At 34.8% G+C, this 60948-nt stretch overlaps 3 protein-coding genes, 1 long non-coding RNA gene and 1 pseudogene across 4 annotated transcripts; all 5 read right to left on the bottom strand.

Annotated features, from left to right (window-relative positions):
- Positions 1–465: 465 nt before the first annotated feature.
- Positions 466–7456, bottom strand: LOC112791120 (probable inactive ATP-dependent zinc metalloprotease FTSHI 2, chloroplastic). Its single transcript, XM_072233385.1, is given in 14 exon segments — positions 466–649; positions 651–805; positions 896–952; positions 1043–1165; positions 1271–1349; positions 1460–1545; positions 1655–1813; positions 1900–2040; positions 2198–2362; positions 2449–2550; positions 2769–2941; positions 3147–4744; positions 6353–6434; positions 6975–7456. Coding segments are annotated over 12 exon segments (2670 nt in total). The 5' UTR covers positions 4519–4744; positions 6353–6434; positions 6975–7456; the 3' UTR covers positions 466–591.
- A 4715-nt stretch (positions 7457–12171) lies between these two features.
- Positions 12172–14655, bottom strand: LOC112791119 (phytochrome A-like; annotated as a pseudogene).
- Positions 14656–22401: 7746 nt separating this feature from the next.
- On the bottom strand, positions 22402–23852 carry LOC112791118 (uncharacterized). Its single transcript, XR_003197128.2, has 2 exons — positions 23391–23852; positions 22402–22809 (listed from the first exon to the last, which is right to left on the bottom strand). It is a non-coding gene; the product is annotated as an uncharacterized lncRNA (long non-coding RNA).
- Positions 23853–24316: 464 nt separating this feature from the next.
- Positions 24317–26674, bottom strand: LOC112780627 (protein FAR1-RELATED SEQUENCE 5-like). Its single transcript, XM_025824518.1, has one exon. It carries the CDS (start codon positions 26672–26674, stop codon positions 24317–24319), a length of 2358 nt encoding a protein of 785 aa, XP_025680303.1.
- Positions 26675–50236: 23562 nt separating this feature from the next.
- Positions 50237–51079, bottom strand: LOC140183563 (uncharacterized). The gene is made up of 2 exons (XM_072232015.1): positions 50842–51079; positions 50237–50754 (listed from the first exon to the last, which is right to left on the bottom strand). Exons 1-2 carry the CDS (start codon positions 51077–51079, stop codon positions 50237–50239), a joined length of 756 nt encoding a protein of 251 aa, XP_072088116.1.
- Between the last annotated feature and the right edge of the window lie 9869 nt (positions 51080–60948).

Raw genomic sequence — 60948 nt, 5'->3', positions numbered from 1 at the left:
AATTAGTCAGATTTATGTACTTTAATTGTTTTTAAATAAAAAATTTTAAAATTAATTATTTTCATGAATGTAGTAATATATAACTAAATATCCATACACATTCTTTTACAATAATAATTTATAAAAAATCAAATTTATATTTAAAATATTAATTATATCGAAAATTTGTGTTCACAATATTCATTTTTATTATTATTATGTTTTTTTCACCATTACCACTTACCACCATCCATTACATTCATTAAAATGCAATAAATAAATTAATGAAGTGTTGATTTCAGATTAAAAAAAAGTGTTTTTGGCTTTTGTAACTTTGGATTCCGAGCCGCCGAAAACTCCCAGCACTAAGAAAAATCCGCTCAAATTACCAACACGGCCAGAAATAATGAGCTTTGAATTAATTATTAATTATATACTATGGATTTAACTAGTATTCTAAGAGTATATTTTGAAAATATAATAAAATAATTTTAATATTTTTATGTATTTAATATATTAAAAATTTAATTTTTATAAAATAATTTTTTTTATATAAGGTACAATAAATATGACTATAAAGTAAACTAGTCTAAAAATTGGTTGTGCCATTTCTTAAGAGTTGCTCTTCAAAGCTGTCTGGTTTTCATCATTACGAAGTTGTTGGAATTCTCTGCTTGGCAGCTCTAAGGTCAAGAATGCTGGGAGGCATTGGTTTTATGGAGCCATGCAAGTCCACCAGATGAAAGAAGTCTTGTTTTGTTATGTTTTTCTTCTCAACAAGTTCATTCACCACTGCATCCATCAGCACTTTATTTTCATGTAGGATCTGTTTATGCAAAAACAAAGCAAGCTCGCTCTTATTAATCAACAAGAAATGAAATGAACTTGTTGAAATTGTTCATCAATCACAGCATACCTCTTTTGCGCGTTCATAACACAAGTTCACAATCCGCATTGCTTCCAAGTCAATGTCCTGACAATGAAATGCAACAAAGTGTGTTATTTCAATTATGTGGTTGCAATGAGAAAATTGAAGTTGAGACTTGAGAGAAAGAACCCATACGTTTATCCGGTCTGCCACCCAGAAATTGGTAATTCCATGGTGCTTCTCTGAAAGCCCACCAAGAACAAATATCCTTGCTGCGGACCTCGCATTGTCTGCAGTTTCGGCCCATATCGTACTCAACTGAAATATTATAAAACAAGTTAAAACAGCAACCAAAAAGAACCAATGAAGCAAATAAAAAGGACTGAGGAAACTTGAGGAAAGCAAGTAAGAATTTTATCTTACTTGACCACTCCCAAACCAAATTTCATCGGCTGCACGGGGAGCTAGTTGAACCGTAATATGATCCAGGACAGATTGTCGACTGCATGACATTAGTAGTTACAAATTAGAGAAACAATAAAAGGCTCTAAACACAATTCTATAATAGTGCAATGTAATAAAGTTTAATTGATCTAAGAAAAGAATCCATACGTGAGCATTCCTTCGTTAAATTTGATAGGATCCATCTTCACCCGCACATAACCCAATTCCCTACCAGCTCTGGGAGCAATTGTGACCTACATCAACAGCAACATAAAGCTAAAATGTCAATTTTTTCCACCAACAATCAATCGGATAAGGTGAGATTACGTCAATTACAAAATGGATATAGTGTAAATTCCATACAAACTCGATATTTTTAAGATCAGGAAAGTTCACAGCTACGACAGCCATTGCAGCCTCATTAATAGCTACTTGCTTCCAAGTCTCCATGCTTCTCTCCTTTTTATCCAGCATTCCTCTTTCTTCCATTTGTGCAGCTTGTAACAAGTCATCAGTAGTAATCTGCCACAGTGAAATGCAGTAAACAAAAGTATGCAAGCTACAATTGGTGGTCTGACTATCAAATCCTTTTCAATAGGAGATATTACCTCAGTCCTTGAATCCCGCATCATGTTGATGGCAGCAACCTCAACTATGTTAGCTAGCTCTGCACCAACCATGCCATCAGTCATACTAGCAACAGCAAAATAGTCCACATCTTCTGCCATTGGCTTTTTACGAGCATGGACCTATCAAAGTATCACAAGGAAGGCAAAGGAAGAAAGATTAGTCAAAAATCACAATAGCCAAGTTTTGAAAGGATAACCATAAACAGTATTGTATACTTGAGAAAACTGAAGCCTGAAGCCAAAAACCACAGATGTAACATAGTAGAGGAGGAGCAACCTTTAGAATTTCTATGCGACCAATGAGGCCAGGCTTGGGAATAAATATTTTTCGATCAAACCGACCAGGTCTCACAAGTGCAGGATCCAGAATGTCTGGTCGATTGGTGGATGCAATAGTGATCACCTCTCCTCTTCCTTCAAATCCATCTAAGCACACCAAGAGCTGGAACATTCGGTAAATAGTAAACATCAACCAATATATACATACTTCATGAAAGCAGTTGGAAGTTAAGTGGTGCCATGTTTAACCTGATTGAGAGTAGCATCACGTTCCTGTCCACCTGAACCCTTAATCAAGCCACGCTCCCTTCCCACAGCATCCAGCTCATCAATGAAGACAACAGATGGAGCCTGAGAAAGATTGAAGAAAATTGTTGGCAATTGAATGCAAAAACTAAAGCAGAAGAAAGTAGGTAAATTTCAGGTGATTCTGTAAAAGTGTAGCATGATTGGAAACAATAGACTACTTTATGCTTAATGCAAATAAATAAAAGAATTGCAAGAAACAAGATCTTATTTTACTCTAAAGAAAGCAAGAGCACAATGACAAAGCCAAAACAATCATATACATTTTCCCTGGCTTCCGTGTAAAGTGCTCGCACACGAGATGCCCCTACACCAACGTATATCTCCACAAATTGTGAAGCGGAAATAGAGAAGAAATTAACCCCTGCCTCACCAGCCACTGCTTTTGCCAGCAATGTCTTTCCCACCCCAGGAGGGCCACAAAGAAGTATACCACCTGATAATGTGACCAATCCAACGTTTAGAAAATCAAGTATAAAACATAAGCAAATTGTGTTTTACCCTTTCCTTCTTTCTTTATGTTAAATGAAAAACGTAGAACCTGTAAGAACAAACTGTATGCGAACCACCAAATAGGCTTTCCCTAAGGCTAAGGCAGTTCAAATTAATGCATTCTATTATCAAGTGTTGACTGGAGTTACCTGGTATTTTCACTCCTCTCCTTCGGTACATTTCCCCGTGAGTAAAGAACTTGACAATCTCCTCCAATTCAAGACGTATCTTACCCAGCCCTGCAACATCACTAAACTTCACATCTACACCTCTCTCTAAATACTGAGGAAGACTCTTGTTCTTGTTCTTAGCTCTCCGAATGCGTGCCCCAGACTTCATAAACTGCTTTGCCATCTTCAAATAATCATTCTGCTCCTCCCCTTTCTCATGCTCACTCTCATCATCATCATCATCACGTTCAACACCCTCCATCTCCTTCTCCAACTCCCTCATCTTCCTTCTCTCCTCAGCCTCAGCTCTCTCAATCTTAAGCCTATCCTCATAATCCTTCTTTTGCTTCCTATAATTAAGCACCACAATCCTATAGAAAATGTAGAAGAAAACCAAGCCAAGTGCATTGACAACATTAGGATTATTTGCCAAATCATACCAAAGATCAGCCATCCTCACATAATTATCCCTTGCCCGAATCAATGACTCCTGATACTTCCTCTTCCTTATCTCCTTCTTTCGCCGCCTCTCCTCGGCCTTCCTCTGCGCCTTCTTGGCCCTCTCCAACTCCTTCCTCTCTTCCCTCATAGCTTTCAGCTCCTCTTCCCTCTGCCTCTTAAGTTCCATCCTCATCTCCCTATACTCTTTCGCCTTCTTGGATTCTATCTTCGGTTTCTTCTCAGCAAGCTTAAGCATAAACTTTTCAATAGCAGGTAGCACCGGACCCCTTGCCCATATAGGAAGGGGCAAGTTAGGCCTCTTAAGGGGTGGTGTGTATGTATTCATACACAAAGAACCAATTTTTAATTCATCCCATGATTCCCAAAACTTCCTATGAGTCTCAAACGATGGCAAAACCGTCCTGAACACTCTAGAGTCTTCTAGAACCACCAGAACTGGTTCGGCCTTTTGCCTCAAGTTTATAGAACCGGGCTTAATTATGTGTCTGAGCTTCTCAGCCTTCTTTAGTTCAATAATTTCGCTGTAGGGAAGACGATCAGAGACCACTGGAAGACCCTGAGCCCATGACTTCAGCTCCTCCAGCGTCAAAGCTTCGGCCTTTTTGGGTGCCCTTTTCTTTCCCTTCACGGCGGATTCAGCAGCAAGGGTGGTGGCTTGTGGCAGGGAAGCAGAGATAACAGTAAGGGTCACTGTAAGCTTGAGGAAACTGATGTTTTTGTTGCGAGTTTTATCTTTGTTGTCGTCATTTTCGGGTTCTGGTGTTTGAATTTGGGATGATACAATGGAAGTGGAATTGAGGCGTATCGGAAAGGTTCTGAATTTGGAGTTTAGGGATTGTGGGAAGGGAGATGAGGAAGGAGGATAACGGAGGAGGAAAGGGGAAGACATGGGAGTGTTACGCAAAAAGAAAGGGGTATTGGTATTATGCTACATTAGGTTGATAGTTGGTAATGTAGGTGTTGCCATTGTCATTGAAGATGATGAAGACGAAGATGAAGAGCAAGTTCAGTAGTTCTGAAGAAGGGTTTTCTCAGTTGTCTTCTCTTTGGATAAATGTCATGCACTCACTGAGGGCGAATGAGTAAATTACGAGCTTGTAATTCAGGGGTGGATCCTTCAGAAAAAAATTGGCAGCATCAATTGTTTCATCTCAACCATTAAAATCAACCGAATCAAATTAACGGTAAAAAATAAAAGCACAAAGTGACAAATATATCCCTAAAAATTTATATTTTTGACAGATGAATCTTAAAGAAAAAAAAGTATTAACGAAGTCTTTTACGATAATACCCGTGGACAAATTAATTCAAATTAAAATTTTTTACCCTCGTCATAGGAGCTAATTTGGAGGTAAATGTGTCCACATCTACTATTCTGGAGAACTTTATTACTTTTTTTCTTTAAAAATTAATATATCGAAATAAAATTTTAAAAACTGGACTAATTATTAAATCACTCTAATTATTAATTTAATGGTTTATTAATCTAACCAGTTTAACCAAAATAATTATTTTATAATAAAATAATAAATATAAATAAACATATTAAAATATAACCTTTATTAAGCTTGTTGATATTGATAATATACTCCAACTTAAAATGAAAATAACAAGAGTTGAAGTTTTGATTTACTTCGATACCATGTCAACGACCATCTCATCTTATATATCTAAAACTATTTCAAAAACTTGCACCCAAGGAAATCTATAAAACTGGTGCCTGAAGTTATCGTTTATAAATACACAAACTTACTCATATTATAATGCACAAACTTACTTAGAGCTTATTTTCAACTTAAAATATATTTTTTTTAAATACGCAAAACTACTACTTCCCTACATATGCATTCTTGAATATCATACCGTGACATATCCACAATCTGAACTTAGGTTCTGTTGACCCACACTTATCTACTTTGCCGTTGAACTGAACCGGAAACACGAAATAAATTTACAGATAAATTCTAGTTTCTATCCCTGCCAACCCAAATTTCAGCACCTCTAAATTCTATTAAAAGCTCAGATACTAATATGCAAGGTTAATTATTAGAATGTGGTCCTCAAAATCTTAGTAAAACAATATAATTTTGATTCAGCAACATTAAATCAAGATAATCCATATTGATCAGCATCATGCCATAATTCAGTTTTACAGAGTTTTAATTTATTGTGTGGTCTATATATTTCAAGGTTTTAAGAACCGGACCGATCATCGAACCACTCTAGTCACTGATTTGGTTTGGTTTGGTTTGTTTGATTTTTTCAATTAATTCAAAAAAATACTACCATACTTGTCTGGTCTGACACATCTAGCACTGAATGCTTGTTTAAATTGATGTAATCCCAAATACAAGCCTAACATAATCTTTAACCAGGAAAAGAAAAAAAGACAAAAGGGGAAAGCATTATTGATTACAGATGAAGGAAAAAGAAAGCAAAACATAACTACATAAGAAAAAATATAAAAATAAATAAATAAGCACCTTTTTTTGTTCTACTCCTTTGATTTTGCACACCAATTCATATAGTTCCCTTATGTTCGCCTAAAATATATTAGAGAAACAGCAAAGCAATAATCAGAACTACGTTGGTCTAACATTTCAATTATCACATTATGCCAAGTTAGAACCAAAGTAGATGGCCTTGGATTCGATACTCATCTATACTTAGTGCAACATAACTGCAAAACCAACAAGACAACCCCATATGAAATCAATTGGTACCTTTTTGCTTAATTTTACAGTTAACACACTGTTATCTCTGGCATCAGTCAACTTCCTCGGTAATGCTGGTCCACCTTTATACCTAGACCATGGTAAACAGAAATCTATTACATATTCTACAAATCATGAAATCAAGCGGTAGTGACCATCAGATGACACAATTGAAATATAACCTTAACCGCCCAAGTTCCAAGACTTCTCCATTTATATGTTACCTTCATGATGTCAATACTAAACCTATTAAAAGATAGCAGATACAATGACGGAGGTAATCTAATACTTCAAATCTGCTTCCATTTTCTCATTATTCAAATTTATCCTACCATACTGATTTCAATCTCTTGCTATCAGGATCCAGAACCTCCAAGACTTGATAAATCATACTAAATCACTTCAAAAGTAATTTTTTATTTTATATTATTTTTCTAGAAAAACTAATAATAATAATAATAAACCAGAAGCAGTTTCAGATAAAGTTTTCAGATATTATCACTTTATCAGATAACAGATATTCAACAATACTAACCATACAAAGTACAAACCAGGCATTTTCAGTAATTCAACAGAACAGCAATTGAAAATGAACAACAAACAGAACAGCAATTTCAGTCAAATTACATACCTGACTCAGTGGCTCGGGATCCATCTCTGACTTGAATCGGTGACTGGGTGGGAGGTGTTGTGTTGTGGGTGACCAGAAACGCTGCTGGGTGGTGGCGTGGTGCTGTGCTAGGTGGTGGCGTGGTGCTCTGTCCGCTGGGTGGTCCTGGGTGAGTGGGTGGTGCTGTGCTACTGCTGGCCTGCTGGGTGCGACTGTGCGAGGGTGGTGCTGGGCTGCTGGGCGCTGGCTGTGGCTGGGGCTTCGGGGTGCTCTCTCTGTCCGCGAGGAGGTCCTGGGAGCAGTGGGAGGAAAGATTCGGCGGCCCTGGGCGGAAGGCTTCGCGGCGCTGCAAGGTGGTGGGAGGAACGGTCTCGCTGGCGCTGAGGGTGTAGAGAGTGAGACTGTGATAACTGAGAAGAGAGGGGCTAGGTTCCGTTTGGGGGGTGGGGCGTGGGGGTTACTGGGTCAGAAGAAGTTAGGTCACGTTCATTTGGGGCTGGGGTGGGGGACTTGGTTTTTTTAGGGTTTTTTTACTTTACCGGTTCGGTTCGATTAGAGTTTTCATTGTCAGAATCAAAAACCGGACCGAACTACAGTAAAAACAACAAAATATATTTTTTTCAGTTTTTAATTTATTCGATTTTCGATTTTTATCAGTTTTGAACACCCTTAATTAGCCTCTATATCTGGGTCATCAATCCCTATGGAATTCTCGAAAATGATTATCCTATCAACCTCGTCACCTTTAAGTTCCTCACCACCAGGAGGAAGGAGAGACGACACAAACCTTTTAACCATCGGAAAAGAAAAACAAGCAAATGAATCATGTGATGCATAACCCACATAGCCAAAATCATTATCACTACCCAGGCCTGCTAACAAGCTACAAGTCAACAAAAAAAAGCACTCACTCGACGTATATATCACAAAACTCTGCCTTAAAAGACTCGTCTTGCTTGCTCACACCATACCTGAAGTAAAAAAAAAAAAAAACAAATAACAAAGTCAGCTAACAATGAGCAGTGAATCAATAACACAGGCAATGCAATTTATCATCAAGCAGTAACCCAGTAACAAAGTCATCAAAATTGAAATTTATCATCAAGCAATGAACAAAGCCAATCAACCAAGAACCAACGCTGAGCACTGACTGAGCATTCAAGACATTACCTTCGATTTGGTGTCCATTAGATGTTAACTTCCATCTAAAAGTGTCCTCACCTAGCTCTCGATTTGATGCAGGTCTGATGTTTAGAGTTTCAATGATTTGTTTAGGGAGATATTTGCTGAGTAGATTTAAATTCCATTCACTTAAGTTGTTTACAAATTGTATTGCTGAGAGATTTTTTTCTGTATCTGAAACTGTTACTGTTGCAAGCTCTATAAGCTTCCATCTCCTTTCATCCACTCATCCTCCTAAAAGATAATTTGCTCCCCAATGTCTAAAGCCCAACCAGTTTTCTCATCCAATTTCCTTTGTAGTTTAGCAAGTTTCTTCCATAGAGCTGAGTCCGATTTTTTGCTGACCATATCCTGCCTTAATGGCTCCCCTTTATTGTACTTATGAAGAAAGACTTGAACTTATAATGATTTAGGATCCGTCCTTAGTCTTTAGAGGATTTTTAGGAGGAAAGCTTCATTAACAGCTTGTAATTTTCTGCACCCTAGTCCTCCTTGTTCTTTGGGGAGGCATAATATTTCCCACCTGATGTGATGCATTTTTTTCTGCTCTTGCATTTCTCCCCATATGAATTTTCGCTGTAATTTCTCTATCTCCTTGCAAATCCCATTATGCACCTTGGAATGTTTCATTTCAAAGTTCACTATAGAACTCAAGACTGATTTGGCTAGGGTGACTCTCCCAGCTAATGAAAGGCATTGAGCTTTCCACCCCGGCAACTTCTATTTGACTCGATCCAAAACATGTTTAAACTTTTCTTGCCCCGTCCTTTGGTTTGTGAGTTTGAAAACGGCAGATTCTTTTAATAGTTTCCCTTTATTCTCTTTTGACATTGTTCGAGAAAACAATGGTGGTTTTTGGCCTCGCTAATTTTCAGTCCTAATGCACTGCAAAATCGATTTAGAGTCCTCTCTATGTTCTCCATCTATTCCATGTTATCCTCTGCAACAATCAATAAATCATCAACAAAAAGGAGGTGCAAAATGGCTGGTCCATTCTGACCAACTCTGATAGGCTTCCATGTTAGCTCTTCCACGTTGTCCTTTATAGCTTGAAAGAGCTTGTCCAGAGCTATGATAAAGAGGTAAGGGGATATTGGTTCTCCTTGTTTAATACCTCTTGAAGGAGTGAAATCATCTGTTTTTCTTCCATTCCAAAGAACATTATAAGTGACTATAGAGATACAAGTCATAAGAATCTTATTCAGCTTGTCTAGAATCCCAAACTCTTTAAGATAGTCCTGAATAAACTCCATCTTAAACTATCATATGCTTTTTCGAAGTCGTATTTTATTACCATAAAACCTCTTTTTTTTCTGAATTTCTTCATTATATGTGTGATCTCTTTTGCAATAAGAATGTTATCTTAGATTCTTCGACTAGGTACAAAACTAGATTGATAAGGGATAATTCGGTTCTCCAAAGCTAGCTTTATTCTTTCTACTAAGATTTGAGTCGTGCATTTGTAGCAAACATTCACAATGCAATAGGACAAAATTGAGAGATGTGCTCTGCCATCTATATTTTGGGTATGAGGGTGATCAAAGTCTTATTTAGATGTTTAATCAAATTAGGATCTAACCAAACTTTTTTCATTGGTGAATAACACTCCTTTTAATAGTCTTCCAATTATCTTTGTAGAACAAGGACAGGAACCCATCTGGCCCAGGAGCCTTTTGGGAATCTATGTTGAATATGGCTCGCTTAATCTCACTCTCTATTGGAGTGGTAGAGCTAATATATTTTTCTTCATTGATGGGAGGGTAGTTGTTGCGTGTGTTGATATAATCATAGGTGCCTCCCTCTTCCTTATAGAAGTTTTTGTAAAATTCTACTGTATGTTCCCCCAATTCTGCTTTATCTTCTATCCACTCTCCCGAGAGGCCTTTCAACTTTATAAGCAATTCTTTCTTCTTCTAGTGATTGTTTTGGTGTGGTAATATCAAGTATTTCGATCTCCCTCAACAATTCAAATCTTTCGAGACTTTTGCATCCACATAACCTCTTCCTTGTTTAAGATTTTTTGTAGCTCTTTATTAAGGTTCTTCTCTAGTTTGTCAAGATGGTGATTTGAACTATAGCTGGGTAATCTTTAGATTCGTCCTATTTTGTTTAGAAGCCTAATTTTAGTCTTTTCGATGTGGCTAAAAATGTCTCTATTCCACTTTAAGAGATTGCTAGCATGATGCTTCAAGGTTGGTCCCAATTGGCCCTGATCATTTCAGTTCATCTTGACAAAAGTTTCAAACTCAGGGTGGATACCCCACATTGTTTCAGACCTAAATGGCTTCTCTCGTCTCCCTATAATTTGGTTCTTTTTTGGTCATGACTAATTTTTTTTGTTGGTCATGATTTAAAGTTCAAAACAAAGTCATAATCAATAAGCAATTCTTGACCTATCAGCCTAAATCAATAGGCCTAACGAGTCCAACAGTAGAAAAAGGCTTGCTGTAGTTTTATGAGGCTTGATGGCAAAAAACGTTGTTTATAATTTAAATAAGATATTTTGATTTCAAATCTTAAAAATAACAAAAAATTTATGAAAGTTGTTTATCATTTTCTGTAATAATACTAGTTAAGTAGTTATACACTAAATACTTTTTATAAATATATAGTTTTTATTAATTAATCATATATTTATTTTTAATTAATAGAAAAATGAAAATACGCGTTGGTTGTTAAAAAAAAATTAATTATTTTGTTAGTTTCTATAATTTCACCAAATTTGCAATTAAGTCTTTATATATTTTTTTCTTTCAATTAAATTCCTACACTGTTTTTAATTTTGTAATTAGATCCTTTTTAGTGTAAAAATTGTTAGAATTAACTAAATATTTCTCAGCAAATTGAAGATATCCATAATTAAGAACCTAATTAGATCTTTGACCACATATTTTTTGAGATAAATATTATGTTAATTTTAATATTTTTTATATAAAAATAACATAATTACAAAATTAAAAATAGTATAGAAACTTAATTAAAAAAAAAAGTATAAAGACCTAATTAAAATTTTGATGAAACTATAGGAACCAATAAAATAATTAAACCTTAAAAAAATACACCTAGCAAAATTGATTTGGGTTAACTACCAATTTAGTAGTCAAAAGATTCAGCCACCGACAAAAAAGTCCATTAAAGATGTTATCGATAAAATTGTCTCTAAATAATTTAAAAATATAACAAAAAAATCAATAAATATTATACTTTTTGTAAGTAACCAAAAAAAACTTTCATATTTAGTAAATGACTTATTCATTAGATCTAAAATTTTGTGGCAACATTTGAATAAATATTTAGAAAGTGTATAAAAAATCGAAGCAAAATTTGATCTCTACATTTTTTTATTTTTTAAAAAAATATGACTATTCATAATAAAAAAATTCACTTGACAAAAAATTATCAAATTTTAAAGATAATATCTCATTTTTCTAATAATAATTACAAAATTTTTTATCCAAATTTAATATTTGAAGTTAATTTTTAAAATATATATTTAATATCTAATTTTTTTTATTGTGTTTTTAAATATTTCAAAGACTTATTTGTCAATAATATTTTTTAAGATTCATTTTATCAGCAATATTTTCAAGTACTATTTTAGTAGTTTACTCAAATTGATTTTGTTCCTTTTCTTTTTAATTTATTTTTCAAATATTTTATCCATCACATCACTCTTTCATCCAGTTATCTTTGTCATGGCCGAATTCCATTCACAACACAGCCAAATTCATCCGTGCCAAATATTGAGGGGGATCAATGGGTTCGGCCACGGGTACTCACTCTGCTCCTACTCGCTCGGGGCGGGTAATTATCCGTCTCGTAGCGGAGTAGGTTTTTAGCGGGGGGCAGGTTCTTGGGAGGGGCGAAACGGGGTCGGATTTAGGTAATACCCATCCTTACTCACCCCGCTATATATATATATATATATATATAATTTTAATATATAATATGTATAATATATGTAAAATAATTAGTAAATAATTAATAATATTGTATCATATTTAAATTTTTATTTTAATTTATATTATGTATGTGATGATGGTTATATAAATTTTGAAATTTAATTTTATTTATTGGATTTTAATAATTATAGAGGCGAGGCGGGTAGCCGCAGGGGCGGATTAGGGTTCAACGTTTTACTAATTGCGGGTAGGAGCGGAGCGAGTTCTATGCGAGTTGTTGTAGGGCGGGACGGGGTCAGGTAGAACAAAAACCTGCCCCTGCCCACCCTGTTACCACCCCTTGTTCTGTACAATCGCCTTATAGTCACCTTCTTCGAGTGAATTTGTCCATGACTATCTTCTTACCATGTGTTTTGATCTAAAATTGGAAATTCTTTTCTTTACCTAATTTCAAAGTAACAAAACAAATAAATAAATGATCTATAGAGAATATGAAAATCTGAGATTGTAGGTATCTTTTTGTTAATTCTTCATCAATGCAACATTCATGGATGGCCAAAGGGAATAGAAAAAAGACATACCCTGTAGTGCCATGTCCAGCATCTTCTTGATTTCTCTGCTGAAAAATTCTCAACCAATACCAGTAAATCCTTTCCAATAGCTTCCTCAACTGAAAGGCCTGTCAACCAGCAATCTTTGTGTTCCATCCATTGACCATCCCATCAACATTAACAGCCAAAATTGGCACTGATGCTGTTTTAATTAATCCAACCATCTCCCTCCTCATTGCTTGTAGTTCTTGCATCCCTTCAATCTTAAAACCATTTAGTTTTGTATCAATAGCTTGCGTGCTTATATCCATAATCTCATTTATTCATAGTCCTTCCATGGTAAGCTCCTTCCCTTCACAACTTCAAGGAAAGCCTTGTATGATGATCTTGGACTCATCTTTGTAGGATCATCCCTTTCACCAGGTTCATGCTTTGCACCACCCCATCTGATTTCTGCAGCAGTGTGTGATCTAAACCAGAAAACTACGTCCATGGAAGAAATTCTCACAGTTGCCATCCCACAAACAACGTCACCAAGAGCAGCAGCTCCTGGGAAGCCTGCATTAGACAAGCTATCTGTACTCAAACCTGTGGAGTCCTTATGGCACTTAGAGGGCCATAAAGCTAACTCTCTTATGTGAGATTCACTTGGAGCCACACCTAATCTCCATACCTTGTCTCTATACAAGAGTGCTGCTCAATCACATCTCACAAGATCCATTATATTAGGCCTCTGTGACTGCGATACAAGGGGTGCATCTCGCATTAGCATATCGTACAAGAGTGCGTGCATAGGATGTTCTTCTCAACAATCTGATATTCTAACTCTAATTCCTTATTCACATGGATGACAAATACTTGAGCCAAAAATGCACAAACCTACCTTAGAGAAAAGGGAACAAACCTTGGAGTAGTGTTATGGCAAACTACTAAACCCCAAATTCTCTTTCTCTTTTGTGGCTGAACAACATCAGATCCATTCCCATCTTCATTATCATTATCATTGACCACAACTGTCATAACCAGGGAAGCAATTGAATTCATATATTGCAAGTGGCAAGTGGCAACTATGAGCAGCTATTAAAGCTGAACCGCACAAAGTTAAATCAATGAAAACTTTGGGGTCTTGAGGCATCTTCACATGCTTTGCATGACAATCAACTATCATATAGACCTTGGAGAATATCAGTGGTTGGATAGTGCAAACCCAGATATGGCTCAAGGCCTGGCTTTGCAACCTCAGCAATCACTTCCCTATGATCATCCTCATGAAATTTAAAGCCATCACCCTGTCATAACCCGTGAGCTCAAAAACTTCTTGAACCATGGTGTTACAAAGCATTTCCATGCTATCACTGGGCAAAGACTGCAATCTAGTTATTACTTTTGCCGCAAGCTTGTAAGATTGGGCGCTCTGGCCGAGTCATGGGAACTTCATGAGGCTTAACAGGCTCAAAATCAATGATCAAACTATCGGTAACACGATGAACAATTGCATAGGGCTTCCCAGAAGTCTTGCAACTAAAATGGGGTTAAGAAGTGAAACCTTCAGAACTGCAAGGGCCTTTTGCAAAGCAACAGCACTCGAGGCCGTGAAAATAGTCCGAATGTCGGTGCCAATGCCAAGAGCAGGGTGATCACCAACACCTGGGACAGCATGGCTAACCATGGTAAGCATTTCAGATGCATTCTGACTGTATGCAATGACCCTAAATGTCTTCTCATCCAAAGCTAGCAAGCACCCAAAGGGCTGGACGAACTTCCCGTTCTGCATATGATGAAGATAAGCTGCTGTGACCCTGTCACATGTTGGCTGGTTTTCTCCACTGGCTGTACCGGAAGACAACCACACCGAATTCAAGTTGTCGAAGGAACTACCGGACTCCTCAGAGTTTGGATGGAGCTTTGCATCCATAGTTAACTGCTGGATGATTGGCTTGGCCTCGACGATGACATTCTGATGCCGGAACCAATAAATATAGAGCCTTATTCGAATATGACAAAATTCTTGAAAGTCAAATTATTCAAAGTAATGATAAATTATGAGCTCAATCACATCATGACTAACGAAGAAAACACTGTTCGATTCATATCCCAAGTAACTAAATAGCATATCGATATTCTAAGCACAAAGACACACACAAGCTACAGAGACACGCTTCAGCAGAGCATAGCTTATCAGCACAGGAAGAAACAATTATAGACAGGAATTTCAGGTTTTAAGCGTAGAGCAGAGAAAGAGAAAGGTGAAATCACCGATCTGGGAAGTAAGAATTATGAATATGTGGGTGAGAATTGCAGATGAAGAAGATGAAGCCGAAGCCGAAGCCGAAGCAGAAGCAGAAGCAGCAGCTATGTATGGCATGAAAGTGAAGGCAATTTAGGCAAAGATGGAATATTTATGAGTTAATGAGTTTTTGGTGGCAAGTGACAACAACTCAATCAAGATAAACTACTGCAAATTCCCACTTCAGATTACACAACTCATCGGTTGTGAGTCGCCACTGTTCAAAGAAATGGAAACAAGTAAACAGGCTCAGGATTCGGTGGTCCAGGTAACTTTGGACTACTTAGTGATCCAAGTGGAAAACATGTTTTTAGAGTTTTTTTATCAATTGCTATGTAGTCCTTGAACTATTTTTAATTGCAAATTAACCCCTTATATTTTATTTAATTATAGAAACTATTTTTTATTTTATAAATTATTTATTTATCATAAATCTATCATGTTCATTAACAATCATTTGCAAAAACAACAACAATTATATCCTCCATGGATCTCAATTGATTAAAATATTACATTCGATCCGAGACGTTCCTGAGGAGTCATGAAATCGTGTTTCGCTGAAATCCAATCGATTGGACTATCGAACCAATCGATTGAAATTTAACCCAATCGATTGGATTTCAGTTTATCACTAAACAATCGATTGTATATTCCTGGTAAGCATGGTTTTGCATAAATCAATCAATTGGGCAAAGTAACCAATCGATTGAACAATGAATTAAATGTGAAATTTATGTAATTCAATCGATTGTTTATGATGTTCAATCGATTGAATTCTTCCAAACAATCGATTGGTTTCAATATTCAATCGATTGGTTCCGGCTAAAAATCGATTGAACTTTGCACGTAACTTCTAATTCAATCGATTGGTTTGAAACTTCAATCGATTGGGAAGTGTCCTAAATGTGTTTTTTTCAGCATTCAATCGATTGGTATTGTAATCCAATCGATTGAAATTTCAAAATCGCTATATATTAAACCCAAACCATGCGTATTGAATTAGAAGTAACATTTTAAAAGATTCGAACCCCCATTTCTGCACCGCTCTCTTCTCTCATCGAACCAGAAAGCTTCATCTTCTTCTCTCTTCTTCTCCAATCTCACCAACATCCACTCCGTCCTACATTCGTATTATTAAACCTCAACCAATTCATTACAAAACCCACAAAACCAGTATCCCCAAAATGGCCAGAACTAAGAACACCAAAAGAGCCAGGGTTGAGGGAGAAAGCTCTGCTTCCGCCAGACTGGTTGCTTCATCACACTATATGGCAAGGTGGCTGCCGTCTCAAAGGGCACTGAAAAACTATGTGGAGAAGTTCGAGTCAAGGCCAATTGTTCCTCCCAGGTACATAACAGCCGAGTTCCTTCAGGATAGACATTTTAATTTGGTGTTGAATGCATTGCAAACACAGCACTTAGTTGATTTTGTACAAACTAGGGATGAGTATTACCCGCACTTGGTTAGGGCTGTTTATAGTACTTTGAATTATGTTGTTCCTGAACCTGATGAAGAGGGTGAGGTAATGCCGCTGATTGAGTTTGATTTAGGGAAACAACATTATAGAGTTACTTTGCAAGAACTAGCTGAACAATGGAGTCTAGTTTATCATGGGGCAAAATTTACTGGTGGTATTGCCGCAGATGAGGAATGGGGTGAATACAACAGATTAGTTGGTTTGCAGAGTTTACAATATGAGAATCCACAAATGGATGCTAGAGGTAATATAAGTTGCAGTGGGTTGGGGATTGAGCAGCGTATATTGATGTATTTGTTTTCATACATGTTGATTCCAAGAAAATATAATCATGGAATCTTGTTTAACGAAGATATTTTAGTGCTTTGGGCTATGGTGACTGGAAAGGAGATAAACTGGCCTTATTTTATGGTTCATCATATGCTTGAAATGAAGAAAGGAAAATCAAGTGTTAGTTTAGGATATGCTTGCCATTGGACCAAGATTTTCAAATGGCTTGGAATTGACTTGACTGAAGAGAAAAGTGTTGTCTTGACTAATGTGGCCAAGATTGATGACAGCACTCTAAGACAGATGGGAAGAGATCCGGATGCCCAACAACCTCAGGCTCAAGGGCAACCACAAGACCAGGTGCAAGCACAAACAGAGCCACCCCCACCACCACCCCCTCCTTCGCCAACAATGCAAGATTTGATGGATGAATTGCGAAGCATGAGAGTATATATGGAGGAGAAATTTGCTGATATGAGGCAGCGTCAAGACAGGCAAACGGAAGCTATCAATCGTCAGGGAGAAGCAATTGATAGTCTATGCACTAATCTGGGCATCACAAACCCAAGGGGCATCATCCCAAGGCCTGGACCATGAAGAAATTGTTTTCTAGAATTCCACATCATCCTATGATCTCCATTGATGCTTGGATGGGAGTTAATACATTGAGTTACAAAAAATGTAGGACAAAATCTAGGTGTTATCTTTACTGTATCATGAAATGTGTCATTTCACTTTTGAGAGTCATACTATTGTTCATTGTGTAATTTCACTTTTGAGAGTCTAGGTATGTTTGATGCTGCTACTATTGCAACAGAAGCATAAGTTATTGATCAGCTTGTTTTGTTTTTAAAGTATTAGCTATGCATGTAGATCTGCAATCAGTTCTTGTATTAAATTGATTGAAGAATGCTTGCAATCAGATGTGTATGGAAACCAATCGATTGAAAAGGTAGTAAAATCGATTGTTGTAAACTCATTTTCTAATGCAATCGATTTATTTCTATTGCAATCGATTGAATTTTCAGTGAAATCGATTGGAGTACTCTTATATATACTATTTCAATCGATTGGATTTTAATTCAATCGATTGATTAATACACACACCTCTCATTCAATCGATTGTGTTGTTATAGCAATCGATTGGAGTCGATTTAGTTACTGCTTCAATCGATTGTTTTCTAAGTGCAATCGATTGAATGAGAATCTTTTATTATTTCAATCGATTGGTGGCCTATCTACCAGTTTTGAATCTTGTTTTATTTAGTTATTAATCTAATGCGTCTATTATTATTATTATTATTTATCTACTTAAAAATAATTATAGATAAGATATAATTATATGAATTCTTCAAATTTAATTTCTTAAATTGGAAATAAAAATTAATTTAAAATTTGAAATGTATTTGTTTTTAATTAAAAGATAAGATATCTTAAAGAGTTTTAAGATTATTCTGTTGATTTAAAAATTTTTAAAAAGATAGAATTAAAATTTTGTTATCTTTTTTGGGTATATATATGTGTTCAAGTCGACTAAATTTTTATACGTTGACAAATTATTTTAAATATTTGCCTTTCAACTAAGTCTACTCGTAATATATTCTTCCGTCGATAATAATTATGGATACTCCTTCTAAAGAAGATATAGTAGGGGTCTCCAATGATGCATGTAACACACAGAATATGTCACTGGACTGTGATGTTATCAAAGTTGATTTTGGTGACCAACTTGGAACTACAATTCCTAGTGCTAAGGTAAGACTTAATGGGTTTTTAATTTCTAGTATAATGTATTACGAGTAATTTAAAATTTTATGTTTTTTATTTTCTACAGGATGACCAAGTTATTTTTGACGATGTTATTCAAAGCGAGAATCTAAATAAAGTTCAAGAATTGTCTAGTAAAGTGGACAATGTCCTCTCTAGCATAGAGGTAATTTGATGTGACAAACAGTAATTAATATATATGATGTTAAATAAGTTATATATTATAACCTTTTTTACCATTCTTTTTTGCAGTCAATGAGAGTTGTAAACATTGCTCGGGACGTAATAATTGATAAAATCCTTGAATCTGTAAGCCGCATTGAGACAATGATATCACAACTCAGTCTGAACAATGATTCCGAGACTCCGACCAAGCTCTCTGTACAAAACACACATCCAATCTCAAGATTGAAGGCTAAGAGTTCAGCTATTGATATTCATACGGCTATATCAGACGATGAGGATGATCTTACTGTACTGGATCATATGTCTTTCACCCACGATGATCCGTTCCACATCAAGATCAATATGGACAAACCAGTATCTCCAACTATAAGATCCGCACCAAAAAAGAAAAATATGTCAAAGGTATATGCATGTATAGTAAAATTTCATAACTCTTATTATTTGATATTCTTAACATGATAATAAGAATATACTGAAACTGTTTTTTTTTCTTAGGGTAAGAGCATTATGGGGACGCAGAGAAAATTACCGTTCACTCACCCAAGCGGAATTAGAAAGCCAAAGATTGAGCCCAAATCAGTCAATAAATCGAAGGCGTCTTATGCACTGAGCCAACCCACAAAAGACTATAGAAGAGCTGTTTATTTCTTTTCCATTACCAGCGTAATTACCACTTAAATTATATAGTTTCTTATGGGCACTGCTAATTATTACATTTAGTGATGAGTTGCTAATACTTTTGTATTAAAATTTGTAGTCAATGCAGTGTCAATTTATGCCAACTCCAACCATGCGTCTTTTGGAAGATCAGATAAAGGCCTGTGCATATATATTTTCAGCATCGCTAGATCCATCGTAAGTTAATTTGATATTTTCTTTGTTGTCGATGAATGAGGGCCAATCTAATGTGTTTCGGTTTTTAATGGATACAGTGAAGAACTTGTCGTAACAAATACAATCAGAGCAACTAGATCAGACTTTGCACATTTCATACCTGACAGACCCATTACTGATAAGGTACAGAAGTAATCTATTAGGTAATCTACGTTCGGTTCTGGGCATGATCTCTTAATATATATTTGGATTGTGATCCAGATTCTTGAATTAGCGGCATTGAAATGAAATGCACTGATGATCAATCTGATGTAAGTTTCAAGACAACATGGCAACTTCCACCGAGATTTGTGGTATGTTCTATAACCCTGAAAAGATAAGTTCATTTATCTTTAGTTACAAATGTAATGATGATATAGAACTATACTTCTTTATCATGTACTAAAGACTATATTGGTTTGCATTAATGAACTAGATGGATGTCTTCAACAAGAAAGATTTAAAGAAGAAGATGGAAGACTACATTTATAAATTTATGCAACCTACTGCTGATTTAAAATTTGTAAGAATTTTTTCTTAAGATTCATTTTTTGATACAGTTTTCCATTATCAGCATACATAACCGAGGGGCAAATTTTTATGGTTTAGATATACGTTCCTATTCAAGAGGATGACCACTGGTATCTAATGGTAATATCGGTTTGCGAGCATACAATTTATCACATGGACACCCATTTTAATGATGACAGAATTCGCTATCGTGAACGTGTTATGAAGACACTAGTAAGTCCGTGGAAAAATTTACATAAGCTTATTAGATCTTATTATGTTTTTATTATTTAACCAGTGAAATGAAATCAGGCACACGTACTGGAGCAAGTCATCACGTCGAATTTTTACAAGGATGATGGCATTCAAGAGTATAATAAACAATTTCATGACTACAAAATTGAAAGACCAGAAGATATACCTCAATGTTCCTCAAGCTTGAACTCTGCAACTTGGGTGATGAAGTGGATGGATATGACTTATGAATTTAAGCCATATGGTAACAACAAGGTGAGCATTTATAAAACAAATCTCTAATATTTAATCCCTATTTTTTGGTACTAATTCATAATGTATAATTTCTAGCTTGATGATCACGATATTCGCATGATAACCGCGGTGCATATACTCCGGAGTCGGATCAACTATAAGAAGCCACAGATTATAGCATCGGTCGAGGAGTTTTGGAATATGCACAGTTCTTATAATTAATCTAGATAGAGTGTAATACTTTGGTTAGTGCGTATTTATTTGTTAGAGTTAGTGGATGTACTTCTTGCAAATTTCTTTAAATGACTTCTTAAACAGAAATGTATTGCTTCGTTACTTTTCTCAATTTTACTCTATTTCTATGCACCGTATGGAGTTTTAGTTTAATTTAATTTAAAAACACATATTTTTAATGTCATTCCCATTGATTATTTCAATAACCATCTCATACAAACATTATTTTAACAACCATCCCATACAAATATTATTTCAAACTATAAGTGATAAATTTGTAAATAAATAAAGCAAAATAAAACCATGACGATGTTCTCTTACTTATTAAGAAAATAATATTATTTTGTTACTTCTTGTTTCTAAAATTATGAAAAAAAATTAAAGTAGAAAAAATGAAAACACATTTTTGTTCTACTCCAACCTTAAATTTATCCATTTTAATCGTGTTTATGAAAATAAATTCTTGTAATCGTTATTTATATTTGTGACTGATTAGTTTTAAAACTCGAATCTTATTTCGTTACAACCGAATTATAACCAAATTATTTTCATACCTAGCTACTTCAATTTAATGAACGTTAGTGGATTATAATTGAAATGGAAAAACTAAAGAAGCTAGCTACATACTAATAGCTAGAATGTCATTATTTGTAAGCAACGAATTGCTAATCCCACCAAGAAAGCAAATTGATTTTGTCATATAAGTAGAATGATTAATTCAAGTATATTATTATTGTGAAATATTGTGAAATATGTATGTATAGTATTAAAATTTGGCAAACTCTTCCGTGTAGATAGGAAGATTTTATCTATATGTATAGATTAGTGTTGGCAATACTTAAATGTGACAAGTGTTGGTGGAGTGAGACATTTTCTGCATAAGTTGCAGGGCATTGCAGGGTGTTGCAGTGATAGTACTTAACCGGTCACGTGCATTATGAAGTACCTTACTGAGATTAGCAATGTGTAACAATAATTAATAGTTAAGATCATTTTCATTATGCGTTTGGTAATATGGGTTCTTTTATGTTTTTGATTGGATGAGAGCAATTAATTTTGGGCCTATTGCAAAAAAAGAGAGGCATATAAAAGTAGTACTAATTTAAGACCCAAAAACTTATACAAGGTGACCAAAATTAATGTTGGTCTTACTGTCGTAATAGTTTTTTAATAAAGTTTTTAAGCTGCAAACAACTACTTGATCTCATTTCTTACCTTTTAAATCTTATCACCTTTTTTCCACTAATAACATTATATTTCTATAGGTCAAAACACAAAATCATTGCACAGGAGTTCCATGCCTCTCCCTTTCAATTATGGGCCCATTATAATTGCTTTCATGCAATCAAAAAGACAAAAAAGCCCAAATTACTAACATATAATTAAAATCATTGTAACTACTTATTACTATTAGACATTGGGATAATTCAACAATGCATGTGACCAGTTCAGCAGATCATTCCTGCAACGCCTGCAGAATTCTGTAAAAAATGTCTCACTCCATCAACACTTGTTATACTGAGGAGTTGCCAACACTTGTCTACACGTGTAGATAGAATCTCTTATCTACACCGAAGAATTTGCCTTAAAATTTCTCATCAGCCGTTTTTCTACCCTTCCTTATATGAGACAGATTGTTTGATCTGTTTGTGTATGTGGTTGTTGCAATCTATATTAAAGATCAATATTAAAGTATAATTATAGCTTTTGATAAAGATCTTTCTATCAATCCAGTTCCTTTGGTATAGCTTTGTGGTATAATTATAGCTTTGTGGTATAATTATACCAATTCAAAATTAGCCTGCATATACTACATTAAAGGAGAAATCTTAAGCTTGTACAAGTTAACAGCACGTAATCCACCTGACATAAAGCTAAGCAAGGACTCAAGAACTGTTTATTCTGGACAAAAGGGGATCATAAACAAGTGATTTGTGTGGAAGTTCAATGAATAAACAAACAAACAAACTATGCTAATATTTTAATGCAATGCCATAAACAAACCATTGATGACGGGTTCCTATCTTCAAGCTTGTGGGGGACTAGAATCAATCAACAGAGTAGCTGTTGGGATAATCTTCCTTCTTAATTCTTATATACGTCAAATAATTTCCTACAAAATGAAAACTGAGCACAGAATAGGGCCTTAAAACAAAAACAAAACAACACTCACAGGGCCAGAAATAAGAACATTCACACAGCCAGAAATCACTTACAATCAGCACAATATACTAAAAAGAGCCAGAAATCACAAACAATCAGCAACTAAAATTAAAATACAGCAACAAATAATCACCGTAAATACTAAAATCGATAAATCTATCAACAAAAATTCAAAAACAGTTGAGTCAAGTTAAAAAACACTAAAACAGCAGCAGCAAGTACCAAACAGCAACAACTAATCCTTAATCACACTAAACCTGAAATTTCAAACAGCAACAAGTAATCCCTAATCACACTAAACTTGAAATATCAACAAACATTACAAACAGAGAACAAGTAATCCCTAATCCCTAAACAAAATTTTCAATAATGATTTCATTTTCACTGTTGGCAGCAGCAAGAAAATGTTATCCAAAATTTCAGAAGTCAAAGAAAGAGCAACAGCACAAAAACAGCAAAAATTATCAATTTCACATTAAAAATCAACAAACAGAGGCTCTGGGAGAGAAGACGGAGACACGAACAAAAAAGCCCTAGACACTAACCTTCGATGGAGGCACGAACGGCGACCAGGGAGACGACGGCTACCCGGGAGACGACGGCGAGCGGCGATACGGCAGCAAGTTGCTCCAAGCCAACAAAACAGAGATAGCCACGGAGGTCGGACGGATGACGGGAAAGCAGGACGCCGAGCTACAAGAGAGGGCCAGGCCACGGACGGCGGCAGCACTGCGGCAGAACCGTTGCAAAATGCAGAGAGAACCTAGGGTTTTGGTTTGGTGAGTTATGATGAAGAGCCGTCGAGGACCTGTCGATTTACTGGGTTCCGGACACGGGGAAGAGGAAGAAGCGGCGGTGCTGAGGAACTGGAGACGGCGGCGGAGCTGAGGAACTGGAAACGGCGGCGGCGACGATGGAGGGCTAGGGTTCCTTTGCTTCAAAGTTCTCCAGGGAGTGAGTAGTGAAATAGTATATGAATGAATGATTGGGAAAGGGGGGTTTGGGTGGAGACATGGAGTGGATCCGTTTTTTTTTTTAAGAGACGGCGTCGTTTTTTCTGAACCGGCCGGTTACCGGTCCGGTCCACCCGACCGGTTCTCAGCCGATTCAGAGGTTTTTCAGCGGTTTTGTTTCGAACGGTTATAAATGAAGGACCGGATCGCTTACATTGCTGGTTCTCAATTGAACCGGAATCGACTGGACGGTCCGGTCCGGTTTATAGAACTTTGATTATGAGTCATCAAATAATTAATATATATAAGTAGCCAGCATGGCAGCACTAAACAACAGTTGAATACTAATTACGATAATTCTAAATAGACAAAAATTATTAATAAAATCTCATTACACCTAGAAAGCATAAGCACGACTATTGGAAGAATGTATAAAATCTCATCAATATAGTAAAAAAGAAAAAATACAGTTACGGAACTGATTTTCTACCGAAAAACATTAAAGTTTATGGAGGTTGCTAACTATCACTATCTAACTCAGCCGTCGCTTCGGTACACATGTCTCCATCGTCCGAACCGATTGCTTCATTCTCCATAATGTTGTTGTCAATGTCCTTTTGCCAAGGACATGTTGTCTTCTTATGTCCTTCCATTTGACAAACACTACAACGTTGCCGCTTCTTCTTCTTAGATGGCTGTCCTGAGCCTCCAGTGGTTGGATGCACATACGGATTGCTACTTCTAGCTACACCTGAGTGAGGTTGATTATCTCCTTCGTCTGCAGCCTTGTAAGATGAGTACAATCCCATAATTAAATCACGTGTCTCTTCATATCTCTCTGGTACTTTAGCAGCAACAGCAGCCAGTTGTTTAGAAAATTCCACCAAAGCACTTTGACGACTAATAACAACAGCATCCCTGGTGAACCCACTTGGATCATTGAGTGCTGATTTAACCTTTTTTGTCCATCTATCCAATACCAATGACCGGGGAATCTCACGGATGTCTCTGTCAACCAGAACTTTCACAATATGTTCGCAGGGAATACCAAATGACTCCATTCGTAAACAGGTACACATGAAGATCATTTCTTCTTGACGAAAATCAACGGTCCACGTAAAATCGGGCCTCCCATGCTTACACACAATGTACTTTATGCAATCATCGGTATTATCTATGTTCAGAACCCGCATTGATCCAGCTCTGGAGAGAAATGGCCGAAAGAAAAGAAATATCTCATGAGTGTATAACTCAGCAGCATATCTCTCTAGCAGCTCTATACAAGTTTGCATGACGGGCACCCCACGTGTAGATTCATAATCAGCATTGAATTCGTTAAAGCGCATGTGTGCTACACACCTTTGAAAATGCTCTACAAAACTTGTCAAATCATACCGCGACCCCACATACCTTCCCACAACTGAGTGTAAACCTTCACATCTTGATGTAGTTCTAAAGCCAGCAAAGAATTTTCCTCTTAGATATGCAGTAGCCCACATATGCTTCTCTTCGTACATGTTGATCACCCAGGGCTTATCCTCAATGCCAAATTCTTCAATAAGCTGAACCCACTTACGCTTAAACACGGGAATCTCATAGTCTCCTGTCATAATTTTTCTAAATTTAGATGTAAACGATGGATTCCCAACATTGCTAGTTGCATTTCGAATAAGGTGCCAAGCGCATAATCTATGTCTGACTTCGGGAAATACATCTCTCACTGCATTCCTAATCGCCATGGCCCCATCAGTTATGATTGAGGTCGGGGTCTTGCCCCTCATTGCAAACATGAGCTGACGCAGGAGCCAAACATATGTATCAGTAGTTTCGTCCGCAATTAACGCAGCAGCAAAAACAATTGTTTGGTTGTGGTGGTTAACCCCGCTGAATATTACTAATGGACAACTATACTTGTTCTTCTTGTACGTAGCATCAAAAGCTATAACATCCCCGAAGAGTCGGTAGTCTAGTTGGCTAATCCCATCAGACCAGAACAAATTACGTAACAAACCTCTTGAATCGTGACATGCCTTGAAATATAATTGGGGATCCTTCAACCGCATATCCTCCAACTTCTTCAACACTCGTGCTGCATCTCCAGGAATTTGACACCTTTGCCGAGCAATCTCATTGTACATATCTCTGGGACCATAGCCAACAAATTCGTACCCGCCTGCTTGACTAGCTAGAAGACCAAATATCTGTGAGGTGCTGATCCCTGACTTTAGCATGTTCATCATTTGCATACTATCTGCCTCTGACATTTTTCTGTGGGCAGGCAACATAGCACTGAATTGTGTATCCAATAGATCATGGTTGTGTTGGTCAGAGAAATAAAAGATATGCCACCTTCCACTTTTTGGTACAAATTTAACATCCATTCGGGCTTCACATCCAGTTCTTGTTTCCAATCTAGGCTCCTTCTTCCTTTTTTCCATCGTGTAATATTTCTCCATCCTGAATCCTTGCCTATGGCATACAAACATTTGTCTGTAAATCTCGCAACTACTATTTTTGAAGGTCTTGCTCTTCCTTGCACTAAAGCCCTTCGACTTTGAGTACTTCATATAAAAATCAAATGCAAGCTGCAAAGTAGAAAAGTGGTATTTGCCAATTTCCTCCGCAAAATTCTCACTAAATTTCAAAGATGTAATGTCTTGCACGGAGTCAACCGCATAAGCGGCTTCAACAATATAATCTGACATATCAGATTCAGAAAAAAACGCTCCCTCGGTAAATTCATCTCTGAAATCTTGTTCGAATTCATTCTGTTCATCCATCATATCTTGGTCACTTACTAGCTCTTCTTGTTGGTTAAAGTCATCGTCCTCCTGGTATTGCTCATTCATCTCAGTGTCCGTAAATATACCTGACATCTTAAAATGTCCAATGAAAAAAAAATCAGTACACTCCATCTTATAACATTACATACAATAGATAAATTCGTATATTGCTAGCAGGGACGGATCCAGAGATTTTAATATTGAGGTGCCAATTTTTATATAATTTTTTTTAATCTATAAAAATAATTAACATATAGTTATTGGAGTTAGTTTTTTAATAGATTTATTAAGATACATATAATTATAATTTTTTCCAACAATTTTAGTTTTAATATGATAATTAGATAAATAAAATATAACTTTAACAATTGTACATTACAAATTTATAAAATACCATATAATTTATAACGGGATTTGCTAACTTATTAATTAAAATTCATTCTTTCAAAAGTTTTAAAAAAATTTGAAAATAATATCTACAGTACATAATGTGATTACCAAAACATAACTACTTAAGTTATTATTAATATAAAAATATGAATGTTATAAAAAACAAATAATTTTAAAAAAATAAATATAGAAATTATTATATAAAAACTAATTGGAAAGGTACAAAGACTTGAGGGTATGATATTAAATTAGTTAGGTAAAAATATTAGTGAATTAACAATTAAGACATAAATCTATTACATAGTGAAAAATAATACATATAAAACTATTAAATTACCTAATATTTGTTTTTATTTTTTAAACACAAATTTTATATATAAGTATAATTTCTTAAAATTTTGGGGGGTTCAGGCCACTACTCGCTCCCTCTAGGTCCGTCCCTGATTGCTAGCTAATTAGTAATAAAAAATAAAAACATCTATTCACTTTTTAGTAATTCTCAATGTCTTGTCAGTTAATAAAAGATAAAAAAAATTTTCATTACACAATCAATTTTTACGAATAAAGTATCGAAACGAATAATTGGAAAATTAGAGATTCTATCCACTTACCTCGATTTTGTAATCAAAACGATGGATTGTTTTCTGAACACTACAATGAAAAAAATTGATTGGACCTTTGCTGATTGCTGCAACGGTGATTGTCAATTAACGATGAAGACGGATAAAATATAAAAAAAAAGGATATTCAGTAGATGGATGGATGTTCGAAAGAAAAACAATGAAATTTTTTATAAAGAGAATGATACACGATTTTAATGGTGGGATTGAATAATTGGTGATGGATTATTCACCAATTTATAATGTTAATATTAAGGAAAAGATAAGATTAGAGTATCTAAATCAAAATAAAACCTTAAAAAAGGAAGATAGAATTTTAAAGATAAGATAGATGAATAAGATGATAATGTTTAAAAACGAAAACAAGACTGACATAGGCGTAATACATCGCGTTCCAATCGATTGAATGATCATTTCAATCGATTGAATTTGAATTCACACACACTACAATCGATTAAAATTGGCAAATTGATATTGTTTGGGTAAATTCAATCGATTGAGTCACAAAAGCAATCGATTGAATTTGGTGAGACCTAGGTTGTTTTGAAGCATTCAATCGATTGGAAATTCTAAACAATCGATTGAATTACAAAAATCCAATTTTTTTCATCATTCAATCGATTGGATCGTATGACCAATCGACTGAGTTATGCGAAAATCATGCTTTTGGCAAATAATAATAATAATCTTAGACGGATCACATTTAAAGAAAAAGTTTCAAAATTGGTAGATTGACTATGCGAAATCAAGCCCCCACCGATCGATTGAAGTATACTTAAACACAATGTTCTAATCGATTGTTTAGTTATTTTAATCGATTGGAATACACTTAATTACAGTATCAATCGATTGGTTTTATATGCAATCGATTGAAATTGAAATTGATGATAATTCAATCGATTGCACTTAGAAAACAATCGATTGATACAGTAATTAAGTGCACTCCAATCGATTAAAATAACAAAACAATCGATTGGAACAGTGTTTAAGTGTACTTCAATCGATTGCACTATCAAAACAATCGATTGAATCCATACAAACACATTGTTTTCAAGACCTGATTGCATCTTAAGAATATAGATAAACTTAAAAAACCGTTAGCTTAATTCATTCCATCATCCAAGAAGGTCTTACAATTCAACTAAAACTAGTACCTTTAAGAACTCTATATATGAATTGTAAAAATCAAAGCAAGGCATGCTTGTACAAGAATATTGCTATAAAACAATTTCTTCATGGTCCAGGCCTTGGGATGATGCCCCTTGGGTTTGTGATGCCCAGATTAGTGCATAGACTATCAATTGCTTCTCCCTGACGATTGATAGCTTCCGTTTGCCTGTCTTGACGCTGCCTCATATCAGCAAATTGCTCCTCCATATATACTCTCATGCTTCGCAATTCATCCATCAAATCTTGCATTGTTGGCGAAGGAGGGGGTGGTGGTGGGGGTGGCTCTGTTTGTGCTTGCACCTGGTCTTGTGGTTGCCCTTGAGCCTGAGGTTGTTGGGCATCCGGATCTCTTCCCATCTGTCTTAGAGTGCTGTCATCAATCTTGGCCACATTAGTCAAGACAACACTTTTCTCTTCAGTCAAGTCAATTCCAAGCCATTTGAAAATCTTGGTCCAATGGCAAGCATATCCTAAACTAACACTTGATTTTCCTTTCTTCATTTCAAGCATATGATGAACCATAAAATAAGGCCAGTTTATCTCCTTTCCAGTCACCATAGCCCAAAGCACTAAAATATCTTCGTTAAACAAGATTCCATGATTATGTTTTCTTGGAATCAACATGTATGAAAACAAATACATCAATATATGCGGCTCAATCCCCAACCCACTGCAACTTATATTACCTCTAGCATCCATTTGTGGATTCTCATATTGTAAACTCTGCAAACCAACTAATCCGTTGTATTTACCCCATTCCTCATCTGCGGCAATACCACCAGTAAATTTTGCCCCGTGATAAACTAGACTCCATTGTTCAGCTAGTTCTTGCAAAGTAACTCTATAATGCTGTTTCCCTAAATCAAACTCAATCAGCGGCATTACCTCACCCTCTTCATCAGGTTCAGGAACAACATAATTCAAAGTACTATAAACAGCCCTAACCAAGTGCGGGTAATACTCATCCCTAGTTTGTACAAAATCAACTAAGTGCTGTGTTTGCAATGCATTCAACACCAAATTAAAATGTCTATCCTGAAGGAACTCGGCTGTTATGTACCTGGGAGGAACAATTGGCCTTGACTCGAACTTCTCCACATAGTTTTTCAGTGCCCTTTGAGACGGCAGCCACCTTGCCATGTAGTGGGATGAAGCAATGAGTCTGGCGGGGGCAGAGCTTTCTCCCTCAACCCTGGCCCTTTTGGCGTTCTTAGTTCTGGCCATTATGGGGATACTGGTTTTGTGGATTTTGTAGGGATTTTGATGAGGGTTGGAATTATGTATCTAGTTTGGAGTGGGTGTGGGTGAGAATGGAGAAGAAGAAGAGAGAAGCTTTCTGGTTTTAGAGAGAAGCTTTCTGGTTTTTAGAGAGAGGAGAGAGTGGCGTTCGAATGAAAATGTGGAGAGAGTGGGTGTGAATACGCAGGGTTATCAGCTTTAATACACAGCACATTTCAAAATTCAATCGATTGGATTACGCCACCAATCGATTGAATTTGGCAAAAAGTTCAATGTCGTCACTTTTCAATCGATTGGATTGCATCATCAATCGATTGAATTTCGCCAAAAAAATCAAAGACATCACATTTCAATCGATTGGGTAACATTACCAATCGATTGAACTTGGCAAAAAATTCAACTTCATCACCTTCCAATCGATTGGATTAAATTACCAATCGATTGAATTTGGCTAAAACTTCAATGTCATCACTTTCCAATCGATTGTATTTGGCAAATCCATGTTGTTTCGTGAATTCAATCGATTGAGTAACAAAAACAATCGATTGTTTTGAGGCATTCAATCGATTGTTTTGTGATAAACTGAAATCCAATCGATTGGGTTATCATTCAATCTATTGGTTTGATAGTCCAATCGATTGGATTTCAGCGAAACACGATTTGAAACTCGTGGAGGAACTTCACGAGATCAAACATAATATTTTACCCGACTGGAATATAATTAGTTGTTGTTTTGTATTTTTTGTTAATAAATATAATGGTTAATTGATAAATAAATAATTTGTAAAATAAAAAATAGTTTCTATAATTAAATAAAATATAAGGGGTTAATTTGCAATTAAAAATAGGTCAAGGACTACATAACAATTGATAAAAAAACTTTAAAAACATGTTTTTTACTTGGATCACTAAGTAGTCCAAAGTTACCTGGACCACCGAATCCTATGCCAAGTAAACATATGTTTAGTATTGGGCCAATACTCTGGTGAGGAAAGAAAGTTGGTTCCTCATGTGATGAAAGTAGGTGGCGCCATTTTAGTGTGACGCGTGTGACTTCATTGCAGGGAGGGAAAGGTTGCTCTGCAGAGGCTATTGACACGTCCTATATTTTCTCTTCATAATTATTTAGGGTTATTGATGTTAGTTAATAATGATTATTGCCTTGGGTGATTTTAGGCGTATTAGCGTGTTGAGTTTTTGTAGGGTTAATACTCAAATTGGCTCCTGAAATTTGACCCCGATTCAATTTAGTTTTCAAAATTTTAATTAACTCTAATTGTAATTTGAAATTTTATTTCGCGTCTCAATTTAGTTCTTCTGTCATTTTTCGTTACCGAAAAGCTGATCTGGCAATTTTGGTAGACACCTGACACCCTAGCAGTTAGATGACGTAGCAAAATATTTGAAGGCATTAATTTAACCCCTAAAAATTTCAAATAAAATCTAAAAGTTTCAATTTCCCCAAATCTAAGAGTGTCTCCAAGAGGTGAGAAGAAAGTTGAAAAGCAGCAGGCAAAGCTCAGATAGCTCTATTCAAATTAGAACATTAAGAAGGAAAGTTAAAGATACGATATAATCCCCATTTACTCAAACTTCTTCAAATATTTTTATCAAAAGAGCACATTCTTCCATTTAACAAATTGATATGCAAAAAAGAGTTGAAGTCAACTAATGTTAATGAAGCACATACTAAGATAAACACAAGCTTCTTGCAGAAAATTTAAGGGAAGGATTCTTGAGAAATAAAATAGACTCCACTTTAATCATCAAGTCAATCCTTCCCTCGCAGATTCCAACTAGTAATCACACATTTAAAGTTCATGTATAAAAGTAGGTGTCATGACCCGAACCAAGCCATGACTGGCGCTCAAGGGACAAGTCCCTCAGCAAGCCAAAAGACCAAATTTTAAAAAAAATGGACAGAATCTCCTCTATTTCTAGGACTCTTACCAACATAAATATTAACTCCCTGTATTAATAATAAACATCCATTTCCAAGGACAACAACAACAACACATTCCAATCATATCCACAATCAAATATATCCAAAATACGCATATATATATATATATATATATATATATATATCAAGTTGATAACTAGAGTATATGATTAGATCCATAAGTCTTACATAACCAAATCATAATTACTACCTAAACAGTTCAAGATTTAAAATAACATAACCCACACGAGGATCCTGCCTGTGACATATGGAGCATTGACATAATCTAAATTTTGAGCAAAGGTTCCATTACATAATTACTTAGCCCTTGAAAAGAAGAAGGGCTCACCAAAATGACTAAGATCTACTGAGGGGCAGGTGGAATGGAACCTGGAATGACTCCTGTATTTGAAAAACATGGAATATAATAGGGTGAGTTTTGCAACTCAGTGAGCAAACATTACGTCTATAACCCACACGAGACAATACACAGTTTACCTTGAAAATTACATTTCTTTCTAAAGATGAAGAATGCATATTAATTAGTTATACAAATAATTAGATAAATAATTAAGCGGATGAACTGAAATGGGAGTTCTCATCCCAAAAGTCAAATCAAATCAAATATTACACACCTAGGGCGGCTCCACCTCTAAGGGTAGCCCTTTCCTCTAGTGTGCCCGTACGGTATAACAGATCAAACGTGTGGCCTACACGTTAGGCTAGCAACGCCCCTGCTAGCTGAGGTCTGAGCCAGATGCATCTAGGTTAACGTCATAACCGCCGTTAACTGCGGTTTTCTAGTCAGAGTCTCCCAAGCCAATCCAAACCAAATCACTTATAAAAAATCTCTAGTGCTTATAACATACTATTAAATTCCATAGCAAATCAATATATATATAAGATTGCATACTAAAATTTAATTAAAATTTAAATAAGTCAAATAAGAAAACATTTATACTTTACAAATTATATAAATATCGTCTCGTGTCTATTTTTATAAAATTGTAAGTTTCACAAATCAATATTTATTTTCAAAAATTCAAAAATCACAATAATAAAATATTTTCAAACTCCAAAATTAATGATTCAACATAGATATTGATAATAATATATTTAAAAACAATTATAGATATAATATCCACTCACAACTTGATTTCAAAGAACCGGAAGCAACTCTGAGCGCGCCAACGAGCTACCAAATGATGTCTAATAACTTTACAACTCTAAAAATATGACAATAATGATGTTTGTGAGCTACTAACATTGTCAATTAACATAATTTTACTCATCTTGACCAAAAGCCCCAAGTTTTCTAATCCTAATAACCCTAATTCAGATTTATACATACCCATAAATATAGAGATGACAAAAATTGGGGATATGGCTAATTATTGAGTCAAATAGTTACCTTAAAGCCTCAATAATAATTGGAACTCAAAGTTGAATGCTTCTTTCACTCATTAAGTTGACATTCCATGGTTTGGGATTTTGAGAAAATGAAATTTTGAATAAATAGAGATAGAGTAGAAAAAAAAGGAAGGTAAGATGATGAAGATGAGTTTGATAATAGTGTGTAATTGCAAAAAGAGATGAGAAGATGAAAGAGTTGAATGAGAAGGAAAGTGGAAGAGAGGGTTTCAAGTTGTTGGGAAGAAATAGAAAGAAAATAAAAGAAGGAAGGAGGGGAGGGGGTCACCGAAGGAGAGGGGAAGGGAAAAAGAGAATTTAAGTGGGGGCATGTGCCCCCACGTGCTTTCACTTCTCTCTTTTTTTTCTCTCGGTTATAACAGTAGGATTCTTTTATCAAAATTATATTCTTCTTATGATCATTACATAATGCAGTACTCCCTTTCTACTATATTAGCACTCTTGTAAACAATAGTATAAGAAGGAACAAAGAAACATATGAAAGCAAAATTGTCATGTGTGTTCATTGATGCATACAATGTTTAGTAAAGAAAATACTTTATTTTTAAAAGAAATTACCCAATCAACAATTAAATTAAAATGGGATATGAAGGAGTAAAATTGTTATTTTAAAATAGAATATGAAGAATAAAAAACTGCTCAAACGGACAAAGAATTGAACGATTCAGTTGATCACAGCCACACACATGCAAAAAAATTAAACCCTAACATACAAAAACTCTATCATCATCAACAACCATAATCAACCACATTCTCCCAAAGTTTCACTGATGAAGTAGAGTGAAAAATGAAAAACAACCTACAACCAACATGTTGAGAAAAACAGAGCACGGTAGTTGAGAGCATCGATTTTGTTATTAACTTATTTTTCAAAAGATGACTCCCAAGTAATTAATCTTCACAATGGGGGTAGAAACAAGTAAGAAAAGCTTCAAAGCTCCATTAGTGCGACATCCATGGTGCTTCTCTGATGGGAAAGAAAACGAGGGGAAGAGGAAGAAGAGAAAGGGTTCAACTGGGTTTTACCTTTGAAGTGGTTAATCTTTGGATTTTCATTTAATCCCTTTCTAAGGTGAACGATGTCGTTTCTAAAGATTTCGCCGCCAACAGTAAAATGGCGTCGTTTTGAGACTGACAGGTGTCATTTAAAATAGTTAGGTTAGCTCTCCGGTGACAGAAAACGACGGAAGGGCCAAATTGAGGTGCGGGGCAAAATTTTAATGTATAATTAGATTCAATTGAAACTTTGAGGACTAAATTGAGTCAGGATCAAATTTTAGGGGCCAATTTGAGTATTAACTGGTTTTTGTATAATGTTGTGTTTTAATGAACTTTTTTTTTTGTGGGTTGTGAGTTTTTTAGTTTAATTTTGTGTATAAAAGTAATATAATATCATGGAGTGGGTGTTGTATTGAAGTTCTCTTGGTTTTAATTTGTATGGGTTGGATTAGGATAAAGAAAATAAATTGTATTTCAATAGTTTTTAAATCTCATTACATGTGACAAATAAAATTTTTACTCTTTTTGAAAAAGGATATTTTTTATCATTAAGAAAATTAAATAATAATAATAATAATAAGGATTAAGTAATGGATGATTTGATGTTAGCTTTTTGTATTATTTAATAGATACATAATATTTGACGTGTGTTTAATAGACTAAGCTTTATTGTGAAAATTACGTAAATGATTAATTTATTGTGTATTTTTGTTTGATAATTAATCCACTAATAATGATTGAAGTAGTAAGTTCATGGCAAAGGTAATATTAAAGTAGTTTAGAAGTAAGTAATTGTTGAACCAAATTTTAAAATGTTCAATAGTTATTATATGCAAAAAATAGATATAACATGTTGTAAAATATGGAAAGATTTAAAGATGACAGCAATATCATAGTTTCTTTTGATTAATATTTACGTAGCAAGTAAAATGAAGGTGAGAGAAGGTTAACATGAAGAACCATAATCTAGGTTTTAGGGTTTATTGAAGAAGGATTTAGAGAAGTTTACTAGGGTTTAGGTTGTTGAGTTTATGATTTATGGTGTAAGGTTGAAGGTTTTAGGTTAAGAGTTTATGGATGTAAACTAGTGTTTAGGGCTTAGTAAGGTTTAGTTAGGTTTAGCATAATTTAGGATTAGAATTTTATGTTTAAAGTTTAGGATTTATGGTATCTAGAAGTAAACTAGTGTTTAGGATTTAGGAAGGTTTAGTATAAATTTTAAGTTGTTTGATTCATATTTTAGTAAAGTCAATAGATAATTAGTATTTAATCACATGAATATGTAGTTAGAGTTTCGTGAGGTGAATGATTAGTTAGGATTTTGGTAAGTTGAATTTGTGTTTAAGATTTATTTTGATGGAAAAATGTCTAGAATTATATTCAATAAAATAAGGTTTAGGATTTATGTTTTATTTAGGTTAACTAGTTTGTAGAATTTTTTGAAGTAATGTAGGATTTAGGATTTACTAAGATGGAGTAGGATTCACGATTAGAATTGAAGAACAAATTGTGCAGTTAGTAATTGAATGAATTGGAGTGGGTTGATGTAGTAGGATTTAGGATTAAATACAACGTTGGCTAATAAAACATACTGAATACAAGTTGCTGTTAGATGGTTGAAATATTAAAACACACTTAAATTTTTTAATGCGCGAATTTTTTATTTGTTGATTTTTTTATGTTAAAACAAATGCTATTTTGTACTATAAATTTTGAAAACAAAATTATTATAAATTTGGTATTTATTAGTTTATGTAGGATTATTATATCATTAAATGAAATTAGTTTACATTTTTTAGAATAAAATATATTTTGGCATTTGGTGTAATGAAGTAAGTTTTATAATTTTTGTAGGCAAAATGGTTGTGGTTTTAGGATTTATGATTTAAGATTTGTAGATTTAGAGTCTCTATCTATGATTTAAGGTTTGTTTATGTCTCCTAGAGTTTGCTGAATTTAGATATAGAGTAAAATTAGTTGATAGTAAATTATAGTTTATGGTTTGTTATAAATCAGAATAACTTGAATCTGAATAAGATGTTGTGTGGTCAGCTGTACCTATAAGGGGGTCCTTAGAAGGATATTTGTAAGTTAGAAATCAGTGAGTCACATGTGAGAGAAAAAATTATCAGGGGTTTATATATGGATGTAGGGAATGGCAGAACAATACGGTTCTGGGAGGATATCTGGTTACTTCACGGTGTTCTTAAAGAGTTGTTTTCAAGGCTTTTCTCAGTCTCAAACCTCAAAGATTATGTTATTGGAGATTGCGGGTTTTGGAATGGGCTAGAATGGATATGGAATTTTCAATGGAGGAGAGAGCTTTTTCAGTGGGAGTTGACATTAGTAAACCAACTCCATCAGATTTTACAGTCTGTTCAGCTAACATCTGAGAGGGAGGACAGAGTGGTCTGGAAATTTGATAGATCTTGTATTTATTCGACTAACTCATTTGTGTAGGTGTTGCAGGAAGCGGTTCTCCCGGAGGAAATAACAAGCTATAGCTTCACAAGTGCAATTTCAAAGGGTTTCGTTCCGCCAAGGATCGAGTTATTCTCTTGGTTTGTGTTGGTGGGGGGGGGGGTGAATACTAAGGACAGACTGTGTAGACTAGGTGTAATTAACCCAAATGATCGTACATGTGTCTTATGTAGTAAGTCTGTGGAGTCTGCTTTTTATTCGTTTGCTGGTTGTGAGATTTCCAGGCAGGTGTGGTGTGTTTGGCTATTCGCTCTTGGAAGGAAATGAACCATGCCTGGTACACTCAAACAACACTTGAAAGCTGGACGAATGCTGCAACAAGAAGAGGTGAGAGGAGGAGGTGGGTGATTGGCTTCTTTGCTGTTATCTGGACAGTTTGGCTAGAATGGAATGATAGAATTTTCAAGAATCAAAGTTCACGTGTGGTGGATATTATTAGTAGATCCTTCTTACTCTCCTATGGTTGTTGATGGCAATGCCAAAGATAATTAAGGGTTGTCATGACTAGAGTTGTCGGGTTGTTCTTTATTATTTTATATGCTCCACCTTGTTGTGTTGAGCTTTTTCCTTCCCAAAAAAAAATAGTTTAGGATTTATTGAGTTCTACTAGGAGTTAGAATTGTTTTTAACGAGATGAAGTAGAATTTTAACATTATGATTGAAGAGTAAAGTTTATAGTTAGAAATTGAAGAAATTTGTTCGTTTAATTTTTTTTATATATGTTTTAAATTAAATGAAGTTAAAAAAATAAACATATTTAACAACATTTATAAATAACTACTTTATAAATAATATTTATGAATATCTATCTTAATTTTATATTTTTAACAACGTAATATTTTTTTATCATATTTTATTTAATTTAAATATATTTATTTTATATTTTTAAATATTAAATAATGTATATATTTTTTATTTTAATATTTATTTTTAATTTATAACTTTAAATTTATAATTTTAAATATATAAAATTAATTTTTTTTAAAAATAATAGAAAAGCAGCTAAATATTTTCTCTTGAGTAGTTAAATGTTTTAGGATTCGGGAATGGATCCTCTCAATTTTTTTTTAACAATTGAGAGAGTAAAGTGTGATCTCACACTATTAATTTTATAAATGGGACCTTGAATAAATATGAGAGAAAGAGCAATGAAGGGTTAGAGATCACATTTTATACTCTCAATTTTTTTTTAACAATTGAGAGGATTCATTCCCCGTACTTTTAATTTAATTAAAAAAAACAAATTTAAATTATTATTTATACCAAATCAAATATTATTCTTCTAATAAAGACTTTCAAGTTAGTAAAATTTCAGCAATTTAAGCCTCTCAGATAGGGTGCCAGTCTTAATGACATGCAAATTCATCCTCATATGGGTGCTATTCTTCATAACATTCAAATTCATACAACATTGTTATGTTATGTGAAATCATGCATGCATTAATACATTCCATTTAGTTTGAACTTCCATCTATCATCCTACGGGTCATGCATGATTTGTTACTTTTATTTATACATTGCTTGCTTGAAAAATTCATTATCTTCAGTTATACACGAAACCCATCACTCACATCTCTCATCATCTTCTGTTACCAGTCAGAAAATCAATGATTCATTCACCTCTAAGGCTCTAACCAACCATCGTCTCTGTTTTGCTCAGATGTTCAGTCATGCACTTCGTTTAACTAAATTGCTCAGTGTCAGTTTTACGTCCTCCATGCATTTAATTTAAATTAAAAGTCTTATATCCTTTTTTGAATCAATCATGTTTTTTATATGATTTAATTATTTTTTTTTCATATCCATCATAATTATCCTGATCCGTATTCTATAAATTACATCATATGTTACATTGATCACATACTCTAATTTCAAACTCATTCAAACACTTTTATTCCTTTTAACATATCTTTATTTTAGTTGGTATTTATCTAATGGCTCTCATTCCTATACAATCCAAGAGCGTTCATTTTTCTTGAGGTTTCTTTTGAGATGGTATGAATTTTGGTTCATAATATCGTTTATTATTTCAAATATTTAAATCTATTAAACAAGATTTATTATGAATATCATTTTTTTTATCAAATGCTTATTTCCTATTCTATTTTTTCGAATGTTTATTATCTGGACATGAGTGAACTTCCAATTAATTTTTACAGGAGATTTCAAGATAAGCTCGCTTCATTGTTAACCTTTGTTGATTGTGCTAACAATGAGTTGGAAGTTTTGATTGAGAAAGGGTCCCGGACTGGCATTATTATTGTTAATAATTTTCGGAATTTTTCATTCTTCTATGGCCTTAAGCTTGATGGTTGTCTTAAGGTTTCTTATCTGAAGATTCTTTTCAGTTGAGCTCTGTCCATGTTATATTAAAGATTCATCATATAAAAGTCCTCAACTTTATTCTATCAATGAATTATTTTATATTATTAACTTTACAAACTTTCTTCCATCTGATAACAATAGGTTAGTTTCATTAGACATTTGTGTTCAAGTTCAAAGCACAGCACAATAAGTTCTTAACACAACTCATGTTCCATTGTTATGATGAGACTACAATATCAATTATCTACACATCATGTGTAATTGTAAACCAGATTTGCATAACAATCTTTTTATTCGTCACGATCACTTTTTGGTACAGTAGCAATGGGAGAGAATATGGATCATGGTATTTTGTAATTTGACACTAGTTTCATGTGACTGATAAAGGTGAATGGAATAAATATTTGTAGGCACATAAATTTACATAAGTACTTAGACTTAAAAAGTAGTGAATAAATATTTATTTGTTGGCAGAATATGTATAGGATTCTTTGACATTAATTCTTTCTATTCTACCATTTTTGAAATGCTTCAAAGTTGGTCTTTGGCATACATTTAATCATCATATAATTTATTTATTATGTCTAATTTAATTTATAAATCATATTTTTGCCTAATTATTCTTTATGATTTTATCCTAAACTTAATTAATTGCTTTGATCAGGTTGCATCCAAAAAAAGTTCAGGAGAAGTTTCTTCAAGAGAGGATTAAGGTTGATGGCAAAGCTTAATTTTTCCCCCTTAATTTTTCCTTTTCTAGTTCTTACATGAATTTGAAGTCTTCCATGCTACTTCCTTACTTTGCTTTCCTCTTTCTGTTTTTGTGTTTTTTTTTCACTGTTTTTCCCCTTCTTGGCATGTTGAGGATTTTGCGAGTTTCTCTTTTTTTTTATTTGAATTTTGAAACTGTTGTTATGAATTGTATAAGTAATTGTGTATAATCAGTTTCGTAAAGAAAAGGGAAGGGTTATGCCTACTAAAGTGAGTATCATAAATTAGATTTGTGTTTTAAGCATGAACTGAAAGCTTCCAATTTGGTGCTAGTTACATCCCTTATCTCTTTATATGGTTTAGTGATTTTAGTAACTCGTAATTTTCATTTTCCACTTCTTGTATGACCAACCCAAACCTTGATTATCTTGGTAGCTATAGTCTCAAGGGTGATGTTGAAATAGTTTTGTGTTTCTATGATATATAATTTCCTTGCTTTTTTCTTCCTCTGAATATGATTGTGATTTTCATTCATTTCAGGTCTAAAATATGACTATATAGCCGTCAATCACTTGAAAGGAGAGAAATCTCATCCTGGTTTATTCCCTTCCTTTTATTTTTCTCAACATCTTCACTACTTAATCTCCAATCTTCTGTTAACAAAACTATAAATAACAAGTAATGATATGCTCTCTTGGATTCAGTTTGTCAAATTGAAAACTTGAAATGGTTATTTTGTAAGGAAAGACTGTTTCAGGGGTCAAAATTGTAGTCTTCTCTGAATTCTGGTTCTCTGTAGATATGAATTTTGTAAGAAAAGACTATTTTACATGTGCAGTATGATTGGTGTTTACTCAATATTTTAGTTGATCATGTTCAGAATTTCTCAAGCTCAACCCTGTTGGTTTCGTGCCGGTTCTGGTGGATGGCGATCTTGTGCTTGCTGACTCCTTAGCCATTATTATGGTCATCCCTCCAATTTCATATCTAAATGCTTTCTTTCGTACTCCTTTCCCCCTTTGTTTCCCTCATTCATATTGTTGTTTTGTATCTATGCAGTATCTGGACGATAAGTATCCTCAACACCCTTTGTTGCCTAGTGATATTCACAAAAGAGCAATCAATTTCCAGGTACACATACTCTGTGTCAGTTAGTGGTTGCAAACTCTAATGAATACGTTGCCTTCTAAGTTCTAACTACTTTTCTATATAATTATGCAGGATAATAATGAAGATTAAGCTGATTATTATTGTGGTTTATTGGCTAAGATAGAGTAGTGTTGGGAATGGATACATGTGTGATTAGTTGACTAATGACTTTTAATAGAAGATATTTATGTAGGATATGTTTTTTGTAGAGTATTAGTAGTAACTTCTAAGTGTGAGATGTATGAATATTCACAATTAACTTCATTCTAGTATTTTTGGATTATTATTATAAATATATTTTGGTTAGAGATAATTTTTATTATTTAAAAAAATTATTTAGTATAATTATGTATTTGTTTTTATTTTATAATATTTAACTCATTTAATTAAAAATACAGAATTATTATACATGTTATTATATTACTAAATATTATGTTGTACTAATAATTATTAGAATATTAAGAAAGATAAGGCTACACTTATATACAGTAGCTATAGTATTAAAAAAAATGAAGGACCTAAGGCTACACTTATAAAGAGTAACCATAGTATACAATGTGGCTACGCTTTACAGGTGATGCAGTAGCACTGAAAAACATAGCCTATTCTGGTAAAAATGGAAGCTGAAAAGCGTAGCCTTTGGTCCTGGACAACATCACTTGAAAAGCGCACTCTATTCCCAAACGCTGAAAGCATAGCCCTTGGTGTAGAAAAGCGTAGCCTTTGAGAATAGGCAACGGTCGAATAGGAATCACCCCAAAAAGCGTAGCCGTAGCCCAGAAAGCGTAGCCGTAGTTTAAGGCATCATTTTTTTTTCACTTTTAACTATACTTTTCAAATGTACTTGAATATGTGTTTTTCTTGTAGTGTAATATTATATGTATTTGAACTTTACTAGAAATTGATGTATCTTTTTTTAACCATTTGGAGATGTTTATTTTATTTCTTGTTAATGTCCAGATAGCTAATGTTTTTTTCCTTGGATATGTTCTTTACTTTCTATCCATGTAATACAATTTCATGTTAATTTAATAGTTTTTAATTTGATCTAACTATGTGTTTTTTTCATGAGCTACCTATGTTGTTCATTACATCTTTTATTACTTATTAATATTTAATATTTAATTAATATACTGTAATCATTCAATATGTTGATCATCAATTTCAATTCAATATATTATCTGTTCTTATTTTGATTACTTCTGCATAGTTTTTTTGTTTATTATATAAAGTTGTGAATTTTTTTCATGGAATAAATTTATTTCTGACCATGAAAAATTCGGACACCGACAAAATTGACAATGAAAAATTAAAATTAAAGTTATATCCATATAAGATAAATTTTGTTCGACAAAAATAACCAATTATTATATTTTTGTTCATAATTCCATAAATACCCTTGCCCTGTCATCTTTCTTTATCTCTAAAACCAATTCCTAACCCTATCAATCTAACCCCGCTCCCTCTTCCTCTGTCTTTACTCTCCAACCTCACCATTCCCTTCCACCACCACCATCCCTTCCATCCCCCTTACCCTCTCTTTCCCGTCGACCATCACCAACTCTAACACCACTATCGCTTATTTCCTTCCCCACCTCTCCCCTCTAACCACTTCTTTTACTGCCATTGAAGACCATCTTCAACTCCTTTAGAAAGAAAAAACTTTTCAAATTAGAAACCCAGTGTCGATGACGCTTCTGGATTCATCGATGCCGTAGTTAGTGAAGTTCTGGCCATCTTCATAGCCAGTGAAGCTTTGGCTCTTGTCTCGCTTGGAGAGATTGGGGTTGAGGTCTGAAAGCAAAGAAGGTGCTTGGCGGAACAGAACTCAGGGAGGCGCGTGGTGAGGGCGTTGGTGGCAGCGAGTTTTAGCGGCTTGGATGGCGTAGTGGTGAGGCCTAGTAGGTGAGGAAGGATGGCACTGGAAGCGTGTTTTGAATGGCTTTGCCCCAGTATCGCAGCGCGTACATCTTTGGCATGAACGGAATTTTGTCTACATCGTTGCCGCTGCTACTGGAGAAACCGATTTGAGTGTTAATAATGCGTTTGATGAGAAAAATGTTATTAATTTCTTTCTCACTTTTGAATTTTGATCAAATAATGTGTTAGACTGAAAATTAATATAGAAATTTTAATTCTAGCTAGTTGTACTTAAAAATTTTTGTAACAGGATTCTAATTTGCAGGCGAAATAATTATTGATGATTGATGATGGATAATATATATATATATATAGTAAGAGTTTTCAATTTGAAAAGTTTTTCTTCTCTGGAGGAGCTGAGGAGGATCTTCAATGGTGGTGGAGGAAGTGGTTGGAGGGGAGAGGTGGGGAAGGAAATGAAGCGGTGGTGGTGTTGGAGATAGTGATGGTTGACAAAGAAGGGATGGTGAGAGAATGGTGGTGGTGGGAAAAGATTGTGACCGCAGAGAAGGTAAAGAAAGATGAAAGGTTAGGGGTGTTTACGGAATTATGAACAAAAATTTAATAATTGGTTATTTTTGTCGAACAAAATTTATCTTATATGGACATAACTTTAGTTTTAATTTTTCATGGTCAGTTTTGTCTGTAACACCCTACCATACAAAGTCTTATGCTTAAGTCATAATTCAGAGATGGCAAGGTATTATGACCTCTAAAATAAAAAATTTAGTACGTATAGTAGTATGAATGATTGATTATAACTAGGAGCCTTTGTAGAAAAAGGGGTAAACAAAAATCGCGACTCGAAAGCGCAACACTGCGATCGGTAACGTAACGAACCAGGATAAACCAACGCGAGATTATATATATACAAAGGAGTGTCAAGAACGGGAATATCAAAACTCAAAATCCGGCTGCGAAGATAACCGGTCCGAGCATAGCAATATATACATATGATAAAATAAGGAAAACCCTAAAGAAAACCCAAAGGGACACAAATACATAAAACCTATTCTCCAAAATCTCCCATAAGAGGAATCATCACAGTTTGTATTATTTAATGGAGATAAAAGTATCTAAGCAAAACATATAACCCAAAACATAGTCCCGAGAACAAAGGATCTTCGCAAATCTAGAAGTCTCCAGCATGCCTCAGCGGGAAATCTCACGTCCTGCATCTGAAAACCACAAAATCCGCATGGGTGAGAACCAGAGGTCCCCAGCATGGTAACAACTTCCACATATATAATACATAATAATAAAGGAAAGGCGAAGGCAATCCTAGAACTTCCTCCAGATAATATCAAAGCTTATAAGCAAGCTAAACCATAAGTGGTGACTGACTAAAGCTTCTTCAGTCTAACTAATACTTCCCTTTCCAATTCCTTCAGACCTCCCAACCACCAGCAGAAGTATAATGTAACAAACACAGTTATATCAAACAAGAAATATACAAATAGGAACAATTAAGGCATTTAGACAATTAGCAAGTAATATGCAGTCAAATAGGCAATCTCAAACAATTCATATAGTATGCATATGATGAATGCCTGTCCCTAGTGGCTGATGATATCATCTGTCAGTTATAGAGCCAACCCGACAAGTCCTGGTAGCTAACCATTAGACTGTCCCTCTGTCGTGTCTCCCCAACTCGAGTTATACTCAATATAAACTTGATCATAATCATGATCCATATCCATCACCCTCACTGGTGAATATTTATGGAGGTGAGCTCATCCGGGACTTTCACAGTGCCCGGCCACCCTGATGACATAGGGTCAAAAGAGCTTCGAGTCTCAACCTGGAGCACGTGGTGGCTAGCCACTGGTTCCTTCCAGGGAAACTCTCATCTCCAACAGTGGAAGTGCAACATTCACAATTCATCCAACAGCATATATGCATTTATACTAGCCATCATCATGGCTTCACCGTAACACGGCAATAATCTAGCCATCCGGCTCACGGTTAAATCCATAACCAGCCATTTCATTAACAATTACGGCCCTTCAGCCCATGGCATAACAAGCACTTCCACCACCATCCTCCGCCTCTCACATAATCATGCTTGATCCTCATTGATCATTCATTTTTCCCTTGCTTCACTCGCAAGTTACCACATCCCCTAGCTCCTTTTCCCATTACTAGGCATATCATAATTATTTAAGACATAAGTGGTGAGATCGGAGGCTTAGAAGTATGAGATTTAGCTTTTAAAACTCAAAAATCAACTTTGGGATGAAAACAGGGCCATGCGTACGCGCACGCGTGGATGGCCACAAAACTCATCGATGCGTATGCGTCATGCACGCTAACGCGTGGGTTAAAAATTAGCCAATCGACGCGCACGCGTGGTTACTCTCGTGCCCCAGGCACAAATCTGGCACAGTTTTGGCACAACTTTCTGGAAAATGGCTAGGCATTGGGTGCAGCACATCGGCGCGCCCGCGTACACCACGTGCACGCGTGGATGGCGCTTTCTGGAAGAACGGCGCGTACGCGCCAAGTGCGCCTACGCGCGAGGGGTCGTTCTGCTAAAAATTTTCTAAGTTAAAAGCCGCAGAATTCACAGATTCAAACCCCAATCTTCCGACGGACATAACTTCCTCATTTTAAATCGTTTTTCACCCGTTCTTCGAACGGCATGGACATCCCGGATCAAATTTCATTTCTAAACAGATTTGGCACAAAACAGAGATCCATAGTCCAAATTATATCCCGTCAAAGTATGCCCAAAAACCATATTTTTCATACAAAACCACAACATGCCATTTTCAAAACAAGCCATTTTCAACTCTTTTCAAAATCAATCAAAACATGCCAATTTCATCCTTTTTCTTTGAAATCAATCAAAATATATCAAATTCAACATCAAGCCTCCTCAACTCACCCATTGAGACTTTACCAAAATTTACAAAATTACTATCCCATCATTTTAACCCACTTCACCCAAGTGGCTCAAACTCAAACACATTGACATATTCTATACTCTTCCTCATGCCAATTCTCAACAACACCAATTCTAATAAATCATCATCATACACAATCAATATCATACTCACCATCGACATGGTTTAATCCACATTTCAACCATAACCAATCATCAAGCATATATCACAACATGCATTTTTCTCATACATCATACCATCAAAGCATCAATAATCATCATCACATATACGACCACATCATATATATCAACCATTCAACAACACCGACAATTCAATGCCTATCTTAGGGCCTCTAACCTAAGTATTTCTTACCATATTACATATTAGATATGAGAAACCAAAACCATACCTTAGCCGATTTTCCAAGCTCAACCGGAGCACTTCCAAATCACTTATCCACAAGCTCTCAAGGTCTTAACACCTCCAAGAACAGATTTTTCACCACCAAACCCTTTTCAAGCTTTTCAATATCACCAATCAAGCTCCAATATTCACATATACACAACCTAAGCCACAATCATCACACCCATACACAACATCTCAAAACCCAAACATCATAGAACCACAAATTATACTAGAGTTGAGAATATTACCACACCTAAGGTCTAAGGAGACAAGATTAACCTTCTCCTTCAAGAGAGTTGGGTCCTATAACATCAAAGAGCCCAAAATCTCAACATTTTTGCTCATGAAACTCGAAAACAAGGCTGGAAATTCGAAGAGCAAAACGTGGCTTAACTCAAGATTAATTGTATGACTTTTGTAGAGCTCTCCGCGGTGAACGCGTGGCCGCAAACGGAGCGGCAATCGGAGCTCTAGATCAAAAGTTATGGTGGTTTGAAGATCAAGTGAGAGAAAGAACTTTTGAGAGTGTTCTTCCCTCCATGGCCTCCATTTCCAATGTGTGAGTGTGTTTAATGAGGAGAGAGAATGCTGAAAACTAGGGTTTTGGTTTAGTTATGTTGGGCCAAGGGCCCACTTTGGGTCCGGTTGGCCCGGTTTGGCCCGTACGGTCCAATCTTGGTCCGAATTCTATAAAATTAGTACCAAAATTCTTGTTTCAATCTCCTCTATCACATTTAGCCACAAAAATCACATTTTGGGCTTTCTAGAATAAATTCTCATTTATGGATTAATTAGCCATTAATTAACCGGGTTTTACATTGTCAGCATCCAAATCTTTCATAATCAGAAATGGCTATTTACTCTTTTTTTCATGTCAATTATTTTTAATTCTGATATAGTCCACGTATCAGTGATTTATACAAAGCATGATTTAGTCTAGTTTTAATTTGTTTGTCCGTTCTTGGCTTTTATTAATTTAGTTTCCATGTTAACTATATTTTTAATATACATAAGAGTAATATATTTATAATTTTGTTTAAGCTTTTTTTTACCATGATTTTTAAATATCAAGTAAAGCTTTCGGTTTTAGATATTAGGCTTGTTTGGACGTTATTTTTAGAAATAAAATTTTTTAATGATTTTTTTTAAAATATCTTTTACAAAAGTAAAAGTGATTTTATGTTTGGATATTTCATGTAAAAAGATTTTTTTATCTATCAATTATGTTTGACTAAGATAAAAGTACTTTTTTGTTAATTTATTATGTGAAAAACATATTTTTTTACGAAAAAAGATCTTTTAAAAAAAGATGTAAATTATAGCTTCTCAAAAAAGATGTTTTTTTTTCTAATACTTTTACTTTTACTATTAGAAACTAGTATTTTTACCCGTGAAAAATCACGGGTATATTTAGGCTAAAATTAACTATGATAAAATATAATAAAAATATCTAAAATATTTAATTGTAATATAGAATAAAAATAATAAAAGAAAAAATAACAAATAGTAGTAATAAAAAATAACATGCTATTTTAAATTTGAGAAAATTTTTTTGAATACAATATTTGTTGTGCTACTTAAAGCATGCCCTTCTTTATTGTGAATAAGGATTTTCAACCCCTTTTTACTTCAAACACGCGATATAGCAATATAAAGTTGTCCGTGACTAAACACGGGTTTAAGAAGATAGACTCCAACATTGCTAAGAGATTGTCCTTGACTTTTATTGATGGTCATGGCATATGAGACAACAATAGAAAATGGTCTCATATCCAATTTGAAAGGCCATGGTGATTGAGAAGGAGACATGCACATGCGTGGGATTAAGACCTTTTTGCCTAGATAGCTTCCAACTAATACTTCTGCTTCTATAACGTGATTAGATAACCTTGTTATAATTAGTCTGGTGCCATTACATAAACCTGCAAATTGGTCTAGATTTCTTAAAATTATTATAGGAATTCCAACCTTCAACTTCAAAGCATGATGAGATAAACCTGAATATTAGAGGCTATTTAAAAACTCTGGAGTAAGTGTTTCAGTAGCATAATGTCCACTTCCATAAGATTTGTCAACATTATCTGAATTCAAGTAAATTTTTTCATCTCCTGAAATTTTTATGATAATACATTGATTTACCTTCTCAACGACATCAAGCATAGAACAAAGAATTGCTCGTAATTGCAATTAATTAGAATCCAAGTGATTTTCAAGAAGATTGGATATATACAATCCACAATAAAACTAAGAATATCTTCAAAATTTGATATGAGCAACTCAATAGGAATCATAATCTCAGAGATGCCATCACTAGGTCCACCTATATTGCCATCTCCAACATTTAAGATCCATTATGAAAACAAAGCAATTCATCATTATCAGCATGTGAAGATTCTTCTAATCTCATATTTTTTGTAAGTCTCAAAACACTACAATAGTCCCATATGTGAGAGGAACATATGCTTGCATTAACAATTTCTGTCCTACCACCTTCAGGAATGACAGGAAGAATTTGTCTAAAATCTCCACCAAAAACCACTACCTTCCCACCAAAAGGCAAATTAACATTATTATTATCTGTAGATGGTATAATGTCTCTTAAACTTTTATCAACTGTCTCAACACTATATCTGTGAACCATAGACGCTTCATCCCATATGATAAGCTTTGTTTGCTTTAACAACTCAGCTAGTTCACTATTTTATTTGATATTACATACAGAATCTTCATGCACTGTTAATGGTCTAGTAAACCTATAATGAGTGTTCTACCTCCAGGTAGTAGCAAAGCAGCAATTTCACTCAATGCAACGGTAAGACAATCATTCCTTGTGACCTTAAAAAAGAAGTCAAAACTGTCCAGAGATAAGTCTTACCTGTTCCTCCATGGCCATATACAAAGAATACTCCACCATTTTCTTTAGAAACTGCTTCCACAATTTTCTCAAAAACACCTTCTTGTTCTTATGTTAAGGATGAAATAATGTCTGAAACTCATTTTTCAAATTGTTCTTGTCATAGTTTAGCTCCTTATAAATTAAACCATTTTGAAATTTCAGTCTCATAAAAATTTTGGAAAAGTCATATGAGGATATTCCTTTAAACTCTTTCTATTATCTTGCAATATCATCTCAATTTCGTATAAGCATCTTGTTTTCAGCTGATCATCAGTCAAAGATAAATTTGCAAACAAAAAGAAAAAACAATACAAGAACAAAAAAAAAACAGTTATAGTAAAAAACACAATATGAATCATTAAAAAATAGACTTTTATTAGAATCAAAGGAGAACCTGAACTTTTAGACAATTTTCTTTCATTATACAAAATATCATCAGATAGAAGCCTCCAAGTTTCTTCCCTAACATATTCTGGTCTGCTCACACTATTTGATATCAACATCATAGTGAAAAGCTTCCTTAGATAATCACCTAAACCCCAACATGAAGCTTCTTTGATAGCTTCAATATATTCTCTATCATCATTAAGTAATCCCAAAGCAAAGCAAGCATCTCTAAACCTATTGTGAATAACACCATTTTTATTTTTGATTTGGTCATAGTTGGTAGGACCTTGAACAAAATTCAACATCATTCGTAAATAAAATAATTCTCCACATGTTGGAGGTATATAATAAAGCCTTCCAATAGTATAGCCACGCTTTTTTTTTACCAAATTTTTTCTTTTTTATTATAAACAAAGAATCTTGGAAACTCAGAATATGTCAACTCTTTAACCTCCGAGTAACTATTATTAGCATCCATCCATGCAGTAAATATTGATTGATCAATCCCATGTTTTGATAGAATATCATCAATATCTTCACCATCTTTATATAGAATTAGATTCCGACCAGGAAAATGAAAGTTCAATCTCTGTACAGTAGATTCGCTAGAATGAATAGGGTATGCAAATATTCTTCAAATAGCTTCACATGGGATATATATCTACAATCAAGATAGTTTTTTATTTCATCAATAAATTTATTTGATCATTCATTATCATCAGCATTATCTAAAATAGCAGTGACGCGATCATAACCTTTGTTTATATATTTGAAGAGATACTTAATTGCTCTACTCTGATTACACCACTCAACATTCATGTGTGCTTGATATTTCGTTAACAAAGAAGGATTATAAGAAACAACATAGCAATTATCTAGAGCCACATTTCTTTTTTCAGCATAACAACCAGTCTTTCTTCTTCTATATATTAGATACCCTTCAGCATCAATAGTTGTTAAATCAGCAAAAGACTTGGGATAGAACTTTGAACAACAACCTTCTTTCATGCATGGTGAAAATATATTTGTAGAACCGCATGGACCATGAAACATAAATTTTTTTACAGCCTTGTACAACTCTGGATGCTCAAATTGATTAGGAATCTCAACACAAATTACTTTATCTATATCTTTTGGATCTAGAAATTTGCTTAAAGAATCCAAGAATATCAAAATATGAGCATGTGGTAGACCTCGTTTCTGAAATTCAATTGTGTGAACATCTGCACATAAATCATAATATAGTACATATTAGCAGTTATAGATATACTTGATGTTCTTAAAATAGTATATACTTTTTTTTAATGTACACTTTACCGCAACAACTTTACCAAAGAATCTTTCCTTTTTCAAATCTTTAATTAGCATATCAAGCTTCATTTTGAATATTTGACAAACAATGTCAGGATGGTCTACTGGTTTGAGATGTAAAGGGTCTAAGAGTTGCTTGATCTCTGGCCATTCTGAATTACATGTGAAAGTGATGAACAAATCTGGATAATCAATATGGCCACAAATTGCAACACAATCATGGTATAAGCCATCCATATAATGCCTACCTCCTATAAAATTTGATGGCAAAACTATTCTTTTTCCTACACTTAAGCTACTTGTTTGACCTGTAGATTTAGCATTTTTCAAACTCTTGTAATCTTCAGCTCTGAGTTCCTTTTGATGAATCCTAAAATATAACAAACGTTCTACTCATTCATAGTGTAAGCATCCGCTACAAATTGTTGAAAAAGTTATTTAGAAACCAGTATTGTTGGAGCTTCTGTTTTCTTGGTTTGAAGCCTAAATGCAAAAAATTGTTGCATGGTCAATTTGCTCCTCTTGTTAGGTTTCAAACTCCCGATGATTTTATGTTAAATATCAATTCTATAGGCATCTTCTCCATATAGAAAACGAAGTGGATATTGTAAACCAAGATAAGCAACATGAATCTCAATTATACGCTTTAAGCGACCATCTTGCCTTTCTAAAATTATGTCTCTAGTTGATGAAAGAGAATCAATATCACCAACAACTAAAGCTGCCACTTCAGAAACATCAGGCAAATTATAAATTCTTCCATCTTTTTCCCTTGAACTTAAAAGCTTCAACCTTACATGTTCTATATTAGAACCTGTGAATCTTTTTCTCTCGCCATTCTAAATGATTTTGCCAAATTAGGGTTTTCTTTCCACAAATAACTCACATCACATATGCCACAGCCATCTATCCTAACCCTTCGTCCCTTCCCTGACCCAGTGACCCTGACTCCCTGAGCTTCAGCAGCTCAGCTCCCTCCTCACTCCTCGGTCTTTACTGTATCGGTGCTCCCTGTGCCAGTGGCCTTGCCTCAGTCTCGCGGTCCTCACTCCTCGGTGTTCCCTGAGCTCCCTGTGCCTGCGGCCTTGCCTCAGTCTTGCGGTCCTCAATCTCGCAGCATCACAAATTGCGGTTCGCAGTGGCCGGCCGGTGTGCTCCAATTTTTCTTATCTGCGAGCCGCCTCTCGTTATTACCTCTGCTCTACCTTTCACTTCTCTCTCCTCCTCTGCCTCTCGGTGGCTCTGTGATTTAGTAAGTGATTTATAGCTCTACCTCATCAATAATTGAATATGTATGTGACAAATAGTCAAATACCAATCTCTAATTTTGGATTAAAATATTAATCACGCCTATGAATATTAGAACAGAACTTGATATTATTGTGCTTTTTTGTTTTTCTTTCTAAATATTTCATATCCAATTCAACTGAAGTAGAAGAACTGTATGGTATAGTAGATTAAAATGAAGATCTTTATTTTGTTTTTTTTTTCAAGTAAGGAACTGTGTTTACCTATATTTATCTTTGATTACTAAATTTTTTTATATAAAAGTATAAAACAGTAGAAGAAAAGGAAAAAAAATTAGCTGTAAGTTTATGTTTTTTTCCTAGTGACTGTAAGTGATGATGTAGTTAGTACTAGTTGATTATGTTTGATTATCGTTTCAATATTTTCTTACTAATTTAGATATTGTTATGTATTTATATTATTTAGGTTGAGTTGTTGATTCTGCAATAGATAATTCTGTCTCTATAGAAGTTGATGGTGGGAATGTTACACAAAATCCTGAAAATGAAGAAAGATCTAAAACTATAGAAGATATTAAAAAGAAAAAGACAAAGGCAACAACATCTAATGTGTGGAGATATTTCACAAAGCTTGGACGTGGTGATGATTATATAGATCGTGCTCAATGTGATGGATACAAGCAGAAGTTTAAGGTTGGTGGTAAATAATATGGGACATTGTTAGTTAAGCGTCATTTGGACAGGCACGTGAAAATAGACTTTGAGAATATTGGTCAAATTTTGATATAAATGCAAAATAAAATGGGGGATCTCAAGATAGATAATCATGTATCGTGTGAGATGTTTGTTGTCTTTGTGATTGATTGTGATGTTCCCTTTTCTATTGTTGATAATAAAAAATTTAGGAATTGGGTAAAATACGTCAGTCCAACTCTAGGCCTAATTACTAGAAATACTCTTAAGAAAGATGTGCTGAAAATTTACTCAAAGAAAAAAGAAAAGCTTAAAAGTACTTTAGTAGCCATTCCTAATAGAGTTTGTTTGACTTCTGATTTGTGGATATCCATCACTATAGAGGGTTATTCATGTTTAACTGCTTACTTTGTTGATTTAAATTGGAAATTGAAAGTAAAATTTTGAGTTTTTGTCATATGCCTCCTCTTCACACGGGATTTGAATTGTCTTCCAAGATTTTTGAGCTTTTAAATGAGTGGAAAATTGAAAGAAGATCATGACTCTTACATTAGATAATGCATCTGCCAATGATACATGCCAAGATCATTTGAAAAGTACATTAAATATGCATGATTGGTTGTTGTGTGATGGGAGTTCTTTCATATTCGTTGTTCTGCTCATATCTTGAATCTTATTGTGCAAGATGGATTAAAAATTGCTCATGATGCATGTGATAAGATTAGAAAAAGTGTGAAATATGTAAGGGGATCGAAAATTTGAATGATAAAGTTTAAAGAATGTGTTTTAGTGATTCAGGGTTTGAATTTATAAATGGGTTGCATCTAGATGTTATTACTCGATGGAATTCTACATACATTATGTTCGAAAGTGCTATCAAGTATTGGAAGGCCTTTGAGTATTTAAAGGCAACCGATCATGCTTATAAGCATTGTCCTTCAGGTGATGAATGGGGGAGAGCCAAGAGGATATGTGAATTTTTATACCCCTTTTATGAAACTACTAATTTGATTTCTGGCACATCTTATCCCACGTCGAATTTATATTTTCTACAAATCTATCATATTCAATGTGTTTTGATGGAAAGTTTGAGAAGTGAAGATAAACTTCTAAGGAGCATGGGAGAAAATATTATGAACAAATTTAAGAAGTATCGGGAAAAGTATAGTTTCATTCTTGCATTTGGTGCTATTCTTGATCCTAGGCTTAAGATTTCTACTTTAGAGCTTATGTATGAAGAGATTGATGTTGAAACTGCAAAAGTGAATGTGGAACATGCGAAAAAAATTATACAAGCTTTCTAAAAAATGACAAGAACTTTCTTTCAACGGTTGAAGCACAAGGACCTAGTATTCAATCTTCATCCATGACCCATACCCCTGAAAGTGCAAGCAAGAAGCGACTTGCGATTGTTGGTGTAAGTAATGTTTAACATATTTTGATTCTCTTATATTATTAATTGTCATTGTTCTATCCTAACAAGATAGTTTATTTCTATTTTGCTAGAAATTGATGAAACGTAACCATCAAGTTGAGGTCTCTTGTGGAAAGAATCCACTTGATACATACTTGGAGGAGCCATTTTTGTCAAAAGATTATTTTAAAGATTTAGATATTTTTGAATGGAGAAAATTATATGAGAATCGTTATCCGAAGTTATCAATCATGGCACGTGACTTATTTAGTATTCCAATTACTACGGTTGCTTTAGAATCTGCCTTTAGTATTGTAGCTCATGTCCTTAACAAATATAGAAGTCGTATGTTGCCATAAAATATTGAGGCTGTGATTTGTACTCGCAATTGGAATAAAGGCTTTCTTGTTCTAAATTTGGGTATTCTTCTAATTGTAGGTGAAGGTGAAGGTGAAGGTGAAGATGTGATTCCTTAAGGTGCTAGGCGAGGCGGTGTTTCAACTTCCGGATCAAATTCAAATTTTATTGATTTGGAAGTTGATAATTGATTTATGTGTGTTGATTTATGAATTTTATTTTTGGGTGTCTTCTTGATTTATGGATTATGTTGTGTTTTGTTTTAAGTATAGTAGGATTATTTGATATGGATTTATCTGTGGATTATGTGTTTGTTTTATTATTGTTATGTACTTATGTTTAAGACTTTAAGACTTATTATTTATAGTTATTTTTATTATTGTTAATTTTACATCAAAAAAATTATTATGGTTAATTAATTTTTTTTTATGAATTAATAATTAATTTCAGATAATATCATAGTTGTCAAAACCAAACTGGTGATCGAACCGGTCAGGCTATTGGGTTATTGGGTTACTGGTTCAACCGGTGAGTCACTGGTTAAACTGGTTAACCCGATCCTATGTAAATAAAAATAAAAAATTAATAAAAAATTTAAAATTAAAATTTAAAATACATATTTTTTCTAATATTTTAAGAATATCTAGCTATTTTAAAATAATATGGAATAGAAATAATAAGTATTTTGTTAATTTTATTCTATTATAAATATTTTATTTTTTATATTGAAATTAATATTATTTTTAAATTTTAATAATTTATTAATTAATTTATATCTATTAAACTATTATATACTACAAGTATTTATTAAAAAATAATATTAACAGATATTATATAATAATGAAAAGAAAAAATAAGAGAGTTTATAACTAAAATTAAAATAAATTAAATAGAAGTGAATTATTTGATGATATATATATATATATATATATATATATATATATATATATTATAATTTGCAAACAAATTAACAAAAAGTTTGATAGCTAAGTGGTGGTGAATGACATTTTTTTTTCATTGAGGATAGGGGTTAGAAACCACCCCAAGCATTTTGAAAAATTTTAACTTTCAAGCTGTTTGGTCGAATCGGTCTCATCGAGTTTGATCGGTTCGCATCGATTCTCTATCTTGTTCGATTTAAGCATCGGACCGGCATAAGATTTGATTTTTCGGTTAAACTGACCGGTCCGGTCGGATTTTAATAACTATTGATAATACTCTATATATTAAAAAACTAATCAGATGAAATAACTTTATTATAAAATAAAATAATCGTGAGTATGTTAAATTGAACTTTATCATAAAAGAATATTCCGAAGGTGTAACCTAGGCAACGAAAGAAAATGGGGTCCGATACTTCAACTAGAAGAAATATTTTTATTAAAAAATATTTAAAAACAAAGGCGGGCCGGCCTGCCAACCTATCAACCTGCCAGTCCACCCTTTGGTAGGGCGGGGTAGCGAGTTGAACCCATATTAGTTTGGTGGGCTTTGGCAGGGCGGGTCAGGTCAGCCCGCTTTGCCACCCGTAATGTTATAGTTTCGATGAAGATACCAAACTTTACTGAATTGGTTACTAAAAGTCAATTGATAGAGGATTGTGCATGAAAGGTAGCATCAACAAGGATGAATTGCCGAGAGTTTCATTGAAGGAGTTTTAATAGATACATGGCCCATCAGGGAAGGAATAATTTTAAGTCAATTGGACCGTCGCAGCTTTGGAACTAACAAGGTGACAACGTTCCTACTCATCCTAATAGGGGGAACAATGGCAAGTCGAGGCAGAATACTAACAAACGACCGAAACTGGCATAGTCAAATTCTGCCTGTGGCCAATGTGGAAGAAGTCATGGTAACAGACCTTGTTAGCAAGAAATGGACGTTTGCTATTATTGCAGTGGACTTAGACATATGGCTGGAAATTGTGCAAGAGTTACTCAGGAAATATCCAGGTCCCAACAACAAGGATAGATTTTTGCTATGATGGCTAATGATGCCACACGTTAGGACACCCTGATCTAAGGTGAGTGTTGTGTCAAGACATAACTTCTACTTGTATTGTATGATTTGAGTGCTATATATATATATATATATTTTTTTTTTATCTTAATAACTGTTGTACGTAATTTGGGATTAGACTTTTTTAAGTTAGAGTATGATTTAATTTTTCACGCATGTATATCTGAAAATCAGTGGCAGAACCACGTTCATGAAAAAAAGAGTAATGGCCCTTCCCAAACTTTTAATTTTTTAGTTTAACTCTCTTTTAATTATTAATTTTATTTTTTAATTTATATTTTTTATATTCGTCCCTTCTAAAAAAAATTTTTAGCTCCACCCCGCTCAAAATGCTTTAATTAATTTGATATGTCGACAAATGTCTTTTGATATTAAGGATAAAACTTTTATACATGATTTAATTTGTCTGTTTTTACGTGGGTTAGATATTACTCTAGGAATGGATTGGTTGTATACACACCATGTTTTTTTTATTGTTTTAAAAAGACTGCTACTATGTCATACTCCCAATTAAAGCAATTTTTCTTTCAACTAATTGATTAGTGATTTAATCAATCAACTAAAATCCATTTACTCATTGGCTTGGGTTTCCAATGGTTAAAAGACAAAGAACAAGGATATTTGATGGCAAACATGACCTATAAACATCTTTCCCTAACATCAAATACTTATTGTCTGTCATTACTTACCAAACAAATATTAAACTAAACATATATACTTAGGGTAGTGGAACAAAATAATACGGCATGCATGATAGTGGAGTGCTATCAAGTTGATGTTTTGTAATAGGAGTGTATATGGTCGGGTAAAGTATAGTTTGTTTTAATTTTGACTCATCCTAAATATATGCTTGACATATATTTTAGATTCTAATTTGATTTTAGATCCGATAAAATTTGTACACATTTGGATCTCAATTATATCGAATAAAAATCAGAACTATAATAATAAAAAAATCAACAATAACCACATCAACTAAATTAAAAACAAATAAAAAAATAAGTAATAATCAGAACAAATAATTTGTAGAAAAATACAATTATCTTCTCCTCCCATTCATCTTTATCTAAAGTCTAAATAAATAAAATCAAAGAAAAATCAAATACAATTCAACAACAATGAGTAACAAATTAAAAGTTTATCCCACTAAACAGCACAATAAACAGAACAATAATCAGAAACCTTATAATAAAAATAATAATAAAAATCAATAATAACCACATTAACTAAATTAAGCACAAATTAAAAAAAATTAATAATCAGAACAAATATGCAATTTATTAGTAATTAGAACACCAAAATACTATCACTAATTAATTTTTCCAAAAAAGATAATACCATCACTGTTAATTAAAAGACAAAACAATAATCAAAATAGTGAAATACTAATCAGAACAATAATCAAAATTCCTAATAAAAGTTCTAATAATCAACATTAATTATTTTTTTAAAGTAAAAGAAAAAATCCAGGGCAAAGAAGAAGAAGACGATCGGGGACAACAGAGTAGAAGTGATGGTTGACTAAGATTTGTCGGGGCTTCTAGTGGTGACGGAGCTAACCTTCACGACTTGCGAGGACTAATATTGGCAGAGAAGAAGATGATCGAGGCCAACAGTGCTAGGAAAATAGAGCAGAGAAGCATCGTCGCACTTCGCTGAGGAGACAGAGAGACAGTTATGGCGGGCTGGTGAGTAGTGACAATATTGAAGGTGGCGGGTGGTGAACGACAAAAAATGGGCCGAGAGAGAAAGGGTTCAGACCTTCAGTACTGATGTGAAGGACTGAGAAAAGGAGGTTGTGCGTTCTTGGCTAACTATATACCCTAAGTCTGTAAGCCATTTTTTGGCATAGCATTTTCTTTGTTGGTTTGTAAGCCGTTTGTTCGGCCATTACTATTTTCCTTTTTGTTTCATTTTGAAGCCATTTTAGGCCGCTTTCTCGGTTTTATGAATGTTTTTGTAGCCTCTTGGTGGGCCGTGCGTATAGTTGGCCTGTGGGCTGTGTTAGGTACTTGTTTGGTTTTGTGGATATCTGAGTTTTGGCCTCGCGGGTGATCGGTCTCCGGGGTAGGCATGTGTGTTCGTGCCGTTAGTTGGGGCAAAGCTTTGGAGACAGAATATATGTAAAAAAAATGAATTTTATTTAAAGTTTGTGCCTCGTTAAAATCTCCTGATGTGGGTAGGAAAGAGTGCCCGATGAAGAAAATATGCGATAAAATAGTAAACAATTTTTAAAAAATGAAGGAAAATAAAAGACAATCTAAACGACCTTGATTCTTGTCGCTTGGGAGATGCTCCTACGTGTAGTAGCGCCGCATGTTAGTGGCATTACAGGATCTCGGAAGCTCGGTTCTGTCTAATCGTTCGAGCTTATACTCTCCTTTCCCCATTGCCATCTTGATCCGGTAGGGGCCCTTCCAATTGGGTGTGAGATTCCCTTCTCCGGGGGTAGGAGACCGGTGTCGTTTCATCGTAAGACGATGTCTCTTGGTCCAAAGTCTCATCGTACCATGCTATGATTGTACATTAGGCTTATCCTTTGTTTTAGGCTAGATCCCATAGATGTGCTATGCTCCTGACCTTGTCCGCGAGGTCCTACTCTGCCTCTTCGTCATTTTCTCCCATGGTTCTCTGTGGACTGGGATCCCTGACTTCTACTGGGATGACGACCTCTAGGCCGTATGTTATCCGAAAGGGGTTTCTCCAATTGAGGTTTGAGGGGAGGTCCATACGACCAGAGGATGGATCCGAGTTCCTCAGCCTATAACCCCTTGGCCTCGTCTAGTCGCTTTTTGAGGCCCTTTACTATTAATTTGTTGGCCACTTCTACTCGTCCATTTGTTTGTGGATGCTCTATCAAACTGAATTACTATGAGCTGCCGAGACCTTCTAGGAATTTCCTAAATCTTTTGTCCACAAATTAGGTCCCATTGTCCAAGATCACGTTCTTAGAAATTTCAAATCGGGCTATAACTTGTCTCCAGAAGTACTTCTGACACTGGGGGCCGTGATACTAGCTAAGGCCTCGGCTTCGACCCACTCGGTGTAGTAGTCAATAGTGACGATGAGGTACTAGAGCTCTCTGGGAGCCATGGGGAAAGGACCAACGAAGTCAATTTCCCAGGTTCCGAAAGGCCAATCTTCCGTTATGATGCTGAGTTGGTAGGGGACGACCTAGTGGAGGTCGGCGTGGATTTGGCACTTGTCGCAGTGTTTGACTAGCTGGAGGGAGTCTTTTATAATGGAGGGTCAGAAATGCCCTGCTCGGATAACCTTTTGAGCCAGGGTTTCCCCCCCCCCCCCCACAAGATGGCCGTAACACCCTTCATGAATTTCGCGAAATATGTAGTCTATGTTGTTGGGTTCTATGCATTTGAGGAGTGACTGTGATAGTCTGCGCTTGTACAATTGCCTTACTATCGTGGTGTACTTTGCTGCTTCCCGTTTAATGCGTTTTGCTTCCTTAGGATCCTTAGGTAGCCTTCCGTTAGTGAGGTATTCGAGAATTGCAAAAGTCTAGGAGTGCTGGCTTGTGATTGGGAGGTCAACCGAGGTTGTGGCCTACACGGACGGTGTCTTGATAACCTCCTGAATCAATGATCAATTTTCTGAGACTGATTTGCTGCTTGCCAGTTTTAAGAGTTAGTCGACCCTTGCGTTTCATTCACTGGGAATGTGCTGGACGGTTACTCTATCGAACTCGGCCACCAGTTCTTTCCCCTTGGCTAGATATTGTTGTAACAAAGGGTCCTTTGTTTGATAACCTCTGTTAATGACTACTTGGGAGTCGCTGCAGACCTCTAACACTTTTGTGCTGACTTCTTTTCTTTGGCTAACGTCAGTCCGGCTAGGAGGGCTTCATATTCGGCTTGATTGTTAGATATTGGGAACTCATATCGAATGAATTCTTCGATGGTGATTCCATTCTTATTTTCTAGTATTATTCCTGCTCCTCTTGAGCTGGTGTTCGACGAGCCATCAACATGGAGCGTCTAGGTTTTTGCAGGTTCATTTTTTGGGGTTATTTTGGCTATGAAGTTTGCCATGGACTAGGCCTTAATAGAGTTCTTGGCCTCAAATCCGATTTGGTATTGTGATAATTCGACGGACCATGCGAGCATCCATCATGCGAGGTCTGGTTTCTGTAGCACTTGCCTAACCACCTGGTCCATTCGAAATGTAATGGGGTGGGCCTGGAAATACTGTCGAAGGCATTGGGACGCCGTGAGTAGGGCAAGCCAAGTTTTTCGAGTCTGGAGTAGCATGTATCTTCACTTTGGAAGACCTTACTTATAAAGTACACAGGACTTTGTACTTTTTGCTCGTCTTCTCGGACAAGCGTTGTGGCTAGTGCTTCCTCCATTATGGATAAGTAA

This window comes from Arachis hypogaea, chromosome 3 (genome assembly GCF_003086295.3).
Source record: "Arachis hypogaea cultivar Tifrunner chromosome 3, arahy.Tifrunner.gnm2.J5K5, whole genome shotgun sequence".
NCBI classification, from domain to species: domain Eukaryota; kingdom Viridiplantae; phylum Streptophyta; class Magnoliopsida; order Fabales; family Fabaceae; genus Arachis; species Arachis hypogaea.
Note: the sequence above shows the minus strand (reverse complement) of the source record. Positions and strands in the feature narration are given on the sequence as shown.

Bases quoted from the DNA above. Each gene is read 5' to 3' on its own strand.
- LOC112780627 (XM_025824518.1), bottom strand. From the start codon at position 26,674: ATGTCAGGTATATTTACGGACACTGAGATGAATGAGCAATACCAGGAG.
- LOC140183563 (XM_072232015.1), bottom strand. From the start codon at position 51,079: ATGGATGGCTTATACCATGATTGTGTTGCAATTTGTGGCCATATTGAT. The intron at 50,755-50,841 runs GTACATTAAAAA...ATTTATGTGCAG, and splicing joins TAAAGTTGTTGCGGTAAAGT to ATGTTCACACAATTGAATTT.